Here is a 72,089-nt window from a genome sequence, read left to right on the forward strand (position 1 = left end):
AGCAGATCAGATCCCTGCTAAAGGAGACCCAAAAAAATGCTGAAGAAAATAACACCTTGAAAACCAGCCTAACTCAATTGGCAAAAGAGGTTCAAAAAGCCAATGAGGAGAAGAATGCTTTCAAAAGCAGAATTAGCCAAATGGAAAAGGAGGTCCAAAAGCTCAATGAAGAAAATAGTTCTTTCAAAATTAGAATGGAACAGATGGAGGCTAATGACTTTATGAGAAACCAAGAAATCACAAAACAAAACCAAAAGAATGAAAAAATGGAAGATAATGTGAAATATCTCATTGAAAAAACAACTGACCTGGAAAATAGATCCAGGAGAGACAATTTAAAAATTATGGGACTACCTGAAAGCCATGATCAAAAGAAGAGCCTAGACATCATCTTTCATAAAATTATCAAGGAAAACTTCCCTGAGATTCTAGAACCAGAGGGCAAAATAAGTATTCAAGGAATCCACAGAACACCGCCTGAAAGAGATCCAAAAAGAGAAACTCCTAGGAACATTGTGGCCAAATTCCAGAGTTCCCAGGTCAAGGAGAAAATATTGCAAGCAGCTAGAAAGAAACAATTCAAGTATTGTGGAAATACAATCAGGATAACACAAGATCTAGCAGGTTCTACATTAAGGGATCGAAGGGCATGGAATAGGATATTCCAGAAGTCAAAGGAACTAGGACTAAAACCAAGAATCACCTACCCAGAAAACTTGAGTATAATACTTCAGGGGAAAAATTGGTCTTTCAATGAAATAGAGGACTTTCAAGCATTCTTGATGAAAAGACCAGAGCTGAAAAGAAAATTTGACTTTCAAACACAAGAATGAAGAGAAGCATGAAAAGGTGAACAGCAAAGAGAAGTCATAAGGGATTTACTAAAGTTGAACTGTTTACATTCCTACATGGAAAGACAATATGTGTAACTCTTGAAACTTTTCAGTATCTGAGTATTGGGTGGGATTACACACACACTCATGCACACGCACACACACACACACATAGAGACAGGGTGCACAGAGTGAATTGAAGAGGATGGGATCATATCTTAAAAAAATGAAATCAAGCAGTGAGGGAGAAATATACTGGGAGGAGAAAGGGAGAAATGGAATGGGGCAAATTATCTCTCATAAAAGAGGCAAGCAAAAGACTCATTAGTGGAGGGATAAAGAGGGGACGTGAGAGAAAAACATGAAGTCTACTCTCATCACATTCCACTAAAGGAAAGAATAAAATGCACACTCATTTTGGTATGAAAACCTACCTCACAATACAGGAAAGTAGGGGATAAGGGGATAAGCAGGGTGAAGGGGATGATAGAAGGGAGGGCATGGGGAGGAGAGAGCAATTTGAGGTTGACATTCATGGGGAGGGATAGGATCAAAGAGAATAGAAGTAATGGGGGACAGGGTAGGATGGAGGGAAATATAGTTAGCCTTATACAACACAACTATTATGGAAGTCATTTGCAAAACTACACAGATTTGGCCTATATTGAATTGCTTGCCTTCCAAAGGGAAGGGGTGGGGCGGGAGGGAGGTAAAGAAGTTGGAACTCAAAGTTTTAGGAACAACTGTCGAGTAATGTTCTTGCCACTAGGAAATAAGAAATACAGGTAAAGGGGTATAGAAAGTTATCTGGCCCTACAGGACAAAAGAGAAGTTGGAATGCTTGGTGTGTGTGTGGGGGAGGGGACAAAAGGGGAGGAAATTTGGAACCCAAAATTTTGTTAAAATGAATGTTAAAAGTTAAATAAATAAATTTAATTTTTTAAAAAATAAAAAGAATCAAGAGAAGCTTGGAAAGGTAAACAGGAAAGAGAAATCACAAGGGACTTACTGAAGTTAAACTGTTTACATTCCTACATGGAAAGATAATATTTGTAACTCTTGAAACTTTTCTCAGTATCTAGATAGTTGGAGGGATTATACACACACACACACACAGACACACAGAGAGAGAGTGAGGGGGGGGGGAGAGAGGGAGAGAGAGAGCGAGAGAGCACAGGGAGAGTCGAATAGGAAGGGATCATATATTAAAAAATAAAATTTAAGGGTGAGAGAGGAATATATTGGGAGGAGAAAGGGAGAAATAGGATGGGACAAATTATCTCTCATAGAAGAGGGGGAGATGAGAGGGGAAAAGTGAAACTTACTCTCATCACATTTGGCTCAAAGAAGGCATAACATGCACACTCAATTTGGTATCAAAATCTATCTTACACTACAGGAAATTAGGGAAGAAAGGGATAAGCAGGGGTGGGGGAGATGGTGGAAGGGTGGGCAGATGGGAGGAGGGAGCAATTAGAAGCAACACTCTTGGGGAGGGACAAGGTCAAAAGAGAGAATAGAAGAAATGGGAGCAAAATAGAATGGAGGGAAATATAGTTAGTCTTACACAACATGACTATTATGGAAGTCATTTGCAAAATTACACATATGTAGCCTATATTTAATTACTTGCCTTCTCAGTGGGAATAGGTGGGGAGGGAGGAAGGAAGAGAAGTTGGAACTTAAAGTTTTAGAACAAATGTTGAGAATCGTTTTTGCATACAACTGGGAAATAAGAAATACAGATAATGCCCTACAGGACAAGAGAGAAGATGAGGACAAGGGAAGGGAGGGGTGTTAGAAGGGAGGGTACATTGGTGGAAGGGGCAATCAGAATGCAAGAAGTTTTGGGGTGGGGGAGGGGAGATATGGGGAGAAAATTTGGAACTCAAAATTTTGTGGAAATTAATGTTGAAAACTTAAAATAAATAGATGATAGATAGATAGATAGATAGATAGATAGATAGATAGATAGATAGATAGATAGATAGATAGATAGATAGATAGATGATAGATAGATAGATAGATGATAGATAGATAAAAGAAAACCCTAAAAAAAAGAAATTAACACCTTTAAAAATAGACTATAGCAAATGGCAAAAGAGGCACAAAAAGCCAATGAGGAGAAGAACGCTTTAAAGAGCAGGATTAGCAAATTGGAAAAGAAGGTTCAAAAGCTCAGTGAAGAAAATTGTTCTTTAAAAATTGTAATAGAGCAGATAGAAGCTAATCACTTCATGAGAAACCAGGAAATTACAAAACAAAACTAAAAGAATGAAAAAAATGAAGACAATGTGAAATATCTTATTGGAAAAACAACTCACCTGGAAAATAGAACCAGGAGAGACAATTTTAAAATTATGGGAATACTTGAAAACCATGTTCAGAAAAAGAGCCTAGACATCATCCTTCAGGAAATTATCGGGAAAACTGCCCTCATATTCTGGAATCAGAGGGTAAAATAATATTGAAAGAATTCACCAATCACCTCCTGAAAGAGATTTGAAAAGAAAAACTCCTAGGAATATTCTAGCCAAATTTCAGAGTTCCCAGGTCAAGAAGAAAATATTTCAAGCAACCAGAAAGAAACAATTTGGTATTGTGAAAATACAATCAGGATAACACAGGATCTGGCAGCTTTTACATTAAGGGATCAAAGGTCTTGGAGTATGATATTCCAGAAGTCAAAGGAAATAGGATTAAAACCAAGAATCACCTACCCAGCAAAACTGAGTATAATACTTCAGGGGAAAAAATGGTCATTCAATGAAATAGAGGACTTTCAAGCATTCTTGATGAAAAGACCAGAGCTGAATAGAAAATTTGACTTTCAAACACAAGAATCAAGAGAAGCATGAACAGGTAAACAGGAAACAGAAATCATAAGGGACTTCCTAAAGTTGGACTGTTTATATTTCTACATGAAAAGATAACATTTGTAACTCTTGAGACTTTTCTCACTATTTGGTAGTTGGAGAGATTACACACACACACACACAGGCAGGCAGACAGACAGACAGACAGACAGACAGACAGACAGACAGACAGACAGATAGATAGATAGATAGATAGATAGATAGATAGATAGATAGATAGATAGATAGATAGATAGATAGACAAAGGGCACAGTGTGAGTTGAATAGGAAAGGATGATATCCAAAAAATAAAATTAAGGGATGAGAGGAATATATTGGGAGGAGAAAGAGAGAAATGGAATGGGGCAAATTATCTCTCATAAAAAAAGGCAAGAAAAAGCTTTTTCAATGAAGGGGGAAAGGGGGAGGTGAGAGGGAAAAAGTGAAGCTTACTCCCAATACATTTGGTTTCAGGAGGGAATAACATGCATACTCAATTTGGTATGAAAATCTGTCTTACACTACAGGAAAGTAGGGGGGATGATAGAAGGGAGGGTAAATGAGGGGAAGGGGTAATTAGAAGTAAACACTTTTGTGGAAGAATAATGTCAAGAGAGAGAATAGAATAAATGGGGGCAGGATAGGATGGAGGGAAATATAGTTAGTCTTTCACAACATAACTATTATGAAAGTCATTAGCAAAACTACACATATATAACCTACATTGAATTGTTTGTTTTCTCAGGGGGAATGAGTTGGGAGGGAGGAAGAGAGAGAAGTTGGAACTCAAAGTTTTAGAAACAAATGTTGAGAATTGTTTTTGCATGTGAGTGGGAAATAAGAAATACAGGTAATGGGGTATAGAAATCTATCTTGCCCTACAAGAAAAGAAAGAAGATAGGGATAAGGAAAGGGAAGGGTGTGGTAAAAGGGACAGTAGATTGGGGAAAGGATAATCAGAATGCACGGTGATTTGGGGTGGGAGGAGGGGAGAGATGGGGAGAAAATTTGAAACTCAAGATCTTGTGGAAATGAATATCGAAAACTAAAAATAAATAAATAAATTGGAAAAAAAATTAAGATCTTATTCTTTTTTAACTGCCTTTCTCACTCCCCTCCTCTCTGCCTCTAGACCCTGCTTCTGATAGCTGGCTCCTAACTCCCACCCCCCTCCCTATAATGTTAAAAGAATTTGAAGATTTTCCCTGCCCCTTAATAGTCCATATGACCTGCTTTGAGCTTTGGCCCAGGCCACGGCCTGAGTCACATAAAGCCCATGGTGGGAGGAACTTGCTGAACAGATGGAGCAGGAGGGGTGCAGCAGGAAGAGAGAGCGAGGTGGAGGTGAGAGAGAGGCAGACAAAATATAGCAGAGCAGAGCAGCTACCATGAATGAGAGAGAGAGTGATTTTGCCTAAGGGAGCTTGTTTGTGGAGAGGTCTGACAGAGGGAAGGCTTGGGGTTGGCTGTGCTTCCTGTATTGGTAATGTGCACAAACTTAGTTGTTGCCATGGTGGAATTGGCTTTCTGGTATCTGAATAAATACCTTTTTTTTTCATCTTTGAGGAAGAGATTTTATGTTTTGTGAATTTACCCTGGAAATATGCATCCATAGCCATAGCGACTGCTGTGGATATCCAACTGGCAGCACACTCCCCCATCCGCAATTGTGCACCATGTGTCTCTTCCGGGGGAGCCAAGAAACATTTCCTGTTTATCATATTTACAGTCAGTTCCCTGACCAGTAATACTGTAATCAATCATTCAATCAATTAACAAGCACTTTCTACCTCCCAGGATCTGTATGAAAGGATCCTTGGGCTGCACATTAGCTTAGAAAACCACATATTAACATTATTTTTATTTTATTGCATCTTTGTTTTGTAAAATATTTCCCAATTACATTTTAATGTTGTTCCAGCTATATTTGACAACAAGACTGAATGATTAAGATCTGAGGCTCAGTCCATCCAAAGGAGAAAGAAAAAGTCTAGAATTCCTGCCTTTTTTCATCCTCCTCATTTTTTCCTTTTTCTTTTGGTTACTCTTTATTGAGGTAAAGTATCTTTTCATCACTGCCTGTATTTCCTGGGCCAGGACAATTGTCCAATCAAATCCTGAAAATTAGGAAATGGTGGAAAGTCTTTTAGAAGATCCCTGGGTTTGTGGGGATAATGTACAATGGGACCAAGGGTTTCTAGTTTCCCTCAAAAAAAGGATTAGTTTTCCCTAAAAGGCAACAAAGCTGTCTCTAGGAGTTTACTGACCCTTGTCTCCTGTGAAGTAGCTTCCTGGTGACCTAAGGGCACCTAAAGTCTTATCCACAGGGAGCTGGGATTCCTTCCACATGGTGGTTTATTGATGTCACCATACCCAGTCCCGTTGACCAGACAAGTTTCCACCTGGACATGAGGGGAGCCCTATCCAGAAAAGTGTCACTGTGTCCTTAGTAGACATCCTTGCTGTGTTAAGGTCAAGTCAACCTCCTTTCTTTAATGTTCAATGATTTGGAGGATCTCATTTTATCCCAACGTTGAGCCTGAACTATCAGTCAGCTGTTGTTAAGCATGTCCCTAACAAGAGGAGTGAAACAGATTCTGAATATCTTTGGGAAGAAAAAGGATCTCAGGAGAGTGCAGGGAATCACTGGAAAGGATGAAAAGACCAAAGCCAGGCCTCTTGGCCCGTGTCTTTTCCCCATCGCCTCTTTCTCCTCTCATCTCCTCCCTTTGTCCTCACTCACAGTGGTCCTAGTGACCTGGGCTCCTGACAAGCTGAACAACCCGACACCACCAAAGCTGTGGCCTCCAATCTGGCATAGTCACTGATGCCCAGCCTGTAGCCAACAGGAACCAGTTGTAGCTTTGATTTTTCTGTAGTGTTTATGTGTTTTATGTTGAATTTATGAAATAAAACAAGCATTTCCATAACATAGTAGAATAAAAAGATGATTGCACATGAAACTGCAGATCTATTATGTACAACGTGCTATTCCTAGTAAATATACAATAAAGTTATCATGTAATTCTCCTCCAGCCCTAGAGATGGATACCATTAGACGTGTGTGTGTGTGTTTGTGTGTGTAAAATCATTCTATAGATGCTTCTCTTTATCCATTGTCTCTCTAACTGCATATAGCTTCTTCCTTCATAGTTCCTTAATAGTTCATTTGGGAACCTATAATAGTCAAAATGACTTCACCATTCAAAGTTATTCTTAAAACAGTATTGCTGTTAGTGTATGTATACAATGTTCTCTTGGTTCCACCCATTTCGCTCCTCACTATTTCCTGCAAGTCTTTCCATGTTTTCATCATTTCTTATAGCACAGTAGTATTTTATAATCATCAGGTAACACAACTTCCTAGCCATATTCAAATGGATGGGCACCTCCATGATTTCCAGTTCTTGACCACCACAAAGAGAGCTGCTGTACAGATTTTAGAACATGTAGGTTCTTTTCCTTTTTCCCTAATCATATTTAGAAATAGACCTAGTAGTAGTATTACTGAATCAAAGGGTCTGGGCAGTTTCATAACTCTTATCAATGAATTGACTGAGTCATCGTTATTGTCTGTCATGCATATATATGCATGCATAGGCATAGGGACACGTATATACACACTCATATATACAAAAGGTGCCTAAGGGCACCGTTCTGATTCATGAAAACAAGTCTAGCTCTCAGTATTGTTAGAGTCTAAAAGATTCATACCTCTGCTTGTTAAATGCTCGTGCAGTTTATCTAAAAAGATTTGGCCAATCTGGTGACATTGGCATGGTTAACTTGACCAAAAATTAATACGTCTACATTTGCCTAATGACACATGCCCTGACCACTTCTATTGCTGTCCCATCTATAACCTAGATGAGGACATCTTAACGTTTTTGTGTGCCATCTAGTGAAGTTTTAATAAATGCCTTCCTGGAATGTTGTTATGATTTTTGAAAATTTAATAATCAAAGGGATGATTACATTTCAATTAGAAGTTAGGTGAAATAAAGATGCATTTTTTCCCTCCAAGTTCCCAGACCCCCTGAAAACTCTCATCAAATTCCTTAGGGGTCAGTGTACCTCAGGTGAAAAACCCCTCATGTAGATAAATATAACTTCTACATTGAAGCTGAACCCCCATTCTCATTGGGAAGATTTCTCTTGGTATCCCAGAATAGTTTCTCTGAATGTCCGTGGCTGACCTAACCTGGACTTCATAAGCCTTATCTAAACATAACCTTGCATTGATAACTAATATTCCATGTGCGTACATTTTATTCCCCAGTGACCCAGAGAGCTGATGAAGGACCCTGTATTTCCAGAATCTTCATTCAATAACTTATTATCTATTGTTGTTCTACTGAATAATTAAGTTTTTCATAATTATGAAGCAGATTTTACTTTCACAGAAAAATCCTAGAGATCAGAGGAATGGATTTGGGGATTGGAGCCAGGCAGGCCAACAGCACTGACTGAGTCTCCTATGGACTAGGCGCTGTCCTAAGCAGCTGGACCCGAGGGCCTCGGAGGCCCCTTCAGACTCTAGACTGATGAGCCTGGGCAGTCCCCAAGCTCACCAGGAGGTCTGAAGGCTACAGGTGCTGGTTTGTCAGAGGACGGCACCCCCCCTCGCCTCTTCACACTCCTCATTTCAGAAGGGAGGCTGCTGTCATTCTCAATCCTGTAGTACCACGAATGTCCACTGGGTGGCAGGAGGGTCCCTGTTTAGGAGATAAATGGCTGACCACAGTAGGAGGAATTCTTAGGGTTCTGAAAGTCATCATTTCAATGAGGATCATGATGACTGAATGGCTGGAATGGCCAGAATCGTGGGAATTAGCCCTTGAGAGCAGTAATAACAGCATTGTTTCCATATTTCTATATATATTCCTATATGTAATAAGTACATATTTCTGTAACAAGCTTTGCAAAGCTTTTTGTGAATATGATTTCATGTGACCTTCACATCCACCCTGGGAGGGAGGTGCTGTTACAACCCTCCTCTTACAGATAAGGAAACCTAAGGGGAGACATTAAATGACCTGCTCAGGATCACAAAGGTGTCTAAGATGGGATGTGAACTCAGGTATTTCTCACTCTAAATCTGAGGCTCCCCTGACTGAGCCACCCCACCACTTTGCCATTTAGACCCACTTTCTGCTGCAAATGAGGAACATGAGCCCCAATTTCATCTCACGTGGATGCCTTTGAAAATGAACTCCATCTGCAGGCTTAATATTCCCCTAACTTTGGACAGGGATGGGGGGAGGGGAGGGTTGGTTTCAGACATATCACTGAAGGTCAGGGGCTTCAATCACAGGTGCTGGCAGCACATGGCTGGGACACACAGGGGCATCCCCTCTACCCTCCCATCTTGCTCATGCCTTTGATGGAAGATTCCGGAGATATTTAGATATTTCAGGGGAGATCCCTGCTATAAACAGGGCATTTGGGAGAAGGAGAGCTGCAAAGCGAGGCAGCCATTACAGAAGGAAACTTTCAGAGGCAGACCTCCACAGGTCTATCCTTGGAAGGCTTCACCCAGGGCTGCTGCCAGGATCAGGAGGCCCCATGGTGGAGTGGAAGATCCGAGGTCAAGTTCTGGGTCTGGCTTTCATTGGGTGTGAGGCTCTGGGCACCTCACTGAGCCACTCTGTACCTTAGTTTCTTCACCATGATGAGAATAACATTTGCATTGTCAGTGATATTAAGACTAGTAAGAAGCCAAATCTCTTCCTTTGAATCTATGAGCTACAGGGAGACTGTTAGGAAAGGAAGAAGGCAAAGGCAAGGTCCTTACAGGGCAAGCTAAGGTTTGGGATGAGAACGTCTTGGTTTCATGGACCCTGACCCCAGTACACATAAATGGGTCTCTAGAAGAAAGCTAACCCAAACAACTCTTCCCAGTGACATCCTTCCATGGTCCTATGGGTGTTGAGTGGGTAGTAGCAAAGGTCAGAGAACTCCTTGACATGAACCAACAGTAAGTGTGTGGGAAATCAGCATCACAGAATCTGAGAGTCATTTGAACTCTCAGAGATCAGCTAGTCTAAGCAGTGATGTCAAACTCAAAGAGAAATTTATTATTGTTCATTATTGTTCAGTCATGTTCAGTCATGTCCATCATTCTGTGACCCCAATTGGGGTTTTCTTGCCAAAGATACTGGAGTGATTTTCCATTTCCTTCTCCAGATCATTTTACAGATGAGGCAACTGAGGCAAACAGGGTGAAATGACTTGCCCAGGGTTACACAACTTGTAAGTATCTGGAGCCAAATCTGAACACAGGAAGATGAATTTTCCTGACTCCAGACCTTGCATTCCATCCACTGCACCACCTGGCTGCCAAATAGAAGTGGGAGCCATTAATCTGTGCTTAGGAATCACTGTTGGTCACCTACTGAGTGGAATCCACACTCTAACAAAGCCCATAGGATTTGGTCACTCAGTTCCTCCAAGGCAGGGGCCCCTCTGGAGCAGCCCTTCTTGCTTATGGACAACTGTAATGGTTAAGAGAAGGGATTTGGAAAGCTGGACTCTGGGGATCAAAGAGTTTGGAGAACAGTACAAGAAAAGCAACTCCATGTCTGTGAGAGATGTTTCACATTTCAGTGAATTAATTATTCATCAGAAAGAGAAAAGCAGTATTTTTCTCCTGCTCTTTATAAGCCATTGAGGAGCAGGAAGTCTTGTGAGAAGAGAGAAGACAAGTCCTTCATGCACAACCATCCACAACTAGATGACTAAGGCAAGAGGAAGCTTCTGGGCTCGGAGAGGAAAATGGTTCCAGCCCCTCAAAGTTCTTTCCTTACTTCAACCCCAGGGCTCCTAAATCATGTCTGGCCATGGTATAAGATGGCTTACACCCCAGGAGAGACATACTTATCATCACAAAATCCCTTGTCTTTCCTGGGAGATGACAAGAGGCTTAAAGAGAGGCCTTGAACTTTCTGCGGTAAAAACTATGCCCTAGCAACTCAGTGAACAGCAAATATCCCAGGAATACCCCGGTATCTGACCCGACATATTTGTAGCAAATGTTTTCTCTTAGTTATCAAGTTGGTTGGCTGGTTGGTTGTTGTCCTTCGTTCTTGAGGAGGACCAAAATGACATCATGATAAAGTGAAGTTCCAGTATGTCCTACTGTGGCTGCTCAGACCAATACAAGCTCGGAATGCTCTACCGCAGGTTTGGCAGATAGTCTGTGTGAATGTTTGGGGTGGATACTCCAAATTTGTGCATCCTATGCTTACTTCATGCTGTCTCAATTCTGCTTTGCTCATACAGCACAGCACCCTTTCTGATGTGGGCACACTATGCTGAGTGGTCCTGTGCCAGTGTCTCCCATGTTGCACAGTCAAATCCAAAGTTCTTGAGAGAGACCTTAGAAGTTTCCTTGTATCACTTCTTGTGACCACCATGTGATTGCCTGCCCCATGCAAGTTCCCCATAAAATAGTCTTTTTGGCAAGCGTACATTTTGCATTCAAATAATATGGCCAGCTCATTGGAGTTGCGCTCTCTGAAGCATAGTTTGAGTGCTTGGCAGTTCATCTTGAGCAAGGATTTCAGTGTCTGGTACTTTATCATACCAGGTAATCCTCAGAATCTTCCTAAGACAGTTCAAATGGATGCAATTCAGTTTCTTGGCATGGAACTGGTAGAATGTCCATGCTTCACAAGGATACATAATAATGAGGTCAGCACAGTAGCTCTGTAGACCTTCATTTTGGTGGTGAGTCTAATACCTCTTCTCTCCCAAACTTTTCTTTGGAGCCTCCCAAACACTGAGCTAGCTCTGGCAAGACATGCATCAACATCATTATCAATGTGTACATCCCTGGAAAGTACACTACCAAGGTAAGTGAACTTATCCACAGCATTCAAAACTTCTCCATTTGTTGTAACCAATGGTTCCATGTATGGATGGTATGGTGGTGGCTGGTGGAGCACCTGTGTTTTCTTGGTGTTAACTATTAGCACAGGCAGCAGAGAACTGATCCATACTTTGTTGCATCTCAGTTTCAGAGGCTGCATTGAGTGCACAATCATCTGCAAATAGAAAATCATGCACCAGCACTCCCTCCACTTTGGTCTTGGCTTGTAACCTTTTCAAATTGAAGAACTTACCATCAGTATGATAGCTGACCTTGATGCCATGTTCATCCTCATTGAAAACATTTGACAATATGGCTGAAAATATCATGCTACAAAACATGGGAGCAAACACACAGCCCTGTTTCACTCCATTGGTGACTGGGAAGGCATGAGAACTTTGTCCACTATCCAAAACCCAGACAAACATATCATCATGAAATTGACATACAATACTGATGAACTTCTCCAGACAGCCAAATTTTGTCATAATTTTCCATAAGCCCTCACGACTAGCAGTGTTAATGGCCCTGGTCAGATCTACAAACATTGTGTGCAGACCTCTGTTCTGCTCCTGGCATTTCTCCTAGAGTTATCGGGCAGCAAACACCATATTGACTATTTCTCAGCCCTTTCTGAAGCCACACTGGCTCTCAGGTATATGACCATCTTCCAGGTGAAGAATCAGCCTATTACGGAGGACGCTAGCAAGAATTTTGCCAGCAACGACTAAGAGTGAAACCCCCCTGTGATTGTCACAGGATGATCTATTCCCTTTACCTTTATAGATATGGACAATGGAGTCATCCTTGAACTCCTGGAGGATAACCTCCTCTTGCCATATAACCTAGAAAATTTCAGTCCACTTTTATATGAGCAATGGTCCCCTAACTTGTAAATCTCATCTGGAAAAAGAATTAGCACCAAGTGCTTTGGCACATGAAAGGAACCTAATGAGCCTCAGAACTTCTTTTTCTGTTGGAAGGTCAGCTAAGGAGGGATTGACTTCAATCTGAGGTAAATGGTCAATGGCCTCAGCATTGATTGATGATGGTCTGTTGAGAACACTATGGAAGTGTTCAACCCATTTGTCTAGGATCATGTCCTTATCACTAATCAATGTGGCTCCATCAGCACTGAGTAGTGGTGATGCACCACAGGTTTTTGGTCTATAAATAACTTTCAGGGAATCATAAAAGTGTTTTGGATTGTTACTATCAGCCTAAAACTGAATTTCATCTACCTTCTTGCTGAGCCAGGAATCCTGCATCTCTCTAAGATTTACCTGTATTTTGCTTTTGATGGAATTAAATGCTGTCTTCTTAGAAGTGGATGAACTATCCCACTGGTATATCCTGTGTAGTTCTCGTTTTTTGTTTAGCAGCTTCTGAATTTCCCCATCATTTTCACCAAACCTGTCTTGGTGTTTGTGAGTGTTCTGACTCAGACACATTAAATAAATCTCCCAATGAATGACTAAGAGAACATTGTCTAAGTGAATTTTTTCTCACCCAAACCTGCTCTCCCAAATCTGACCTCAACAGAAAATGGTGCTGAATTCCAGAAGTCCAATTATTAATTGGACTCTGATGACTTGTCCTAGCCACCAGGATAAGAGGTAACTGCCTTTTTCTTTGTTCTTTTCCCCAGGCCTTTCTGCTCCTACTGTCTCCCTGGCTGTGGCCCCTGGAGTGCTGACACTGCCAGTGGCATCTAAAGCTCCTCTGACTTCTGGGTGGTCAGTTAGACTGTTGACCCTCCTATAAGGGAATGCCTTTGTGCTTAGTTGGTCATGTTTTTTTTCTCCCATCTGAGATGCTAAGACAAGGGGCAGTGGCTTCTAGGAGACTGCTAGAATGGAAAATTGGGGTTAGCTGTAGGAGATCTTAAGGAAAGTTCCTAGTATTCCATTGTAACACAGTCTGTTCTCAATATAATCTAGGAAACTAATTTGCAAAGGGGATTTCTAAACAAGACAAGCTTAGTAAGAAATTTGGTCTCCAAAACTTAAAGAAAAGACACCCTGCTCTGCTTGATCAGACTTTTACTTTGTGTTGTTCCTTCCCCTCCCCTGTGGGATGTTGGGGAAGGCAGGTAGGTGGGCCTCTATGCCTGGTTTTCTTTGGGGGACCCTGCTTACTCAAATCACCTTTGGCTTAAGGAGAGAATAACATGCATACTCAATTTGGTATGAAAATCTATCTTACACTACAGGAAAGTATATGAGAAGGGGATAAGTGGGGTGGGGAATATGATAGAAGGGAGGGCAAATGGGAGGAGGGAGTAATTAGAAGTAAACACTTTTGGGGACGACAAGGTCAAAAGAGAGAATAGAATAAATGGGGAGCAGGATAGGATGGAGGGGAATGTAGTTAGTCTTTTACAACATGACTATTATGGAGGTCTTTTGCATAACTACACATATATAGCCTATATTGAATTGGTTGCCTTCTCAGTGGGGATGGGTGAGGAGGAAGAGAGAGAAGTTGGAGCTCAAAGTTTTAGGAACAAATGTTGAGAAAAGAAATGTTTCCTATCTGACTATTTCTGAGTCTGACTATGAGGTGGAATTGATATTTCATGGTTGGAAAACTGTGATGCTTTATCTAATCATGTCCCTTGCTTTTCCTTTTCATGGCAAATTTCTGTAATCAAAGCAAGTGGTCAGTGAAAGATGTGAGTATAATGCAAGTATGTGAAATCTTACTGTTTTCAGTCTGAATGTGTAGTCATCCCATATCCCAAACAATTGAGTAAATTCATACTCCTGCAGTCATGTGAAAAATTAAGCTCCTGGAATAGAATATTCTTTCAGAATGTTATGAAAGTGGTTAAACAAAGGGAAAAAAGTTTGTGAAATAAAGGTACAAACACAATGTTAAATCATTATCCCACAGACCAAATGGGATACATCTGAGCTACTATAATAAAGTGTGTTTAAGACTGAGTTAGTCAGCCTAAAATTATATCCCTTTTTACATCTTAAACAACTTAGTAAATGAGTATTTGGCCAAGTCATCTGCCTGCTGCTAGATATATGTCCATATGGAATAAGATCCTTAAATGTTTCAAAATGAATAATCTTGAATAAGAATAAGTGGGTATTAGTATAACTGATTGAGGGACCTAGCTGATCTTCTATTTATTACTGAAGATAAATCAGAAACATTCTCATTTTGGGGAAAAGAATTTCAGTGCAATCAATTTCCTCAGAGGGAGGTAATATATGGAATATTTTTGCATTAATGAAAAATCAATTTCATTTAAAATTTATTACTATTGTAGACATAATGCCCATTTACACTGTGTGTCCTGTGACACAAACATATTTTATTGCAAACAACTTATGACAATCACTGTTTTGGAATTAACTTTAGGGTTAGGGGTATCCTCCCAAGTCTTTTATGATAACTGGAGTAGAAGTCAACCTTCTATAAGTAAATTCATTTGTGTAACTATTGAACATAAGGGTAGAAAGCTTCTAAATGCAGAAGTGCTGTTACAGATATTGAAATGTAAAGAGTTAGCTCCTCAGTAGCATCTCGTCCTCCTAAAGGAATTGGAATCAGAGTGGAAACTTTTGAGAAGTTAGCAAGATCAGATAATCCTGTATGTCAAAAGCTAATTATAGCACCATGGGACTCTTGGTTTCTTTCTTCGATTTCTTCTTTTCTGACATCACTTTTGATAATGCTTAATATAAAATTTTGGAGTAATCTCTTTTTTCTCTCTGAAGCAAACTCAGAGAATGCCTCTTCCTATGTCAGCAAAAGCCAGCCAAGGCTGACTCTACATTCCTTAAGGAGACCTTTAACCTAGGTCATAATTTCTATTGAACTTTGTTTACCCTTTCCTATGTCAGTTATCTGTTTAGGGCAGGAAGCCTGCCACTTACTAGTGGTGGGATTTCCTTCTTTATCACCGAGACATATGTTTACCCAGCTGGAATCCCAAGGCCTGACCAACATTGCTTTGTTAATTGTCCTGTCTTACTGAATTTATGATTTGCTCAATTAGGAGAGTTCCTTTCTCATGGCAAAATGTATATAAGCCAGAAGATTTCCACACTGGGTAGCCAGAAGATTTCCACACTGGGTAGCCAGAACATTTCTGGCTCCATAATGCATTATGTTACCGTTGTCTTTAATAGGGAATTGATCAATTAATTAATTAAATCATAAAATGTATGCATTTAGCCTGTTGCCTTTCTTTTTAAGTTTTCAGGTCAACAGTTATGGCGCCCAAACGTGGATTGGAACTGTGGAACCGAATGGACATTTCCTCATCTCGCCAACGCCAGGACTCCAGCGCCAATAGGAACCGCTTTTCCTAGAGTCCTGGGCCTTGACTGGGTCGGGGTAAGTCCTTCCATTCTCAGCTTCCAAAGGACTCAAAAATTCCCTTTAAAGATAACCGCAGGACAGAGACCACTCTGTGTGAAAACGCCTCTGTATTAATTAGGTCTCCTCTGAAGATCAATCTAGGGAAATCAGCTAGCTATGGGTCAGTCAAAAACTAGAAGTAGAAATCCGGCTGACAAGACCCCTGCTTCTTGTGTGTCAAGCCGTTACCAACCTGATGATCACAGGTATTACTAGCACTAGTGTTAATCAATTAAAGACAGCCCTAAATTATGTTGGCCACCACAGGGCTCTTTTGGACCGGTCAAAGTTACTTTATCTTACAACCAAATTAAGAAAGGCCAACAAAACAACTAGCCAGCAGCGAGAACGTTTCATCCTGGGCTTGCAGACTTGGCTGAATGAGAACAAAAGACAGGTAGCCTCTTCCCTCTAGGGCTGGGAGCTGCTTCATCACCTAGCCGTGTCCTGGCAAAAATCCTTTCTTCTTCAAGGGCTCCAGTCTGTCCTTCCCTTCACTCCCTCTGTCCTATTCCTCATCCCTTTCCTTCCTCCCCCTCCCCTTGAATCTGATCTGGGGAAACTGACGGCACCTAGATGCGATCTTTCCCCCTCGCCTTCCCCTACCTTAGACCTGAGGAAGGCAGCCTCTGTTCAAGCCTCTGTTGCCTCCCTCCTCCCCATTTCCCCTCCCCGCTTTCCCGTAAGGGCTCTGGTCCTGAAGAGGACAGTTACAATCCATCTAAGAACTAGAGGCCTGAACCTATTCCCATGGGGCCTGTTCCTTTAAGACAGTCAGAAACTTTGGGACACCAAGGCTCCCCACCCCTCCAACGACTGCAGGGGTGTTCTGAGCAAAGGCTGCAGGATTCCCCTTTATTATCAGACCTTGGATTCTTGCAGCATCCTTTCCTCAGAATGATAATAGCCAATTCATGATGGGGATTTCTAGCAAGCTTCTAACTGCCTTCTCTCTCTGGGTTGTTTTTTGTGAGCTACGTTTGTATTTGTCCTGTTGTCAGTTTGTCTGTTGGTGTATGTCCCTGTCTGTATCATGTGTGCTGTGAATGAGTGTGTTATCTTGTAAGATTTAAATGCAAGCAGCCAGACTTCAGCAGCTGCAGCTAGGGAAATAAACAAAACTTTGAGACTTTTCCTTGTCATTCTGGTCTGGCCAACCTGGAATTACAATGGAAAGTTAGATCATCTTAGGTAAAATCATTTTAGCAGATTTGTATGCTGTGAAATTAATCATAAACATTTGAGGAACTGATCATTTGAAAAAAAAACTCCTAAGATTGTGAGTAGCCCACCTTTCTAGGTAAAGCATTCTGCCCACCCTGTCCCAGCAATCGCATGTCGCCTTAGGGGCTCAGTAAATTCTGCCCCTGTGGGGGGTTGGGGGAGATGGATGAATCAGGCCTGTAGCGAGCATTCTCTACACTCTGCCTGCGAAAACCACCGCTGAGACATCAGTTTCTCTGCTCTTGGTAAGCTTCACTTCTTTGTTCTAGTTGCAAAAAAGTATTTTATCTCTGTTTGACCCATTTTCTGATTTGTAAAAACAATTATGCTTGTTTGTTATGGGATCAAAAATGATAAAATGATTGTAAAATGCTTAACGTAATGACTGGTAGATGTTACATACAACATTATTATCTCTCAAATGTAATTGTTACCTTTGAAGTGGTTTTAATTGCTAGAAGTAATAAGATCAATAATTTCTGGAAATGCAAATTATACCATCTGCAGTTATTGTTGTGTTAAAACTATTTCTAGGACTGTATTTTTGAATTTTTCTTAGATTGTGAAAATTGAGTGACCACTGTAATCTAGAAATAGTGCTAGACAAAGCAATTTTTAATTTGAATTTTGTAAAAGATGTTGGGAAAATTGTGTAACACCAGTTATGTTACCTTATCAGTCCTGCTAACCTTGTCTTATAATGTTTTGTAATTGTCATTTAGAAAATCAGGTATTTTCACCTTTATCTGTTGAAAAAAAAAAGTTAAAGCTTAACAATTTGGCTATCTTCTATGAAGTTGAAGGATTGTTAACTAAATTATTTGGGATTACTGTTTTAATACTGAAATCTAAAATTGTTAAGTGATCCTGTGTATGGAAAGGAGGGAATGGAGTGAAAACTTTATTTCAATTCCTTCTGTTCATTCAGAACAGTCCTCTCATTCCTGTGGGTAAGATCATCAGTCCTAGTAAAGGAATTTGGTTGATTAATGCAAATTCTAAACAATGAATATTACTTGTGCAGAAGTTATAATAGAGAGAATTTTTAATAATTGGCTTTTACATCAGGACAAGTTTTAAATCTGAGAAGGAAAGATGATAAATGGAATCCCTTACATGTGTGTGTGTCCTGGTAAATCTTTATTGTTTATTGTAACTCCAAGAGAGTGGAAATAACTGTTATCTGATTCTAAGCTGGGATTAGTGAGATTTGCTGTTTAAGGTAAAAGGCATTTGGGACCATAACTATTTTTTGGTTTTGAGTTTGAATTTGGGTATAGTTGTCTGCATTAAATCAGTATCTGAGACACATGCCACAAGGAATATTTCTCATCTGACTAAACACCGAGGGGACAATTCTAGACTCAATCTAGGATGGGATCGCCCTGGCTCAGTTTCCCTATTCCTGAATCTGGCTGTGAAACAGATACTGCATGATTGGAGAATTTCACTCTTATCTGAAATCAAACAGAGTAAAGGATGTTTTATCCTGTCATATTTTATATGTCACATGTCCCTGCTTTTTCCTTCTATAGAAAATTTCTGTGGTCAATAACACGTGACCAGCAAAATATGTGAGCCTTTTGTATAACCTTACTGGAAAATCTAATATTATTTTTATCTGAAATTAGAACATATGCAGAAATTTATGTAAACTACTTAAGACTCACCTTAAGATGTTCCCATTGTTTAAAAGGATTTTAAAAGCAACAGTGTTTTTCTGTGAGTCAGTCTCTTACATCTAAGAATACTGCAGTAATTAAGAATTCAGTTTGTTATAATACTTTGGAAATTCATATTACTTAAGAACATTTTTGTAACAACTCAGCTTTAATGAATTCCAGTTTTAAAGGTTTATTTTTGCTTAAGAAAAAAAAAAGAGAAAGATATCAAGCACTTTAAAAGTTTCCAACTAGTTTTCTTCATAGGAGTTTAGTGAACATTAGAGTAAATTTTAAACTGTTTTTAAAGAAGGGAAATACTTTTAGAAGAAATGTTTTGAAAAATCATGTGTGGTTCTTAGAAGGCCTACTAAAGCTTCAAAATAATATACTGTTAAATTAAGCTGTTTTGATCTGAATATGTAGTCATTCTATGGCCTAAGTCAGAGTTAAAGTTTGCGTTTGAATTTATTATGTAAAAGATTTAATTCCTGAAGTATCTCATTCTTCCAGAGTGAGTATAATTAGGGAAGAATAACAACTTGAGAAACAAAGACATAATTCCATCAAACTATAAATTTAGTCATTAACCTCTTTGTTTTGTTTAAGCTGGAATCAGTTTTCAGTACAGTTATGCTAGTAAAAAGTAATAACTTATGAGCTATCTTGTCTTATGGTTAAAATGTAAAAGCAAGTGGAAGAATAGGATTGGGAGATTTGGAAAGACAAATTAAGTTCTGATTGAAACTATGAAAGGTAGATAAGATTTGGGAATAAATATGGGTTTTCCAAACCCCTCTTGCTCCTAGATAGTTGTTCTGGATACTTTTGTGTCAGTTTCAGATGGTTTAAAATGTGAGGAAGTATTTTATCTGAGGGATACCAGCCAATATTGATTTGCTATATAAGATTGGGACTGCAATTTACTATTGTTTGAAGCTCTGATTACAGGAATACTTGTCTAAGTTATCACAAAGCCAATTGACATGTGCTGCAGGCTAATGGTGGATGCTTGGAAAGGTTTTGAAGACGACCTTGGACACGGCCTAGGTAGGATCTTCCTAACTTTATTTTCCAAATGTGCTATTTCCTTTCTGAAAAAGGAAATTCCCCACCTGATCGCCTCTAAGCCCTGCTTTCAGCACCTGGTAACCACATGATTACATGTCAGATAATGGCTTATTCCTGGAATCAACCAGAACTAAGGAGATCCTTTCCTCCTGTTAACATTGTCCCTCTTTTCTTTTATAGCAAATCTTTGTAATTAAGCAGTTCTGTAAGTACAATACTAATTCAATAAATGGAAATTGGAACATCTCTGAGTTATTATAATGGGGTGCAGGAATGAATAGCTTACAACTTTAACCTGTATTCCTGGCCAAATAAATAAATATAATACAGAGATAATATCGAGGAAATGATTAGATCAGGTAATAAGACAAAGATGTAATGTGATAGATGTCTAATTAAATAGAGTAGCAAATTTTGAGGAAAAACAACAGGATCAGCCTGATTCCTCTAAGAATCATATGCAAATGGATATGATTGACTTCTAAAATTTGTCATGCTTTTGATAATAAGATCTCAAATTTGGATTTTTGCATAAAATTTGTATAGGATAGTAGTAAAAGTAAATGAAATTATATCTTCTCCATTAAAATATCTGTCCAATAAGTTAAAAGGCAGATGAGTTCATTTTATAGTTGAACTCTCACATTTTAAAAGATTCTTATTCCAGGTACAAGATTTAGGTAAAGATAGAAACAGTAAATAATGTGAACTGAAATTTTATGAAATTTCAAAAATGGAGAACAAATTTTAAGTAACTGTACTAATTTATAATGTCAGAAGTATCTGGGAACTTCTAGATTTGAACTAGAAAGGCAGAATTTTCTTTTTGAACTATTCCAAGAATAAAACCTGTTGTTAAAGAAAGGATATCTAGGTATCAGATAACTACATGAGAAATCTGGGATTCAAAGTTTTGTTTAAATGAAATTAAGAATGGATTACTGGGATACAAGGAACTTAATGTTAATTAACATTGAAATAATAATTGCATTGATTTGTGTGGTTCATGTTTAATTTTCTTGTTTATGTTGGTGACAGGTAAATCTCCCTTTCAAAACTAGTCTATTGTGAGCCATCTAAGTTTTAATCTGTACCTGACAATGTAAAAATGCAATTTGTGAACTGTAAAAAAACTTCATTGTGCTGTTTGAACCTAGCCCTGCATGGCTGGGAAACTGAACTATTGCTGAGTGTCTTTAGCCATGTTAACTATGTTGTATTGTTTCATTTCAATTATCAAATCATGTTTTCTGGGAGACCCTGTCAAGTTTTCCGTATAGACTCTTGGATCCATCTGTCACCTCCATTGTTCCTGCTCCTGAGTGGATCATGCCCTCCAATTTTGAAGAGGCCTGAAGAAGATGCCATCAGACATAGACAACTTTCCCAAGAGCCTGGACCAGACTTGCATGAAGAGTAAACTCTCACACTGCTGGTTATTTAGAGGTTTTTTTCATATCTTTGTTGGTCTACAGGCAAAGCCTTCGGCTTGCCTTTGACCAAAAGGAGGGAATGATAATGTTTAATATAAAATTTTGGAGTAATCTCTTTGTTCTCTCTGAAGCAAACTCAGAGGGTGCCTCTTCCTATGTCAGCAAAAGCCAGCCAAGGCCAACTCTACACTCCTTAGGAGACCTTTAACCTAGGTCATAATTTCTATTGAACTTTGTTTACCCTTTCCTATGTCAATTATCTGTTTAAAGGAGGAAGCCTACCACTTACTAGTGGTGGGGTTTCTTTCCTTATCACCGAGACATATGCTTACCCAGCTGGAATCCCAAGGCCTGACCAACATTACTTTGTTAATTGTCTTGTCTTACTAAATTTATGATTTGTTCAACTAGGAGAGTTCCTTTCTCACGGCAAAATGTATATAAGCCAGAAGATTTCTGCACTGGGTAGCCAGAACATTTCTGGCTCCATAATGCATTATGTTACCGTTGTCTTTAATAGGGAATTGATCAATTAATTAATTAAATCATAAAATGTATGCATTTAGCCTGTTGCCTTTCTTTTTAAGTTTTCAGGTCAACACTTTTAATGCTCCTTCTATTTAGGTCCTGCATATTGAACTAGCTTGTCAGATGTGTGTCTCCTACACTATTGGCTATCCACCTGCAGATGGTCATGCAACAAGGACACCTGTTCCACCCTTTCCTCATCCCCCGGATGTTGTTTCAATCTCATTTTACTCCCCTCTCTATCCTCACTCAAGCAGGGACAGCTCCTTTGTCCCTCTCCCAAAAGCATTTGAGTGAGTGGTAAGACAGACAGGAGGGCTGAGGGAGAAGAAGCACACAGGATGCAGGATGTAGTCTGCCTCGCCTGAGAAGTGATCAAAGAAGATGATGCATTGAAGCCCCTCACCATGGGGACTTGCCTTTCCAGCTGTGTGTGGTTCTGTGTGCTCTCCAGCTGTGCTGTGTTCCGGGTCCCATCTTGAACCACTTCTACAGTTCCTTGCCCACCAATTCCTGATTCCCACCCTGTGCCCAGGAATAGGACTGCTTAACCAGGACTGAGAGTCTAATGCCTTACTTCAAATAGGGAACTCTGTCTGGCAGGGCAGAGTACATGATTACTGGCTGTCACCACCATCCCCAGGATGCAAGCCTAAGCTCCATAGTTCTTCCCTATCCCCCCAAACCCTACATGGAATTTATCCTTTGAACACTTCAAGGATACTACAGGCAACATCTTGGATGCCAGACATCCACTCCAGCCTGATATCTCCCACTACCTCCTCCTGGGTGTGTGGTTCCTCTCCCTTCTTTCCCCCATTCTGACCCTGTTATTAATCATTATATTCGCTCATATTGAGTTGTGTTCATCTTTCGTTTTGGAAGAAGATCATCACATCAGAGAAATGATGACATGACTTGCAGTTGACTTTGATTTGAGTGAGGGAGGCTTTGCAAACTCACCATTCTCACTTTCTCCTCCTGAAGCATCTGGATCCAGTGACCAGATATTCATCAGGATGACTGGAAATGGCCCAGGATGCAATGCGAGACCTTGGCCTTTTTAGGCTAAGGCCTTTACAGGTACATACTTAGAGGAAGGTAACGTCCATTTACATATTGAGTACCTGCTTGTTTAACATCCTGGTTCCCTTTATGTCATCTTACCTACAGAAATTCCACTTTCTGCCCTTAAGGTACCAACTCCTGCCCTTGGTGTCATCCATTGGTTTACCTGTCTCCATCCTGGGACTCACTGGGTCCCACATTCTGCATCCGCATTCTGACCACCCCCTCCTCAACCTACTCTCAGCCCATGGAATGGACTTGTTGAGGTCAGGGAACCATATGCTGAGGTTTGGGGTGCTCTGGACACCCCTGGTCTTGCCTGAATGAATTCAACCTAAGCCTTCTTTTAGCCAAAGAAAATCAAAGTTTATTAAAGATCTGCCATATTGGGTTGACTTTTAAGAAGCCCAACCATTTGTGATGCTTGTGTTAACAAACGGGCCAGATTGAATCTGAGCTAAATTTAATCTGAGTGCCTTCATGGAGACAAGAAGGATCTTATATACAGAAAGACTGTGGGAGGGATCTGGGGGTGATCTAATAGTCTGGGGTGATGGGAGGAGGGGTTTAGTTTAAGGAGGGAGGGGCTTGAGGAGAAGTCTAAGCAGGATCTTAATGGGACTGGGGTGACTAGAGGTCAGAACCAGGAGAGTGGGATTTGATGTGATTAAGGGTGGGAAACAGCTGGAGGGAATTGGGAGGTAACAGACAATGGAGGGCTAGGCTAGGTTAAGGGTATTTTAATAGAATGGAGGATGGGAAGCTGTCAGAAGCAACTGGACAAATCTATAATGAAAGGCTTATTGGCCTCAGGTGAATGCCAGATGAAGTGGGACAATTCCTGAACAGTTCAAGGGGGTTCCCAGAGGCAGGATCCCATCAGACTCTGTGCCCCTGTTCAGCAGGAAGTAGCTACTGAAGACAACGACCTCTGCCCCTTGTCCAGAAAGATTTCTCCTGCCTAATGGTTGAGTGAGGAATTGATGTGGATACAAATGGTGCCCTAAGGGTTAAGCAGAATAAGTAGTTGCTTTTTCCCAGTACTTTGTGAAGCCCTGTAGCTTTTCCTGTAACTTTTGGACTTCCTAAAGTTCTTTTCCCCATGTCTTGAAATACCATAAAAGTTTTCCTTAACCTACACCAAAAGAATTACTTTTGTTTCCCTTTTCCTGTGTTCCAACTACCCTTTAACTTTTAATCTGTGTCCCCCTGCCCTGTCCTTAAACCTTTAAACCACAAAGAATTCCTTTCGTCTCCCTCATCCTATGTCATAAAATCCTTTCTTCTCCTGTCTTTAATCTTTAACCTCCATGAAAACCTCAAAAAGCCACATCATCATTCTGAAATCTCTATGTAAGCATAACTCCCCCAAGTGTTGGAGTCTCAATTAGCTTTCTTGCTTTCTAGCATCATGTAAGAAGGCTCTCAATGAATAGCTATAGATAATGTCTAAGCAAATTCTCTCACACCCAAACTGCTATCCCAAATCTCCCCAATTTTCTTTTCCTTTCTTTCTTTCTCTATTTCTTCTTTCTGTTAGAGACACGCTTGGCACTAATGAGGTATGAAAGAAAATTTATTGCAGCAAAGTTCAGAGGAATTGAACACATTGGTCAAAGTGGGCTCAACACCCCCCTCTTTTAGGAAGGAAGACCATTGAGTACACAAGTGAGATGAGCTATATACAGTTAACTCAAACCAAACCCTCCCATCAGGGATGGATTGGTCTGTTCCCCTTTAGATCACCACCTTCTTTACACACCCATTACATACCTGCTTAATATGTTCCCCCCTTTCTCTAACATATGAAATGTGCCTTCCCTCTCTGGGTGAAGTTAATATGCAAGTAGCTTATTAAGCAAGCATGGAAGAAAAGCTTTCTCCGGTCATATATCTGAACCAGTTCAGGCCAGATCAGCCTTTATCCTGATTCTGCGGTTCTCTCAAGGCCACCGTCGGTCTCCTGATCGCATGAGTTCACCTGGAGTCTCCCAGCACTCATTATCTGACTTATTCTCAATGCCTTCATCAACTAATAATAACTTTTGTGTAAACAACTTTTGGCCATCTCTCACCCTTCCTTCCTTCCTTCCTTCCTTCCTCCCCTCCTTCCTTCCTTCTTTCCTTCCCTCCTTCCTTCCTTCCCTCCTTCCTTCCTTCCCTCCTTCCTTCCCTCCCTCCTTCCCTCCTTCCTTCCTTCATTTCTTTCTTTTTTCTCCTTCCTGCATGGGTTTTTGTTTTGTTAATGTTATACATGGGTAATCTGTTTCAAATTGCTTGCCTTCTTCAGGGACAAGGGGAAGGAAATGAAATCCAGGACATGACAGAGTCGGTGAAAAATTGTGATTACAGGCCAATGGGGAAGAAAAATGAAGTATTATTCACAAAATAAACCAAACTAACTTAAAAATCCTTATTATATTGAATGGGGGGGGTGGATGGAAAAAAAACATAAACACACAAAGAAATGACTCAGTGTCTCAGGAGCTATTTTTCCCTCTTCTCTCTTCCTTTCTCTTTTTCTTTCTTCTCCCCCCCATGGGGTTCTTTTATGTTCCTCTGTTTCTTTTGATCTGCTTTTTCGTCTGTGCTATGTGTCTAAATCCAATGGATTTATGGTCTTCAGGAAAGAGGAGAGGGAGAAGAATGGGAGGTTCCATGGGAGGAAGGAAGAGAATGACTCTGGAACCTCAGAAACGGAATGTTAAAATTATTTCTATCCGTCATTGGAAAATATAGAACATAAAATGAAGACCACAGTTGGCTGAAGAGAAAATAAAATTGGGAGGGGGGAGAAGAAATTTAGGAATTCCACATTCTCTCCTTGTTTGCAGTTCTGCTTCCCTCCTCCCAGAAGGCAAACCATAGGATACCCATTCTCTAGGAGAGGTCACGGAAAATGCATTTCCACCTTGGGCTCTGGGTCTAAAAGAAACTAAAGGAGCAAAGTAAAAGTCGGAGCAAGGGGGACCCACGATGGTTTCTGTTCGTACTCAGTTACATGTCTGTCTCTATGTGACTTGGGGTGTTTGTTAATAAAATATATGCAGGTATTTGGGGTGTTTGTTAATAAAATATATGCAGGTATTTTCAAACTGGGTGACTTCAAAAGACCAGCCTGCAATATTCTCTTTGTGTCTAGCTCTATGTCTCTGCCTCCATCTCTGTGTGACTGGTGTCTGTCTCTGTCTGTCTGTCTTTGCCTCCATCTGGGTCTCCATCTCTGTGTGACTGGTGTCTGTCTCAGTCTCTCTGTCTGTCTCTGTCTCCGTCTGCGTCTCCATCTCTGTCTGTCTGTGTCTCTGTCCCTCTCCCCATCTCTGCATCTCTGTCTCCATCTAACTGCCTGTGTCTCTACTTCTGTCTGTCCGCGTTTCTGTCTCCCTCTCTGTCTCTGCCTCCATCTCTGTGTGACTGGTGTCTGTCTCTGTCTGTCTGTCTCTGTCTATCTCTGTCTCCATCTGTGTATGACCGGTGTCTGTCTCTGTCTGTCTGTCTCTGTCTATCTCTGTCTCCATCTGTGTATGACCGGTGTCTGTCTCTGTCTGTCTGTCTCTGTCTATCTCTGTCTCCATCTGTGTATGACTGGTGTCTGTCTCTGTCTGTCTGTCTCTGTCTATCTCTGTCTCCATCTCTGTGTGACTGGTGTCTGTCTCAGTCTCACTGTCTGCCTGTCTCTGTCTCCTCCTCCCCCCATTTATTTTTTGGGAATCCAGAACCCAGGGATCTGCTGCAGCTGGAACCCAGCCCGGGCCGCTGGAGGAGGGTGGTTGCAGACAGACCCGTGGACTCGGACTCGGCCTCTACCGGGCTCGGGGACCCACGGCGGTGACGTCACGGGAGCGCTCGAGGACGGCTTTGGGAGGATGCCCAGGAGGGGAGCTGAGCAGGACCCGGGGTCACGAGCGAGGCCCATCCCCGGCTCCCGCCCCCTCCCTGTCGCCCTGGGTCCGGGGGCTCAGTTCTGGGTGGGAAAGATGTCTGCGTTAGGCTTCTAGGCCTCAGTCCTGGAAAAAGGAGGGAAAGCAGCCAGAGCGCTCTCAGGAAAATGCGCCTGCGCACAGAGTGGAGGTGGGGCAGGCAGAGGGGCGGGGCGCCAATGCAGGGGCGGGGCAGAGAGGGGCGGGGCAGAGAGGGGGCGGGGCAGAGAGGGGCGGGGCGCGCAGGCGCAGAGGCGGGGGCGGAAGCGGCGTGGGAGCCTGGGGATCCCTCTGCTCGCATCCCCGGGGCGGGGTTTCCCCGTGAGTCCGAGGACGCGGAGCCTGGTAGGTCTCGGGGTCCGGGAGGCGCGAACTCCAGGGAGGGGTCCGGCTGGGTCTGCCCCGCCCCCCCTCCGGGCCCAGTTCCCAAAATGAAGCTCAAGTTTACGGTGAAGTTTGGAATAGAAGCAGAGGGGGAGGGGCGGGGGTGGGGGAGGGGACGAATGGGGGAGGGGGCGCTGCGGTTCGGGCGTGTCCGGCCCAAGTTCCCCGCCCCGCCCCCCTCCAGCTCTCCGTTTCCTGGGTTTGGGGGTGACCGGGATCGGGACTGGAGCCGGGTCCTTCACCTCACACACTCGGGGCCCCTGCCCCCCAGGTCTGCAGAAGGAAGGGTGACCCCGGACCCGGTCCTCCTGCTCCCCCAACTCGGTGTCCCCCGGAGCCTCCCTGCCCTCCCAGGTCCCCACGTCCTCTAGCCCCCCTCCCTCCTAGGAATGTGTGGGGGATGAGGAGAGGGGCCTCCCAGGAGCCACTGAGGCTCTAATGGGGCTCATCCCATCTGGGACCCCATGCCCCTCTGCCCCCCCCCCTGCCCGCCCCCCGGGGGCAGGAGAGAGGGAGGGGAGGAGACGTCCTGTTCTGGCCATTTTCATTTCCCTGCCTCTTCTCTCCCTCTGCAGGCTGCAGTCTCTCCCCTGAGGCCGGGGAGGCCCCATTATGACCCTTGTGGGGCCTCAGCCTGCTGCCCTGGAGGAGAAGAGACCTCTCCCCCCTGGGATCCTTCCTTCTCCCTGCCCAGCTCAGCCTGCAGAGGACCCAGGCCTGGCCCCAGCAGGGAGCCTGGAGCCAGAGGGAATGGCCCCTGGGAGCCGCAGCCACCTTCCCCAGGTGAGTGCAGTCTGTGCCCAGACATCACCTAGGAGGCCATTGCCATGGGCATGGAGGATGGTCTGTGAGGCAGGAAACACCTTCCTTCTGGGCACAAAATTGAATAATTCAGTTCAAAATAATGCTGCCTGCTTCCCTGGGTTCAACTGATTCACTGGCCCTTTGGAATATAGAGCACAAACTACCCCCTCCCCAAATTGCTGCCCTCCCCTGTTTGTTTTGAAGTTCTCTCATTAGAGTAGGTCAGACAACTTTCCCCCATCCCCCTGAATCTCCCATCTCCCATTTCTTGGGTCCCATGGGGAAGCATTGGGTATTGTAGAGTTGTTTTCCAGTCGGGTCGACTCTTCAGGTCTTCCTGATCTCATTTGAGATCCTGGAGTGAGGATTTCCTTCTCCAGCTCATTTTCCAGAGGAGGAAACTGAGGCAAACAGGGTGAAGTGACTTGTCCAGGCTCACACAGCTGGGAGCTCCAGCTGCCCCATCGAGGATTTAGAAAGTAGATGTGAGTGCCAGGCCTGGTTCTAAACTTCTCTGGACACACAGGAAGGAAAAACAAGGCCTGCCCTCAAGGCGCTCACAATCTAATGGTCAGTCATTTTACTCACATGTGACTCTTTGTGACCCCACATCGAGTTTTCTTGGCACGGACTCTGGAGTGGGCTGTCATTTCTTTCTCTAGCTTATTTTACAGAGAAGGAAACAGGAAAAGAGGGTTAAACCTAACAAGATCACACAGCTAGTGTCTGAGGCAAGATGGGAGCTCGAGTCCTGGGGCAGCACTCTCTATCCACAGGGCGACATAGCTGCCCCTGTCCAAAGGAGCTCTGTATAGCATAAAATGTAGTTAACTCTGACAGGGAAGATGAACAGTTTTGGTGACCAAGAAAATAGTTTTTCAGACAGTGAAGTTTTAGCCAAGACTTGAAGGAAGCCCAGAGGCCAAGGTCAACATCAAGAATTTCCAAGTCATGGGAGACAGTCATTGCAAAGGCTCAGTCAGGAGGTCAGGTGTGCTTTGGTCAGAGAGGAGGAGATGGAACAGAGTGAGATGTAGGAAGACTGGAGAAGGGATTGGGGCTGGTTATGTGGACCTACCATGTGCCACCTTATTCAGCTTATACATTTTCTCTCCTTTGATCCTGTTCCAACAATTGTCAGGGTCCTTGGAGTTACAGACTGGATCAGGCAGCGCAGGCTGCAGTCGGGCACGCATTTAGATTACACTACCCCTTTTTGCATCTATTCAGACCGTAGGGGTTTCAGGATGTGTTATGGTCCCAAAGAATTCCAAGTCAGACCATCTCGTCCAAATGTAGGCATTTACTGAGACTGACGCCTCTCCTGAAGTGGGCTAAGTTCCAAGAGAAGGCAAGATGGATCTTTATAGGGTAAAGATGCAGTTCCGTAACTGAAGTTATGAATGTTAAAAAGACTGGAGTGTTTGTTAAGGGATGAGTTAATAGGCGAGGGGTCCCAGCAACAGTGGAACTGTCCATGCAATTACCCATTACCTAACCCTAACCCTAAATGCACAGAAAAACCCATTTGGTGGGTTTCTATGTATGATAATGATATTGTAATAAGTCTCTCTACTTCATAAGTTCACTCTGGGTCACTTCTTTCCTATTACTGCACAGGGTTAGGGTTAGAGTTAGGGTTTCCCTACTTAGCAGTCCACATCATGCTTGGGCATCCTGGTAGTGCTGCTTTCTGATTGACTGAGTATTGTGGTCCTATGTGAGACTAGCTGGATGTGGTTGTGGTTGACTACATGGGCACACCTGTTGTTCTAGTGAGCAGTGAGGCCTATATAAAGAAGGTAGGGTATTGGTGGGGGATGGGGGAGTGGCTTGGTAGGGACAGTGGGGCCTATAAGTGTGTTAGAATATCAGTGATGGAATCCTAATGAAACTGCCCCAGCCCCAATATTCTAGCTTCCTTCAGTAGACATTCATATTCCATCGGTTCATTCTCAGGAGATGGATAACATTTTTCCTCAGAGGTTTCTCCAAATTGTCTCGGATCATCATATTGCTGAGAATCATCACATCATTCCCATTGATCATTATACAGTATTGCTGTTCCTGTGTACAGCATTCTCTTGGTTCTGCTTATCTCGCTTTGCATCAGTTCACATACATCTTCCCAGGTTTCTCTGAGAGCATCACGCTCATCGTTTCCTCCAGCACAGTCATACACATCTTGTTCAGCCTTTCCCCAGTTGATGAGGATCCCTTCAATCTCCACTTGTTGGCCACCACTGAAAGAGTTACACTAAATATTTTTGCACGTGTAGGTCCTTTTCTTTTTTGCTTTTTATCTCTTTGGCATTCAGACCTAGTAGTGTCATTGTTGGGTCAAAGGGTATGCATGGTTTTATAGTTTTTGGGGCATAGTTACAAATTGCTTTATAGAATGGTTAGATCTGTTCACAACTTCACCAGCAATGCATTAGTGTATCAATTTTCCCACATCCTCTCCAACATTTCTCATTATCATTTTCTATCCTGTTAGCCAATCTAATAGGTGTGAGGTAGTACCTCAGAGTTGTTTTAATTTGCATTTCCCTAATCAATAGTAATTTAGAGTGTTTTGTTCCTGTGACTGTAAATAGCTTTGATTACTTCATCTGAAAACTGACTCTTCATATTTTTTGATCATTTATCAATTGAGAAATGGCTCTTATTTTCACATATTTGTTGCAGTACTCTATATATTTGAGGGGTGAGGCCTTTATCAGCCATTTTTGCTTCAGAATTTTTTTTTACAGTTCTGTTTGCTATTTCCCTCCATCCTGTTTCGCTGATTTATTCTCTCTCTCTCTCTCTCTCTCTCTCTCTCTCTCTCTCTCTCTCTCTCTCTCTCTCTCTCTCCTTTCACTCCGTCACTCCTCAAAGCTGTATTGTTTTTGATTACCAGCTCCCCCAATCTGCCCTCCTTTTTGTGAGCATGCCTCATTCTCTTATCCCTTATCCCTCCTTATTCCTACTTCCCTGTAGAGTTAGATAAATCTCTATACCCAAGTGAGTGTGTATGTTATTCACTCTTTAAGCCAGTTCTGATGAGAGCAAGGTTCAGGTCTGCTATCACTTCCCCCATCCACCCCTAGAGGTGCTGTAAAGTCTCTTTTGTATTAGATAATTTACCCTATTTATCTCTCCTTTTCCCTTTCCCCTAGTACATTCCTTTTTCTCTCCCTTTAATTTTGTATTTTTTCATATCTTCCCATCATATTCACCTCACACCTGTACCCCCTGTCTATATACCCCTTCTAACTGCCCTCATACTGAGAATGTTCTTAACACTTACAAGTATCATCTTCCCATGTAGGAGTATAAATAGTTTAACCTTGTTGAATCCCTTATACAATTTCTCTTTACTGTTTACCTTTTTATGCTTGAGTCTTAGATTTGAAAGTCAGATTTTCTATTCAGCTTTGGTCTTTTCATCAGGAATTTTTGAAAGCCCTTTATTTCACTGAACATCTATTTTTTCTCCTGAAGAATCATATTCAGTTTTGCTGATGGTTCATGGTTTTACTTCTAGCTCCTGTACCCTCTAGAAAATCACATTCTAAGCCCTTTGATCCTTTAACATAGAAGCTGCTAAATCTTGTGTTATCCTGGCTGTGGCTCCACACTTACTTGAATTGTTTCTTTCTGGTTGCTTACAATATTTTCTTCTTGACCATGGAATGCCATAATTTGGCTGTAGTATCCCTGGGAGTTTTCATTTTGGGATCTCTTTCAGGACGTGATCAGTGGATTCAGTATCTGTTTTTACCCTCAGCTTCTAAGATATCAGGGCAGTTTTCCTTGATAATTTTTTGAAAGATAATGTCTAGGCCTTTTTTTGATCATAGCTTTTAGGAAGTCCAATAATTTTTAGATTATTTCTCCTGCATTCATTTTCCAAGTCATTTATTTTTCCAAGGAGATAGTTCACATTGTCATTTTTTCTATTTTATTTTGATTGTTTCTTGATGTCTCATAGTGTCATTAGCTTCCACTTGCTCAATTGTAATTTTTCCCCCCGTTTGTTAATTTGTTTTCAGTTTTCAACAATTATTTCCATAAATTCCAAGTTTTCTCCCCCTCCCTCCCCTTGCCCTTCCCATGATAGCATGCACTTTTATAGGGTTCTACACATACATTCCTGTTAAACACATTTTCACATTGGACATGTTGCATGGAAAAATTAAAACGAATGGGAGAAACTATATGAAAACCAAAATGTTATGTAACAAAGGAGAAAACAGTCACTTCATTCTGTGTTCCTACTCCATAGTTCTTTCCCAGGATGTGGATGGCATTTTGCATCATGCATACTTTGGGAATGTTTTAGGTCCCTGCACTGCTGTGAAGGGCTAACTCTATCAGAAACAGTCCTCACGCACTGGTTGTTACTGTGTAAAATTTTCTTCCGGTTCTGCTCACTTCACTCAGCATCAGTTCATATAAGTCTTTCCAGGTATTTCTGAAGTCCTCCTGTTTGTCATTTCTTATAGCAAAATAGTATTCCATTACATTCATGTACCATAATTTATTCAGCCATTCCCCAACTGATAGGCATCCCCTCAATTTCCAGTTCTTGACCACCACAAAAAGAGCTGCTCTAAATATTTTTTGTAAATGTAGGTCCATTTCCCATTTTTATGATTTCTTTGAGATCTAGCCCTAGAAACAGTATTGCTGGGTCATTGGGTATGCACATTTTTATAGCCCTTTGGAAATAGTTCCAAATTGTTCTCCAGAATGATTGGATCAGCTCACAGCTTCACCAACAGTGAATTTCTGTTCCAACTCTCCCACATCTTCAACATTTATCATTTTTGTGTTTTGCCATGTTAACCAATCTGATAGGTGTGATGTGGTACCTCAGAGTTGTTTTGATTTGCATCTCTCTAATCAATAGTGATTTAGAGCATTTTTTAAATGACTATATAGATAACTTTAATTTCTTCCTCTGAAAACTGCCTATTCATATTCACCATTTATCAGTTGGGGAATGTCTTCTATTTTTGTAAATCTGATTCAATTCTCTATATATTTTAGAAATGAGGTCTTTATCACAGCACTAGTTGTCAAAATTCTTTCCCAGTTTTCTGCTTTCCTCCTGATCTTGGTTGCATTGGCTTTGTTTGTGCAAAAACTTTTCAGTTTGATGTAATCAAAGTTATAAATTTTGCATTTCATAATCTTCTCTATCTCTTGTTTGGTCATAAATTCCTCCATTCCCCATAAATCTGACAAATGAACTGTTGCTTCCTCCCCTGTTTGTTTATAGTATCAGTCTTTGTATACCTAGATCATGTACCCATTTGGAATTTATTCTTGCGTACAGTGTCAGGCATTGGTCTATGCCTAGTTTCTGCCATACTGTTATCCAGTTTTCCCAGCGATTTTTGTCAAACAGTGAGTTCTTGTCCCAGAAGCTGGGGTCCTTGGGTTTATCAAACAGTAGATTGCTATACTCACTGACTACTGTGTCTTGGGGACCTAACCTATTCCACTGGTCTACCCTTCTGTTTCTTAGCCAGTATCAAGTGGTTTTGATAATTGCTGCTTTGTAATATAATTTGAGATCTAGTAGAGCTAGGTCACTCTCCCTAAACAGAGCAGGCCAGAAGCAGGTGTGTCAGGAATCAAGTAGTGGTTTAATTACTTTCAGAGTGAAGAAAACACTTGCAGGTGGAAGTCCTCCTGAAGAGGAATGCTCAGTATGTTGGAGTACAGGCAGTGCTCAGATACAGAGTGAACCACAAGTGGGCTGGGTGACATAATCATTCTTAGGTCCTGATTTACTGTTCCCCCCAGGTCCTGTGGGAACAGTTCTAGTCTCAAGTCTTAGGGTTCATAAATACTCTGTGGGGTGCAGGATGAGAGTTCTGTGATGGGAACAGGAGTATAAAGAACAGGGACTGTCAGCCTGTTGGAGATGTAATAAATTTTGGCTCTCAGGTCTCTGGGAAATGGGGGGGATGGTGAATACACTGGTGTGATACACTTTGCCAGACTGTGAGATCATCCAAAGTACAAAGGATTAATGTTATCGCAAGCTCAGGGCACAGCCTGCTTGCTCAGCCTTAGTTCTGGGAAACAGGGCATCTGCAAAATGTTTGGACATTACAAAATGGCATGTGAAAAGACTAACTAGTTGGAGGAAGCAAATGAGGGTGGAGACCTGGTAATGCCAGGGCTGAAAAAGAAATAACATGTACATCTGAAAGGGGGTGGAAGTCTTCTGAACTTGTAGAGAGGTGAGAAAATTGGAGGGCAGGATCAGGAAGGGACTTTTCAGAGGCTTTTGTGGATTTGGATTTAGGAGGATGGGGGGACTTTTGGAGGCTCTGACATGGGGGTTGGGGATGGGAGGACTCTTAGGTAGCTGAATTTGGGGGCATGTGGGGAGGGGGAGAAGATAAGGTAAAAAGGATAAAAAGGTTGAGAAAGAAAATACTGAGAATGAGATGGAGAGAAATTCACAGGTAGTGAATTATAACTGTGAATGTGACTGGGATGTTTAGAGAAACTCCCTTTGTGTTGGCAAAGACGTGGAAATTTCAGGGATCCTCATCATTTGGGGAGAAGCTGAATAGGTCATGGTGTGCTTTTTTGTAATGGTATAGTACTGTGCTATAAGAAAGGATGGACTCAGTGATCTTAGAAAGGCCTGCTAAGACTCACACAAGATGGTGAGAAGTGAAGTGAGCAGATCCAGGTGAACATGGTGTAGAGTGACAGCAGTATTGTGTTAAGAACGACTTTGGGGGGGCGGAGCCAAGATGGCGGAGTAGAAACACACAAATACGCTAGCTCCGAACCCACAGCCCATGAAATATCTGTAGTAAAGAGCTGCCAATAAATTCGGGAACAGGAGAAGCCACATAACAGCAGAGCAGATAAGATTTCTGTTCCAGAGGGACCTGCAAACCTCTCGCAAAAGGTCCGTCACGCTGCGGACGCGGAGCCCAGCCCAGCCCAGCCCTGACCCGGCCCCGGCACCGAGAGGAGAAGATCCGAGCGGACTTCAGGGACAGAATCTCCAGCGGCTGCGCGGGTCCCTCCACCCACAGGTGACGGGGGTCGGTGAGAAGGTCTCTTTGGTGGGTCGAGAGGGGAGTGGAGTGCCCCCATACTCAGGCCCCCTCGGGAGGCAACAGCAGAGGCGGAAGCAGACCAAGGCTCCCCAAGCAGGCAGGAGCCTGGATCCATTGTTGAAGGTCTCTGCATAAACCCCCTGAGGGAACTGAGCCTGAGAGGTGGCCCTGCCACAACCTGAGCACCTGAACTTCATCTCACACTGAATAGCAGCCCTGCCCCCACCCAAAGCCCTGAGGCTGGGAAGCAGCATTTGAGCCTCAGACCCCAAGCGCTGGCTGGGAGGATCCGGAGGCGAGGTGGGTGTGAGGAGAATATTCAGAGCTCAAGTCACTGGCTGGGAAAATGCCCAGAAAAGGGAAAAAAACCAAGACTATACAGGGTTACTTTCTTGGTGAGCAGGTTTCCCCTCCCCTCCCTTCTGATGAGGAAGAGTGGTGCTCACCATCAGGGGAAGACACGGAAGTCAGTGCTTCTACATCCCAGCCCACTCAATGGGATCAGTTCTGGGAAAAGGCCATAAAGAGCTCAAAAAAATTTTCAAAATCATGTTAGAGAGGTGGAGGAAAATCTGGAAGAGCAATAAAAGACTTGCAAGAAAAGTATGAACAACAGATCAGCTCCCTGCTAAAGGAGACCCAAAAAAATGCTGAAGAAAATAACACCCTGAAAAATAGGCTAACTCAATTGGCAAAAGAGGCTCAAAAAGCCAATGAGGAGAAGAATGCTTTAAAAAGCAGAATTAGCCAAATGGAAAAGGAGGTCCAAAAGCTCAATGAAGAAAATAGTTCTTTCAAAATTAGAATGGAACAGATGGAGGCTAATGACTTTATGAGAAACCAAGAAATCACAAAACAAAACCAAAAGAATGAAAAAATGGAAGATAATGTGAAATATCTCATTGGAAAAACAACTGACCTGGAAAATAGATCCAGGAGAGACAATTTAAAAATTATGGGCCTACCTGAAAGCCATGTTCAAAAAAAGAGCCTAGACATCATCTTTCATGAAATTATCAAGGAGAACTGCCCTGATATTCTAGAACCAGAGGGCAAAATAAATATTGAAAGAATCCACCGATCACCACCTGCAAAAGCTCCAAAAAGAGAAACTCCTAGGAATATTGTGGCCAAATTCCAGAATTCCCAGGTCAAGGAGAAAATATTGCAAGCAGCTAGAAAGAAAAAATTCAAGTACTGTGGAAATACAATCAGGATAACACAAGATCTAGCAGCTTCTACATTAAGGGATCGAAGGGCATGGAATAGGATATTCCAGAAGTCAAAGGAACTAGGACTAAAACCAAGAATCACCTACCCAGCAAAACTGAGTATAATACTTCAGGGGAAAAATTGTTCTTTCAATGAAATAGAGGACTTTCAAGCATTCTTGATGAAAAGACCAGAGCTGAAAAGAAAATTTGACTTTCAAACACAAGAATGAAGAGAAGCATGAAAAGGTAAACAGCAAAGAGAAGTCATAAGGGACTTATAAAAGTTGAACTGTTTACATCCCTACATGGAAAGACAATATTAGCAACTCTTGAAACTATTCAGTATCTGGGTACTTGGTGGGATTACACACACATACATGCACACGCACACACTCATAGAGACAGAGTGCACAGAGTGAATTGAATAGGATGGGATCATATCTTAAAAAAAAAATGAAATCAAGCAGTGAGAGAGAAATATATGGGAGGAGAAAGGGAGAAACGGATTGGGGCAAATTATCTCTCATAAAAGAGGCAAGCAAAAGATTTTTTTAGTTTGGGAAAAAAAGAGGGGAGGTGAGAGAAAAACATGAAGCTTACTCTCATCACATTCCACTAAAGGAAGGAATAAAATGCACACTCATTTTGGTATGAAAACCTATCTTACAATACAGGAAGGTGGGGGACAAGGGGATAAACAAGGTGGGGGGACGATGGAAGGGAGGGCATGAGGAGGAGGGTACAATTTGAGGTCGACACTCATAGGGAGGGACAGGATCAAAAGAGAGAATAGAAGTAATTGGAAGCAGGATAGGATGGAGGGAAATATAGTTAGTCTTATACAACACGACTATTATGGAAGTCATTTGCAAAACTACACACATTTGGCCTATATTGAATTGCTTGCCTTCCAAAGGGAGGGGGAGGGGAGGGAGGGAGGAAAAGAAGTTGGAACTCAAAGTTTTAGGAATAACTGTCAAATACTGTTCTTGCCGCTAGGAAATAAGAAATACAGGTAAAGGGGTATAGGATGGAGACAAGGGCAGAGAGGAATGATGGAGGAGAGAACGGAGTGGTGATGGGGGCAATTGGAATGCGCGGTGTTTTGGGGTGGGGGGAGGGGACAAGGGGGGAGAAAATTTGGAGCCCAAAAATTCTGTGAAAATGAATGTTAAAAGTGAAATAAATAAATAAATTTTAAAAAAAAGAACGACTTTGAGCCACTAACTCATTTTCAGTATTATAATAAGCAAATTAAAGATAACAGATATATAAAGGGAGACGTTCTCTGCCTCCCAAGAAAGAACTGATAAATAGATATATGCAATAATTCTACATATTTATGCCTATTTGTGTCTAATGCTAGCCCTTTAGTAGGTCTGGGGTGCAGGGGATTGGGAGAAAAAAAGAGAAAAGAAAAATTTCTTTAATAACTTTGTGGTATAATTGCAGCAAGGTGCACACAGTAGGTGTACAGTTTCCTGTGCAATCATCTTTTTTATTGTATTGTTATGGAAATGTTTGATTTTTTTCCCAGAACTGAGAATAAATAATTTTTTAAAAAATGGTAAAACAGTTCCTAATCCCAAGAAACTCACATTGTAGCGGAGGAGAAAATGCAAATAATTTTGTACACATAAGATGTATTCATTATATACAGTGTTGGCACATACAGATACATATCCACATGTATATGCATATGTCATATAAATTTGGTCTGGGGCTTCACTTTCCTCTGATCCATAATTTCTCTACTTTGGTCTCTGTGTCCTTTGGATTGAAGTAAATCTTCTGTAACTCCATTCAATATGAAAGGAAATAAATTTGCCATGCATATGCACATAAGAAATCATTTTTAAAAGGAAATTAATTTTTTAAAGAAGAACCTATCCCTTGTATCATTGCAGATAAGGAAGATATTTCCCATCACCCTCTCTCGTTCTCCTCCACAGATTTGCCTACGTCACAGATTGATCACAGATACACACACACTTTCAGATGCCACAGGGAGATGCATTTCAGAGTAAATATTGTCCAGTGTGATTCCAGCTGATCATATAAAACGCTTTTCTCCACATTCCATCGGACTCTTAACCACTGTGGTATTAAGAACTGACTCTGACTCACATAAAGGGCATGATCTTCGGGCCATTCCCTTCTCTGTGCTTCAGTTTTGTTCTGTAAATGAATGCGGGTTGGACTGTTTAACTCTGAAGTGTCTTCAGCTCTGTGTCCTCTGATTTTTGGTGATTTAGGAGATGGTGACATTCCAGGACGTGGCTGTGGACTTCACCCAGGAGGAGTGGGGCCTCTTGGACCACCGTCAGAAGGCACTGTACAAGAGGGTCATGCTGGAGAATGCCCAGAACCTGCTCTCCCTGGGTAAGACATTTTCCCTGGTATCTGAGTTTGTAATTACAGGAATATCTTCATCCCCTGGTATGAAAGGTTTGGAACATTTGTCAGTTATTAGAGAGAGAAGAGTGCTGGTCTCCTGTACTGCTGCCTGGTTTTCCTGTACAACATCTCTGCAGTATGTGACAGGAACCTGAGGGTTTCCTTGTTGCCCCTGAAGCTGTCTCTCTTACTGCTCCTAGGCTGCTTCAGATTAGTGTGGAAGAATGTGAGACGTGGAACAGATCTCAGGGTCATTCGATCTGGCCTCAGCATGGACATGAATTGTGTCTGCCAAGTCTCTGAAAGCTGCTTAGGCGCCTTCTCCTTACAAGCCAGTCCTCTCTGGGATGGGTCTAGGATCCAGAATATTTTTTTTAACAAGCATCAATTTGTACTTCATGGCTTCCACTTCTCCCTCGTATAGTGAGTTTGTTCTGAATCTTCCTTTCTATTGCCCTCAAATTCCAGCACTGATGGTTGGAAGGGAAGAAGCATTTGTTTCCACTTCCTATTGGCCAGGGACTGGGCCCAGTGCTTTCTTTGCAATATTATATTACTTCATCCTCACAATAACCTTCCAAGTTACATGATATTATTCTCCCCATTTGACAGTTGAGGAAACTGAGGCAAATGGCAGTCATGTGACTTGTCCTGTAGAACACAGCTAGTGACCATGTGAGGCTGGATTTAGACTTTGGCATGCATCTCTCTAGTTCCAGGTGTCTCTCCACCACACCATCAGCTGCCACTAATTTCTAAATAATGGAAAGTGTGCAATGAGTCCATCTTTCTATGAAGAAGGTTCACCAAGACCAAATTTACTGATTTCAACCTGGTTCCATGATCTTCTCCCCAAAGCTCAGAAAAGAAATGCTGTCAGACTATCCTTTAGGACTCCTGCAAACCACCCAGGGGTCCTTGTTTACATGCCCCTGGCATTGCCAGGAGTGACAGACTGGCCAAGAAATAGAATTTGGACCACCTAGGGTATATTGAGTTTGCCAGCAGGAGACTCTCACCTGAAGAAGCAAAGACTCCCCAAATGAACAGTATGCAAGATTTCTATAGGTTTTAGGGAGTCAGGAACAGGGGGAGGGACAGTGTAAAAGCTGGTTCATCAAGATCCCTGTTTCTGGGGTTTGAAGCTTGTCTTGCACAGTAACCCTTTTTACCCAGTTTTGGGATTAGGAGTCTTTGTTAGAGTAGAACTTGACAGGAGGGGTGGGGGTGGGGAGCACAAGGTTTGACTCTTTCTCAGAACAGGTTGTGCGACACATCCTATTTTGGGTTCCTTGCATTACAAGCACTAATGAATGAGTACAGACTGATGTGTGTTAACATAATGGCGTGATTCTCCAAGGGGAGCAGCTCTGGGTCTGAACTCCTTTCCCTAAAGTGAACTAAATTACATATTTCTGTGCTTGCTCATCTCTGTGATTCCCCATACCCAGGGTTTCCAGTTCTCAGAGAAGATGTGATCTCTTATTTTGAGCAAAGGGAAGCACCATGGATGCTGGACCAAGAGGACCTGAAGAGCTGCTGTGCAGGTGAGTGAGGTGAAAGCAGGTCTTTGAGGGCTGTGATTGCAAGAGGTTTCTAAAGGTTGTGGTGGAGCAAGTGCTACAGTTAGGGCAAGAAGACTTGATCTGGAATTCTTTTTCAGATATTCCTCAGCATTGACTTCCTGGATCAGTCACTGAACCACTGAGCCTATTTTTCCATCTGTAAAACAAAGCACTTGGCCTCCATGACCTTTCAGCTCCCTTCTAGAGATCATTCTGTGATCCTCAAAAAAGTCAATTTGGAATTTGGGGGCATGAAATTCTCCTGAAAGTGCCTATGTGAGCTCTTTCCTAGACTTCCTTCAAGACAACAAACATCAGGTGTCAAGGAAAGAGGCAGACTGACAGTGTGAAAGCCTGCAGAGAAGTCCAGCAGAATTAGTGTTAAGAAATGGCCATTGAAGTTTAGCAATTTTGAAGTTATTGGTCATTTTCAAGACAATGCATTTCAGTAGAACAATGAAATTGGGAGCTAGGTGACAGAGTTTCTTTTTTTCTTTTGACTATTATAAATACCCCAATTAACAGTAAAGTAGAAATGAAGAAAGGTGCTATCTGCATACAGAAAAAGAGCTAAAAAACAGAACTGTGTCAAGAATGATTTTACAAAGATGAACCTGTTTGTGTCTAATGGTGGCCATGTCTTGAATGGCGTGGTGGGGAGGAAAAAAAGAAAAGTTTCAAGGAAAGCAAGGGAGAGGAGTTGGAGACAGCTAATGGAAATGGCCATCTCTAAGAGTGTAGCCATAAGATGGAGGAAAGACATAGAACACCATCTTGTGGGAACGTATGAATCACATGAGATTGTTTTAAGTATTGGAGAGAAATGATTTTATTTGAGGCAATAGAAAAAATCAAATGTGAGACAGTGAAAATTAGAGAAAAAGAGGACATGCTAAAGGAAGAGTTTCTCAAGGTAGATGAGGGGGTAGAGTGAGATTATTTCCATGTTTAAGGGAATTTTCTTTTTTAATTATTAAAATTTTTTATTTAATTAATTCATTTGTTTGCAATTTTCAAGAATCCCTTCCATAAGTTTTAAATTTTCTCCCCCATCCTCCCTGTGATGGCATTCAGGGGATTTTCTTTAGCAAGCAGAAGGATAATCTTTCCATGTGATATGGGGGTCAGAAAGAAGACACCTGATTTGTGTGAGATGAGGAGGATAAGAAAGCCCTTGGTCAATGTCCAGACTGGGGTGGAAGCAGACCATGATGGAGGGTTGGGGATGAATGAAAAGACATGGAAGAACTGTTGTGGTGGGTGGCCCAGGGAGTCAGTTAGGGAGATGGCAAAGGATTGCCTTGCCCCAGTAAGAGCCCAGCTGAGATTATGTAGCCTAAATTGGTAGTGGATCTGGCAGCCTGATTTCATGGTTTTTTCTCTCTCCATTTACCAGTACATGAGGAGAAAAGAAACCTAACTCAGAAGTCTTCCAAGGCTAAATTATGCATAAATCATCAACCCAAGTCCCTTTCCAAATCTCTAAGGCTAATCTCTATCTCATTCTTGGAGAATCATGGGCTAGGTTCCTGTAGGTGACCACTACATGAGTGTAGGGAACTGGGAGATAGAGACCCACAGATGTCCGATAGCATGAGACCCTTCAGGAGCCAGAAACTGACAAAGGTGACTTCTTAGAGGTGATTGACTACAAGAAAGGGACAGAAACAGAACTGAGGCCTAGGAGAGAGACCAGAATGCAGGGAGTGGAGGTAGAGGCTGGGGACTGCTGTCAGCCCTTGCCCAGTCAGGGAATCATTAAGCATTGATTAGGTGCCTTCTTTTTTAGCCACTGTGCTAATCCATGAAGATACAAAGGAAGACAAAATCAAATAAAAGTAATAGCTAGCTTTTATACAACACCTACTGTGTGTCATGTACCATCTAAATATTGTCTCATTTTATCCTCATAAGAACCCTAGGGGTTAGGTGCTATTATTATCCCCATTTTACAGATAAAAAAACTGAGGCAAACAGAGGTCTTGTGACTTGCCTAGGGTCACAGCACTAGCAGTTTTCTGAAATGTGATTGGAACTCAGGTCTTCATGATTCCAGGCCCAGCATTCTATCCACTGTACCACCTTTTCTATTTTGATTTTAAACATAATATGGCGAAAATGCTCATACAAGTATGAGGCAGAAAATGGAAGGAGAATTGGGCAAGCTCCTGCTAGGGGATGGAAATTCATTTTTTTAAACTCTCTAGCCTTTCAGAATGAATTGCTAATTGCTATTAAAAAGATTTATTTTTCTATTGGATCATGACAAGTACTGCATTAAATGACAGTGTACTTGAAGGTCAGTTGCAAATGTTGGGGGTTTTTTTATTGATGTTTACTAAAAACCAGCCTTTGAAAGGAGGGAATTTCTTCAGATGTGATTTTGTTTTTTTTCCTACCGCTGATAAGTTGGCTGCACTTTCACTGAAACTCTACTGAACAACTAATCCATATTGCCAACCAGTTCCTTCAAGAAGCCACCAGATAGAAGAGTTTATATTCTGCCAGTGGAGGGAAGAACATATCAGTATGTGTATGTATAGTGTCTGTACTTGTTTTTTTATTGTTTCTTTTTTCAGAACGAGTGGTCAGACTTAAAATGAAGGAAACTACTGCAGGGCTAAGCCTTTCTGTGCAAGAGACTCATGAGCACAGAGTCATGAGTGATGATCCTGAAATCAGTGGTACACAGAAGAGAATCCACACTGGAGAGAAACCTTATGAATGCAATCAGTGTGGAAAGATATTCAGATGTAAGAAGTATATTCGTGAACATCAGAGAATCCACAGTGGAGAGAAACCTTATGAATGTAATCATTGTGAAAAGACTTTTTCATGGAGGCAGAGTCTTGTTCGACATCAGAGAATTCACACTGGAGAAAAATCTTATGCATGTAATCAGTGTGGAAAGGCATTCAGACATAGAACAACTGTTGATGAACATCAGAGAATTCACACTGGAGAGAAACCTTATGAGTGTAATCAGTGTGGAAAGACATTCAGACTTAGGAAGAGTATTCGTAAACATCAGCAAATCCACACTGGAGAGAAACCTCACAGATGTAGTCAATGTGGAAACACATTCAGACTTAGGACAAGTGTTGATGAACATGAGAGAATCCACACTGGGGAGAAACCATATGAATGTAATCAATGTGGAAAGTCTTATGCATGGAAGGACAATCCAGTTGAACATCAGCAAATCCACCCTGGAGAGAAACATTATGAATGTAATCAATGTGGAAAGATATTCAGCGGTAGGAAGAATATTCGTAAATATCAGAGAATCCACACTAGAGAGAAACCTTTTGAATGTAATCAATGTGGAAAGACTTATGCATGGAAGGACAGTCTGGTTCAACATCAGAGAATCCACAGTGGAGAGAAACCTTATGAATGTAATCAATGTGGAAAGATATTCAGACATAGGAAGAATATTCATGAGCATCAGAGAATCCACACTGGAGAGAAACCTTATGAATGTAATCAGTGTGGAAAGACTTATGCATGGAAGGACAGTCTGGTTCAACATCAGAGAATGCACAGTGGAGAGAAACCTTATGAATGTAATCAGTGTGGAAAGACATTCAGTCATAGGATGAGTATTCGTGCACATCAGAGAATCCACACTGGAGAGAAACCTTATGGATGTAATCAGTGTGCAAAGGCTTATACACGGAAGGATGTTCTGGTTCAACATCAGAGAATCCACACTGGAGAAAAACCTTATGAATGTAATCAATGTAAAAAGACTTTTGCTTGCAAAAATGTTCTTGTTCAACATCAGAGAATCCACACTGGAGAGAAACCTTATGGATGTAATCAATGTGGAAAGACTTATACACGGAAGCAAAGCCTTATTCAGCATCAGAGAACCCACACTGCAGAGAAACCTTATGAATGTAATCATTGTGGAAAGACTTTTACATGCAAGGATTCTCTTGTTCAACATGAGAGAATCCACACTGGAGAGAAACCTTATGAATGTAATCAATGTGGAAAGTCTTATGCATGGAAGGACAGTCTAGTTGAACATCAGAGAATCCACACTGGAGAGAAACCTTATGAATGTAATCAATGTGGAAAGATATTCAGACGTAGGAAGAATATTCGTGAACATCAGAGAATCCACAATGGAGAGAAACCTTATGAATGTAATGAATGTGGAAAGACTTATGCATGGAAGGACAGTCTTGCTCAACATCAGAGAATCCACACTGGAGAAAAATCTTATAAATGTAATCAATGTGAAAAGACTTTTACATGGAGGGACAGTCTTGTTCGACATCAGAGAATCCATAATGGAGAGAAACCTTATGAATGTAATCAATGTGGAGAGGCTTTTAGATGTAACAGAGATCTTACTGCACATAAAAGAGTCCACACTGCAAAAAAACCTTTCGAATCTAATCAATGTGGAAAAATTTATGTATAGAAGGACAATCTTGTTCAACATCAGAGAATCCACACTGAGAAACCTTAAGAATGTAATCAATGTGGTAAAGCCTTCAGACTAAAGTTGATCCTTGTTTTCCATTAGACAATTCATGGAAGATAGAGGAATGTCATAACTAACCTGAATGAGGAAAGATATTGAAATGGAATACAGAGCTTCTAGGAGAAAATTCACTCTGTGTAAAAGCCATCTATGGACTCCTTGTGGGAAGGCTTTCAGCCAGAAATTATCTCTTTTCCTTTTACCAGAGCATTTCTAATGAAAAGAAACCTTATAAACAGGAATAGTGGGGACATGCTTTTCTCTAGAACGTGAAAGTCACTGGTGAAAGTTAACTTTTGTGTCTGACTTTAACAGAAAGGTGAGATAAGAAAAGTAATTCATGTGAATCCTCCAGGTTACAAAACAAAGGAAGACAACAGGCTCATAAAATGCAGAAGTGTGTGAGAGAATACATCTGGATGTTCTCAGGCATAGAATGTCTTTGGTACAAGGAAAAGACCTTGTGTCAATATTATGTCAACTGGGGAACAATCTTTGGCAAAGGGAAGAAATCAGATGTTTTTGATCCAAGCATATAAAAACTCTGATGATTTGGGAGAATTTTGTTCTCCCAGAAGCCACCTCCCTGCAGGTATTCAGCCTACATTGAGGCCACTGCATGTGACAGTCAAGAAACGTCTCATCAACTTAAAATCATTTCTGCCTCCTGATTTTTGTGACACAGCAGTCATGGTGATGAGGAAGGGATTCCCCTCATGAACTTGAGGTTTAGAAAAAGGTAGCCACTTCTAAGCAGATAAGGGGGTTTGCAATTTCTATTTCAAAAGCTTCCCATAGGTGCTCTTGCACTGCCAGCCAGGAAGGAGAATCTAAAAGAACTAAATTCCATATCAAGCATCTTGGCTGCTTATCACAGGTACTCTAAAAATCAGTGAAAGGCGCAGATACTGACAACACCTTCCTCATCAGAGTAATGATTTCTAGTTCAAAGACCAACAGGTTGGCCATACAGGAGCACTTTAAGAGGCATTATGGGAAGTCTATATTCTTTTATCAAGGCAAATCAAGAGTCTTGCTTTCCAAGAAATGGGCAACACAGAGGAAGAAAGCTTTCAAATGAAATTCATCTGGATGCTAATGAGGACCTAAGCCAATTTCATCTTCCCTCGTCACTGCCTTTATCAGAGAATTGAGTTGGAGGGGCCATCGGACATCTAGGCCAAATTCATACCTGCACAGGTACCTCTTTGAAAACATTTGTGCTAGAAGGCAGCCCATTCACCAGGCCAAGCTGAAATCTGCCTCTTGCACCTCACACTCATTGGTCCTGGGTCTTGACTCTGGGGTCAAGCAGGACAAATGTAAATAAGGTTAGAGATTATAACCTTTCTGGTATGTGAAGAGCATTTCAATTTGCCCACCAAGTTCTCTCTTCAGGACAAGCAGCCTGAGTTCTTTTCACTGATTCTCACTTGGCAGTGGTTTCCAATCCATCATAGTCATAGACCTTTTTTGGACATGTTCCAACTTGGCAAAGCATCTTGTTGATTATCTCCAATTTATCAAACAGAACCAGATGTCATGTTTGTCCATATCATTTGCTTGTTATCTCCTCCATTACACTGACTTCCTTCAGAGCAGAGACTGTCTTTTACCATTCTTTGTGTCCCAATGCTTAGCTCAGTGCCTGGAATGGCATAGGTGCTTAATAAATGTTTATTGACAGCAAGGACCACAGCATACACAGGAGGGCCAGCTGTCCAAGTTCTTACATCAGCTTTTCTAAAAGGAAAGCAACTTTTTAGGGGTTAACAATCACTTTAATCAAGCACATATATCATTCACTTAGTTCAGGAGAAAAGGTCAGCACCCTGAACTTCAGAGAAATAATGATCAACAGACAGATCCAAATGCCTGACCGTTACACATATACGTAATTACCAGAGAGAGAAACACCAACATCTGGATTTTCAAAGTCAGGGGGCTCCTTAATGGCTTCCTAGAGTCTCATCTGGCCACATACTTCCAATGAGTAAACCTCAAAACAAAACCTCACCTCAGAGTATGTATTCACATTTCAGAACCAGAGGGCATCACAACCCTTAAGAACCAGTGCCTCATTAGAAATTAACAAAAGATGTGGGCCATCCTACAAAACAAGCAGTAGTTTGCTGCACAGTGCTTATCTTGCTGTGGGGCTGAACTCCAAGGTCCTGGCATGTGGAGACTGCTCTTTGGTAGGGAGTGCCTATAGCAAGTCAGCCTCATGGGGCTGTTCCAGCCCTTTCAGAACATATATTGTAAGACAACTTCAGCAAATTGTAAAATACTGACACAAATTGGGGCTTCACATACCTTGGCTAGCAATGTTGTGTGCCCATGAAATTCTCCTGTGCATGTGAAAGTGGCCAGGAGATGGGGGCAGGCACATGGGTTAGGATGCCCCCATCCCCATTGTACCTGGATAGAGTCTTGAGCTGATTGTTTAAAAGAGGCCAGTTTGAACAGAACAGGCCCAGTGGGTCTCACTGAGTGTCCCCATGTTCCCAAGGTTGAGATGCCTAAAGGAGTGGACACAGCTGTGAGGGCTGTAGCTACCAGTGGTTGGGGTCCTGGAAGGAGCACATCTGTGCCAGCAGCCTTAGGATCTGGTGGATCTTGGGGCCTGACCGAGTTCTAGCTGGTCCCTTGGCCCTTCACCTGGAGGACTGGTTGGGGATTGCCAGGGGGCCCTTTTGCAGAATTTTCCCATTTGGCCCCCCAGCGAGTTTCCTGCTATTGGACCCCCAATTGCTGTACTTCTAGCTGCTACCCCTGCAGCTGCAGTTCCAATTCCTCTTAGGATGCCTGTGCTTCCCACAAATCCCCCAAAGATACTACTAGTAAATGTGATTCCATTTAAGGAGCTTCCACTAGGGGTGCTGGTCATGCTTCTGCATGAGGCATGATGAAGAAGGGATTGGAGGTAGGCACGGGGATGAGGCATGACTCCTGGCTGACTTGCTAGCTGGTGCTAATGGCCAGAAGGCAGTTGAAGATGTGATGGCCATGAACTCTGTGGAGGAGTCCAGTATAGAGGTAGCTAGCTCCAGGATGGTAGAGGAGAGGATGTCGTGTAGGTAGAGTGGGTGTAATATGACCAGTGGTGAGTAGGTTTTGTGTTGCTCTCCATGGTGCCTGCAGCCTTCTCCAGGGTAGGGGCCTTGCTTGGATTTCTTTCTGACAGTCTCCATACCCCTGGTTGGAACTGAGATTGACACCTTGGTGGTATGTAAGGGGCCTGCCCCTTAAGAATGCTGCTCTGAAGTTCACATTTCCAGGGCCAGAGTGCAGTCCATATCTTGAATTCCCTGGTGACTTGGTCAGTGAGTGCTGTGGTGGGTAAAAGATGAATGATGGAGGAAGCCAAGGTTTGAGCTTCCAAGCATACTGAGTTATTAAACAATGGTTGCTGATTGTCCAACAAATCAGGACTAGTAGTCTTCCTCAGCTTTAGCACTGAAGCCAGAATAGAGAGAGGGAGACAGATTTTTATACATTGAAAACAATCAAATAAGACAATTAAAAGGAAATAATTAACCAGGATAAATTAGGTAATCTGATTTCTCATTGGAGGAAAGATTAGGGACTTTCCAAGCAGGGATAGGGAGAGCAAATAGGTACAGTTCCTAGAATCAGACAAAGCAATGTCCCTGTCCCCCATCTCTGTAAGCAAAGGAATGTGCAAGCAGTAATTGATGAGTACTGGGCTATTTTTCTGAGAAGACAGATGGGCTCCTTGAAATGTACAATTGTAAGGAAACTTTTTGCCTCAATCTTTGGATCTGATCAGGTTTCTGGGCAGCATAAACCAGGTACTTAGTTAAGGATCTCTAAGCTGCAGGGAGAGCTGGTTCAGCTTTCCAGCCATGCATATGACATAAAGTTGTGTTACAAGACAGGCATTAGGCTAGACCTATAATTGAATAGAAAGAGAACTGTTCTAGAGGGAGAATCAAGTCACCAGATGTCAGAACCACCAAATGGTTTGCCCAATTCCCACAATTAACCACTTGCTGTCCCAGTCCCCTCCATTCCCTCAGTGCTGTGGAGGCTGTCACACCTTGCTTTCTCAGCCAGTCTATTAGGCCAGCAGTCGCTAAATTCCAAAGCATTCACATGCCCATTTCACAAATCTATTTCCATGTGACCCACATCCTATGCAGTAATGGGGCAGTCTGGCTGCTGGCACTGTGAGGTTGTCAATCACCTGGTTGAGGTCTGCTTCCTCTGTGGCCCTTTCTATGGGGGATGGAAACTCCTAGACTGGGTAGGTTTGTGGGCACCTCCAGTGTCCTTCCCAAGTTCCCTCACTTGGATCTGCCAATCATGATGGACTCATTTGCCAGATGAGACTGCAAGTCCATTGGCATCTGCCCAGGAATTAATATATATCTAGAGGGAGCCCCTTTCTTGCTTCAGTGAGTCCCTCATGGTTATAACCACAGGGCAGCATTCTTCTGCCCTCAGTCTTCAAAGAGGTGGCATTTGCAGGTTTAAAGGCTGCAGTTACCCAGTGGAGATGCTCACTGGAACTGGAGATGATGCAGTTTAAGGGGTTCAGGGACCTCTCAAGGGCTGGAGTACAGGAGATGGTCACCTGGAATGAATTCACAGCCTCAAACATTCTTTAAGTCAAAGTGGCAAATGTTTATTGGAATGCCAATGTGACAGACAGAGTTTCTTAGGGAACTTGCAATTTAACAGGAAGGATGCTAAAGCTTGTACAGGAAAAGTAGTGGATTATCTGGCAGATATGCTAATTAGGTGATAAGTTGTTGTGTTTGTCCTTCATTCTCAAAGAGGACCATGACATCAAGATGATGACATGACTTGTAGTTGACTTTGATTTCAGTGGAGGGCTGTGCAGGGTCACAAAACTCACTTTGTTCTTCTGAGCCATCTGGATCCAGTGGCCTGATATTCATCAGGACGTCTGGAGATGACCCAGCTTGCAGTATCCTCATAGGTGTCGATCACTACTGGAAACCAGGGGAGGAGCTTCTAAGGGGTGTATTTTTGGTCTGTTACAGTTCTAGCTTTGAGAGTTGAAGTCTGATTGTATACGATAACTGGGGGGAGCAATGCATGATAATACTGTGGTTACAAGATAGCCCTATTTTTACAGGGAAAATTCTACAGAGGTCAGCTTCTTCCAATGGGGAAAGAAAGATTGTTTTGCTGGGGCCCATTCAGGAGTAATTGATAGGCATAGTGTCCTTGGACTGGGGAGAAAATTGCCAGGGATAGTGTTTGGAGGTAAGGGAGAAGTGTGATCTTGAAAATGGAGTCCAAGCCCAGGCACATATGCACCCCATCAGTCACCCTTACTCTTATTCATGACTTCCTTTGAGTACTACCTTGACTTCACCTCAGATTAAGGAGCTGGCTTCCTGGAACTAGAGAGGCTTTCTGTAGCAAAAGACTTTCCCACCCACACATCTAGCCCTAGATGCTGTGTCATCTTCAAGCAGCCATTTAATACTTTTCTCTACTTCCTTGCCCAGGTCTGTGGCAGGGCCAGTGAATGGAGGCAAACAGGGTGAAGTGACTTGCCCAGGGTCACACAGATTGTAAGTGTCTGAGGCCGAATTTGAACCCAAGAAGGTGAGTCTTCGTGGCTCTAGGCCCAGGACTCCATTCACTGCACCAGCTGCCCCCAAATAGAAATGGGAGCTACCAATCAATAGTTGAGGATCACTGCAAGTCACATGCTAACTTAGTTTTAAAATGTAATGTTATCTACTGTGTATTTTCATTTCTGTTAAATATCTCCCAACTACTCTTTAACTTGCTTCCAAAACATTCCAGCACATTGTATCCAGGCAGCAGGCTGTGTATTTGACCCCTCTGGTCAAACCTACATCTGCATGGATTCCACACTAGAGCAAAGCCCATAGGATGTGGTCAGTCAGTCCCTCCAAGACTGAACCCCTGGAGCAGCCTCTCCTGCTTATGGCTGCCTGGTTAAGAGGAAGGATTTAGAGAGTTGCACTCTGGAGATCAAAGAGTTTGGAGATCAGGGTCAGAAAAGCAGTTACAATTCTATGAAAGATGTTTCACATTTCCGTGAACTCATTCATCAGAGCCAGAAATGCAGCATTTTTGTCCTGCTCCTTGTAAGCCCCTGGGGAACAGGAAGTCTTGTGAAAAGAGAAGACAAGTTCTCCATGTACACTCCTCCACCACTGGATGAATAACACAAGAGGGCACTTCTGGGCTCAGAGGAAGACAGTGCCAGTCCCTCAAAGCTCCTAACTTACTCCAACCTCAGGGTCCCCAAGTCATATCTGGCCATGGTATAAGATGGCTTACAGCCCAGGAGAGGTCATTCATCTAGTTATTAGCACAAAATCCCTTGTCTTTTCTGGGAGATAAACAGAGGCTCAGAGAGTCCTCAAACCTTCTGTTGTAAAAACTATGTCCCAGTCACTCAGTGTGGTATGAGCAACAAAGGCCTGAGCATAATTGCAGGATCTGACCTGACATATTTGTAGCAAATGTTTTCTCTTAGTCATCACATAGCAGCTAGGAGACAGTAGGGCCTCAGTCTCTGCCTGCTTCTACCACTCTGGCTGCATTCCTTAGATCCATTCAAAATGGTAATGGGAAAATCCCACATGCAGGGATTGTAGAAGAAGTGAGCAAAACTTGGATGGCATCTAGTTAGGAATAAAAATTGTTCAATGCTAAGCAGAGATGGTGATTACAAGAGGGAAGAGAAATAGACATAGTCAAAACATTCCTCTTTTCTGTAAAGAAACAATAGAGCAGAACAAAAAGAGGGAAAGGTAGATGTTCCCAGCAGCATGGATCATTGCAAAGGGGAAAGGACAGTGGTGGAGGAGGGAAGTCACAGGTGGAGAGGGATAAATTGGTTCTAACCATGTACAGGGTCCAGACTCCAGGGAGGCAGAGAAGGGGCAGGTGCTTCTTTCTATTTAAAGGCTAGATATGCCCCCCCCCCCCTTCATTAATTCCCCAGGTATAGGGTTCTCTTTCCTTCTTCAGAGGGGAAGAAAACCCCCACCTTGGGGCAGTCTACAAGGGGGACACAGTGCAGTGGCCATCACCAGCAGAGATGCAGCCCCAGGGCCCTGGTCTGAGCCCTGAGCAGAGGCCATACAAGCTCTTAGGGAGGTTTCTGTAATGAAAGAAAAGCAGGGACACACAAGGGGGGAGGAAAAGAACAAAACAGAGAACTGGAACTCTGAAAGTTGGTGTAGAGGGCCTGCCTGTGGGCTAGCCCCACCAGCAGCCTGTCTGGGCTTGGCTCCAGTCCCAGGAGGAGTTTGCAACCTGGGCTCTGTCTGAAGATCTGGAACCAGTCCCAATAGACCATGTCCACATGCGCCCCCAAGCAGTACAAATCAAAGTCAACCGTGTGCCATCTCACCATGTACGATACACTCCCCCTCCCCCAGCCCCTTCTCCTTTGACCCCAGCCCCCACCTATAGTCACATACTCAGCAGAGCAAATAAAAGAATTCTCAGGCATCTTCAAACTTTGTTTTCCCCTTCACATGGCCAGAATTGATGGGGTGCCTGGGTGCATGTATTTGGACCCCAGTCCTAAAATCCCATTTCTCCCTAACCTCAAAATGCTACCTCAGGCAGTCTCTCCCCAGCCCAAGGACACAGCCTGCCCCAACAACCACCATTATCTCCCTGCTACAGTAGCCAGCTGCACCTATAGGATTTATTAGTTGGAACCAGCTGTGTACTGGGTAATAGCGACATTTACTACTCACTGATCAATCATATGTATCTTAGACTTCGACATATGTGTACCCCAAGAGATTGATCAGAGCAACCTGGTATTCCTGAGTCAGTCCTGAACGTTAGTTGACTTAGTGATGTTTCAGGCCTAAAACCACACCTCCATATAGCCCCACCTTGTGCTATTTCCTGATGAACTCTGGGTAAAATACCTATGCAGTCGATAATAAAAGTGCATGTTCCTTTAAGAACTAAACACTCCCTAATCCCACTCTGAATCACCTGGTTACCATATCTGGCACATGTTTGACTATACCGTATTGTATATAAACTTAACCTGTACCCCTCTAGGATTGCAGGATCCCTAAGAACCCTTGCCCGCTGAAAGCATAATAAATCTTTACCATCTTGACCTCAACAATGCTTGAGTCCAGGAATTCTTTTCCAGTGTTATTCCTGTACCTCTGTCTCTCAAGCCCTCATCAGAACATCTCCACATTGTCATCCTGTGCCCCACAATCTCCCACCCAATTGAAAGCTGTAATGATAATTTAAATGGGAAGATCTTCCCCATTCATTAATAGGCCCATGTGACCTGGGCTTATTATCACAGGGAAAACTAAGTCACATATGGTGGGAGGAGCTTGCTGAATGGGTGGAACAGGAAGGATGGAGCAGATCTGGGAGGAAGTTGGTCAGAACAGAGAAGGATGCAGGTAAGCAGGCTGCTGGCTAGAGTGAATGAAAGAGCTTGTCTGTGATTTTGTTTAAGGAATTCTGCTTGTGATTTGTTTAATGAGTTGGTTTGTGGAAAGCCTGCCAGGGGTAAGGCTTGGGGATGATGTTGCCCTCTGCGTTGTTATTGTGTATAGATTATCACGGATTTGGCTTTCTGGTGTCTGAATAAATGTTTTGGTTATGTCTTCCATGTGGAGAGTTTGTTGTATTTTGAAATTGAGAATTGTGCCTGCATGTTCATGACCTCCATAGGTGCTGTGAATATCACATTGGTGCTACAGAAGCTCAGTTGAGATTATGGGGAAAAGCTGAAGACTCTGGAACAGTCTGTTCTCCAGAACATTCATCAGGCTGTTTTGGTGGTGAGATAGAGACCTCAGAGGTCAGGGCAGCATCATATGTGAAGGAGGCTCGTTCCCAAAGCCCTCTGGAAATTATTGCTAGTTGTCTTCCTGCAGAGTGAGACAGACAGGCAGAAAGAAAGAATGGGGGAGGAAGGCTTTAGAGAACAGGGCTCAGGGCCTGATGAGGCTTCCCTGGACTTGGACCAGTAGAGTCCAGCCAGGATCCCAGGAGCTAGTGTTGGGGAGAGAAGTCAGGGGTCAACAGAACAACCCAGGGACTGCAGCCTGGTTTTCTGTCTCAGCTCCATGCCAGGAAATTCTCTCAAAGTGAAGAAGGAAAGACATTCAGGGGCATCCTCGAAGTGCCCTCTGGCCTCCAACCTCTCATCATTCTGAAGGGCCTGCCTCACCACCCAGCCCATCTCCCACATACCTTCCTCTTTGCTTGGTCCCCTTGACTCCAGCCCACCCTTTTTCCAGGCCCGCAGAGTCTCACCTCTTGCTGTGAGACAGGTAGAGACTGATCCCTGTGCACTATCATTGCCTGGAGACGAAGGAGGGAAACAATCCGATCAAGGACATACATTCCAGAACCAAGTCGGGCAATGAGGAGGAGGTCGGCAGCAATGCCCCCCATAACGTACAAGGCTTTGAGGTGGAAACAGAAAGTGAGAGACACTCAATCCTTCTCTGACCTGAGATTCACTAATCCCTCCCCCAATAAATTCCTCCTCCCTCTTGTCCCTTTTCCCAGCCCCTTCTCACTGTCCTTACCCCCCTGAAGGGTGAGCGGCTCAGACAGCCCCTCCTGCTGAACCCGGCAGGTATATTTCCCTTTCTAGCTTGAGGTCACGTCCACAGCTGCCCACTTCTGGAAGGTCCCTTCTCCTGCAGGCCTGGTCTCAGTGAACTCCGTGTCCTGGGGCTGTGTCTCCCCATCCCTCACCCAAGGCAAGGAGATCTCCTTGGGGTAAAAGTCCTAGGACTGAGACCACAAGGTCACCTCCCCATGGGGGGCAGTGTGGCAGGTCACTGGCAGAAAGTGGGTCTGGAGGCAAAGGTTGGGTAGACAGGTAAAGGTCATTTCCAGGCTCCCCTTCCCCTCTCTGGGGGCACAAGGACAAATGGGGAGAGGGGAACATCCCACAGTATGGACCCTGGGATACAAGGGGTTCCTGGGGGTGAGGAGCCCAGGGTTGAGGCTGCAGGGGAGGTGGAGAAGGGCAGGCCAGGGTCCTTGAGTGCTGTGCATACACGTGTGGGGCCCGCCGGTACCTGCCCCTCTACAGCATCTCTGTCCCCATCCCCAGGTGTTTCTTCACATAGAGCATGCAGGTCTTCTCCAGATAGGTTTTAGCTATCTCCATGATGCTCCTGTCCACCTCCCTGTTAAGCTTGGTGTTCACAGCAGGGGCACCGACTCTGTCCACGTGTAGGTCTCCGTGTCCAAGCTCAGGTGGTCCTGGCCGTCTTAGGCGTGTTGGTCAAACCCACGCTTGAAGATGAGCTCGGGGGACACCTCGCAGCCGGACCTGCGTTGGAGGGTGTGAACCCCTGCCCCCCACCCTAGCCCCAGGTCAGTGAGGTCAGACTCCCCAACCCCTCAGTGATCCCATGACCCATCCCCCCGACCCAGAACCCTCCCCGCCCCCAGTGGTTCCTTCGGCCTCGGGAGTTCCCTCCTACCCCGTGTCCCCAGTGGGAGCCACACGTGACCGTGGGACCCGTCCTCTCCACCGCTTCTGCTCAGGTCCTCGGTCACGCACCGGCGGCGCCCTGGTTGCAGTAGCCCGGCAGGGTTTACAGGCCCCCTTGTCTCCTTATTGCGCAGCATGCTCCGCTCCCAGTAGTCGGGTTCCTCCTGCTCCGTCCAGATTCTTGCTGCTACATCCTCCCACTCGCGCTGTCGCTGTCCAAGCGTGCTAAGTGCTGATTGTCCACGCAGCCCATGGACAGGAACCGCTGCTCCCCGACCTCAGACCGGACACGACCATGTGGATATACCTCATAGAGTGAGTTCTTGAGACTTGGGGACCCTGCCGGGGTCAGGGCAGTGACCCGACCCCCGCGGCCTAGGGTCTGCGGCCAAGCCCGGGGAGTGACCCTCGACACCATCACGCCTGAGGTGTGACCTGGGACTCCTAACCCCTCCTCCCCGAGATGCCGCCTCATCCCCTGTATCCCAGCCTCTGCGTCCCTGACTCAGCTGCCCTGCACTTGTAATTCTCCACTACAGCGCTTCGAGATCAGCAAAATGCCTGCCCTAGTGACCTGAACCTTGTTCCCTTCTCCCCACCCCTACGTCTGGTCCAGTTCCCAGGTCTCTCACACTCCTCACCCCCAGGTCCCCACTTTGTGTCCTCGCCTGACCCCACCTCATCCCACCCTGCCCCCCACGATACTCCGTGAAGCTCTTTAAGGAAGCTGCTTTTGGTTGCGTCCTCGTAGGTGGCTGCTCCCCCCCCCCCCCCCCCGCCCCGGCCAGCTGTGCTCCTTTCTAACGCCCCCAGGGTTGTGGGCCCCATTCTCCGTCCTGGAACCTGTGCCTCAACGCCCCATGTCCTCACATCCACCTACTCCCCACTCACCCCCCACAAACCAAGAGACGGACAACAAGACGCTCCTCCTCCTTCCTGCCAAGTCCAGGTAAGGGACGGCAGGCTACTGATCCCCGAGTCACGCACGCACGCACGCACACTTTAATTATAACACTTTTTTAATGGCAAAGTACTAGAAACTAAAGCAGCGTGCACCCGTTTCAGACTGGCTAAACATATTTTGCTATGAATAATGATGGAGATGGTTTCAGAGAAACCTTCAGGGAATCCTTCTATGAATAGATGCAGAGGAAAATAAGAAGAAATCGAACAATTTGTACAAGAACAACGTTGTACAAATAAACAATTTTGAAAATCTTCCAAATGCTGATAAACACAATGACCAAGCCAGATTCCAGAGGACCAACAGTGGAGACTGCTACCCATGTCAGATGCTGGACTAAATACTCTGAATGAGACACACCTCTCCAATAGGGCAATTTTTTGCTTGACTTTTGTCTATTTACTACAAACGTTTTGGTTTTCTTTTTGTTGGGGGGGGGGGGATGAGTGTGGGGAGGTGGGAGAAAGAGAAAAATTCTTGATAACTGAAACAACTTTTATTTTAAACTCTTAATTAAAAATATAATTGAAATGAAATTGAATTTTAAAAAGAAACGTCTATCACCAGTTAAGAAAGGCATTACAAGATCTGAAGCACCATGGCCTTCTGAGGTACAAGAACCCCAAAATGTAAAGAGAGAGACTCTGGGAGCTTATGTGGCTGATTAGGATATATTGGCAGAGCTTTCTGAGGAAAAGAGACACATAGAGCTCAAGAGCCCTAAAGACCTTTTCCATCTTGAGAGAGAAACCCATGATGTCTTCCTAAGCCCATCAGCCAAGGACAGAAAGAACCAATAAGATAGGAAAGATGGCTGCCTCACTTGGGCACCTTTACCCCTAGCTCAGCATGGCATATCCACATCAGAAAGGGTGCTGTGCTCTTTGAGCAAAGCAGAATTGAAACAGCAAAAAGTAAACGCAGGATGAGGAAATTTGGGATATCCACCCCAAAAGTTCACAGAGACTGTCTGTGTCCAAACTGTGGTAGAGCTTTCCGAGCTCATATTGGTCTGATCAGCCACAGACACTCTGAGATTTCACTTTGTCATGATGATGTCATTTTGGTCCTCTTGGAAGACGAAGGACAGCAACCAACCAACCCCTGGCTCTCTACGCTGAACCACCAGTGAGCATTTCACTCAATCCTCTGAATGTGGGGGCTAAATGCCACCTGGTGGCATTTTGCTTGACCTGGGAAGCTCTCCAGGTTTTCTCAATGGAAAAAACTGGGAGGAAACAGTGCAGACTTGTAAACAATTTATTTTGGTTGCATGGGGGAGAGGCAATTGGGGCTAACTGTTTGACTTGTGTAGGATAGCACAGCTAATAAGTGTCAAGTGTCTCAGGCTGGATTTGAACTTAGATCCTCCTGACTCTGGGACTGGTGCTCTATCCACTGTGCCACCTACCTGCCCCAAACAACTCACTTTTAAGTTTAAAGGACCCACATTAATTCCTGGGTGCTTTACTCCTTGATCTGCCCCCCTAATCTGTCACTTTTCCCTGCTTTGTGTTTCTTTGGATCTTTAGCCATTTCGCCATGATATTGTTCTGCTTTCTTCATTCCTCCTGCCAGGATGCCCCCCAACAAAATCACTCTACTTGGCATCAGTCAGGTGTGTTCATATCTTCAACTCATTTTTCTACCTTAGTTTCTAAAGAACTTAGTTTCCTCATTTCCACAGATTTCTCAGCTGTTCCTAGGACTCATTGAGTACCTCACTCAAAGAATCCATCACAGAATCAAGTTGGGAGTCACCTGAATAGTCACCTAAATTTTGTCCAACCTGACCCCCCCCCCCCCATAGCCCTTTAGTGATTCTCTTCTACTTTTTTTATCTAATTCCATTTCTCTCATAAAATCATTCAGCTATTTTTATTGTCTTGGGAAATATCGAGCTTTTTTGGTTGCTGTCACTGCTTTGCTTTTCTCTTCCTCCTCCTCTTCCTCCTCCTGCCTGAACTCCTGCCAGCTTTGACCTTCCTAGTAGCTGTTGCTCCGGACTCGGGCCAGCAAGCCTTGCATCCCAGTCCCTTTGAATCCAGAATAATAGTTTCCCATTATGACAGAGCTCTTCTTGTGGTTCACATTCTCTCCCTTAGGAGTGGTGACATGGTGCAGAGTATCAGAGGAGAGAAAGGCAGAACGTGGCAGAGATGTTGCAAAGGAAGAATCAATAGACCTTGGGAATAGATTGAATATGGGAAGTGAGAACGAGGAAGAAACCCAGCACTGACATCTAAGTTTGGAGCCAGAGGACAGAGAATGGTAGTCTTGGACAGTAAGAGGGAGGTGGGGATGGGGGATAAAGCTAATGAATTCAGTTTTGGACATGTAGAGTTTCAGGTGTCCACAGGCCATCTGTTTCTAACTGTTCCCCAGGCAACTGGAGATGGGAAACTGTAGGTCAGGAGAGAGGTTAGGGCTGGACAAATAGATTGGAAAATCATCAGCACTGAGATGTGAAGTCAAACCATGGGAGCTGATGATCACCAAGTGAAATGATAAAGAGGGAAAAGAGAAGAAGGCCCAGCATAGACTCCTGGAGGAAACCCGCCATTAGGGGGCCTGATCTGGATGAAAATCTGGCAAAGGAGACAGAGAAGGAGTTGTCAGACAGGTAGGAGGAGAATGAGACGGGGATGTCAGGAAAACTTAAAGAGGTGGGCAGCCTGTTTCTTTATGAGTCCTCTGGAATTCTGGTAGGTCATTGTGTTGATCACTTACTAAGTCCTTCCAAAGTGGATCTCTTTACAAAATTTGTATGGAAATTGTTCTGCTGGTTCCAATCATTTCATGCAACATCAGTTCATACTAGTCCTTTCAGGTGTTTCTGAAACCAACACCTTTGTCATTTCTTATGATACATCAATATCCCAGTGCATTCATATACAATAATTTGTTCAATTATTCTCCACTTGATGGACATGTCCTCAGTTTCTAATACTTTGCCAACACACAAAAAAAAGCTGCTATAAATATTTTTGTACCTATGGATTCTTCCCCTCTTTCTTTGGTCTCTTTGGGGCATAAATGTTACAGCAGTATCTCTGGATCAAAGAACGTTCACAATTTAATAGCTTTTGTGGCATAGATTCAACATGCTTTCCAGAATGGTTGGATCTCTTCACAACTCCACCAATACTACATTAGTGTACCTATCTTCCCATATTCCCCTCCAGCATGTGTCATTTTCCTTTTCTGTAACCTTACCAAGCTGATGGGCATGGGATGTTACATCAGAGTTATTTTCCTTTGCATTTGTCTAATTACTAGTGACTTAGAGATATTTTTATATGGTTATTGATAGCTTTGATGCCTTCCTCTGAAAATTGCCTCTTCACTTCCTTTGACCATTTATTAATTGAGGAATTTCTTCTGTTCTTGTGAATTTGACTCAGTTCCGTATATATTTTAGAAAAGACAAATGTGCTGCAAAAATTCCCCACCCCCATGCCCAGGATTCTGCTTTTCTTCTAATTTTAGCTGCATTGGTTCTGTTTGTGAAAAAAAATTAATACTATGTAATCAAAATTACCGTTTTACCTCCTGTGAACCTGTCTATCTCATTTGGACACAAACTCTTCCCCCATCCATATATTTGACAGATCATTTCTTCCATGCTCCGATAATGTATGATGTCATGCTTTATATCTAAGTCATGTACCTATTTTGAGCTGATCTTGGGATGTGACATGAGATGCCGATCTAAGCCTACTTTTTGCCAGACTGCTTTCACATGTTCCCAAAGGTTTTTCTCAAATAGAGCCCCAGTGCCTGGGATCTTTGGGATACTATGCTCATTCAGTTCTGTATCTGGTATACTACCTAATCTCTTCCACTGGTCAGACTCTCAGTGTCTTACCCAGTACCGTGGCGTTTTGACAATTACCATTTTGTTATACAGTTTGAGATCTCATTTTGCTAGGCATCCTTACTTTCCCCCTTTATGATATCTTGACTTTTCGTTCCTCCGGATGATTATTGTTAGTGTTTTTCCAGGTCTATAAAGTAGTCTTTGATAGTTTCATTGGTTTGACACTGAATAAGTAAATTAATTGAGGTAATATTGTATTTTTTTCTTACTATTAGCTTAGCCTACACATGAGCCTACATGGGAAAAGTGTTTTGTAATTGTGGTCACCTAGGTGCCATTATTATCCCCATTCTACAGTGGAGGAATCTAAAGCAGAAGGTCAATGACTTACCCAGGATCACACAGCTGATGAATGTCTAAGGTCAAATTCTATCTGCTATACCACCCCAACTACCAAGCTGTCCCTAGCCTGACTTCTAGGCCTAAAATCCCCAAACCTTTTGGAATCTGTTACCTCATAAAGCTGACTGCTATTGAGGGAAACCCCTAGGTTTGGCCCCTCCATAGCAATTGGGCTAATTTCTCTATTCCAAAATGACTCCCCCAAGTCCATGCTCATGCACAGTCCTTCCCACCTGGAATGTCTCTCCCACTTTCAGCCCAAGACATTAGCTTCTCAAACAGGCTCCTTTTCTTAAGAGAAATGATGTCCAGGTACTTTTGAAGAGACAGCTCCGGAAGAGGCTGCAAACCAAGGCAGAGTAATCCCTCCACTGTCGTGCCCCTCACCTAGGAGCTCTCCATGACTCCAGGCCATGTCATCCCATGCCATGGCCATTGCTGACAGAGACCACACTCCTTATGACCCAATGTATTTATTTTAACTCCATCTGTTGCTCAAACAGGGCATCTCCGAATTCTGTGTTGGCAGCCCCTGAATCTAAGTCTAGAAACGCCAGCATCCCCAGGGTGAGGGCCACCTTCTGGCCAGGCCCATTTGAATGAAGCAGTTGGGTGCAATTCTGGGGAGTGAACCCTAGAGGGACAGACAAGACTGCTCAGATCCATGACCATAGCTCCCTGAGTACTGGGGAAACTGGGAGGCTGGCTATATGAATCTAAGAGGTACAGGCAGCCAGGAGGAAAGAAGTAGATTCCTGGCTCAGTTTCAATTTTATTAAAGGAGAAAATCAATTGACAGGATATGTTTAAAGTATTGGGATCTAGAAAGAGTGACAGATTCCCAAAATAGTTCTGGGCTACAACACCTGGCTACAGGAGAGGTGGAGAAGGATGAGAAGTGCTAGAGGATAAGATGCCTAGATATCAAAAGAGGTTGAAGGCAAGGGGATGGCCTGCTAGGGACCTGAAAAAACAGGAAATATGGTTTCATGAGGAAGTACAAGGGATAGCCTTCAAGTTGCTGGGGCCCTTTGCCTGACGAGCTGGTGAGCTAAGAGTCACTTTTCTGATACAGGAGATATGGAGCAGAAGTGATATGGTGGCAACAACTGGAGGTACAAGGCTGAGGGGCTATAAAGCAAGGACCCTAACATATACAACCTGCTGTACAGGTTCTTAGATCTGCTTTTCTAAAAGGAAAGCCACTTTTGAGGAGTCAGCAATCACTTTAACCAAGCACATATATCACATTCACTTAGTTCAGGGGAAGACGTCAGCCCCCTGAACTTTAGAGAAAATACAGAGAAATAAATAGAAAAAGGCAGGGCTTTCAGCTGCCTGACCACAAGCAGTACATACATCACAGATCGACAGACAGATAACTGTCTGAACACAGTTACCAGAGAGAGAAGCACCATCTGGGTTTTCTTAGTGCCTTCCCAGAGTCTCATCTGTCACACAAACCTTCTTCCAGAAACTAAGTTCCAAAGTAAAACCTCATCTTAGACTATTTATACGTGTTTTTAGAGGGCATCCCAACCCTTGAGAACTAGTCCTTCATTACCAAAAGGTGTGGACCTTCCTACAAATCTCTCCTAATCAAACTCCCCTTAAAGGGCAGACCCATTAACGGATGGGGAAGATCTTTAATCTCTCTGACTATCATTACAGGGACTTGGAAGGAGAATGTCAGCCCAGGGTTGGGCAGAGCTAAGGGACTGAGGGAGGCCCTGGGAAGCATCCTGGGAAGGATGAAGGGCAAAGCTCCTTCCTCCCAGCTGGCCATGGCAATGAAGGCTTACATTGGGGCCGGCTACCACCATGGTACTAGCCATGGCTCAGGCAAGACTGCTGGAGACTTAAAGGGGGATTGAGGCCCCTCCACCCCTGCCTCTCTGTCCCTTTAACCCTCCAGCTCTGTCTCCCAACCCCAAACTGTTTGACTTGTTCTTCCTCAATATCTTCATGTTCCAATATGGGGTGATAGAAAAAGCCTGACTTGGTCCCAGCTCTGTTCCTGACCTGCTGGGTGACCTCAGACAAATGACTTTCCCTCTCTTGAGGGAAACAATTGTAAAACAGTTGACTTAGCTTGGATCTCTGCACCCTCTTCTAGCTGAAATATCTGGGACTTGATCATTCTGTGTATGTCTCTGCCTTGATCTCTGACTCCTCAATTGTCTTGCTGTTTGTTTGAGCCTCAATTTACCCATTAAGGGGTGACAGAGTTGGGTTCCATCTCTAAGGGCCATTACAGTTGTGTAGTTCTCACATTTTATGTCGTGACAGGAGTCACAGTTGATGTGAAATCCCCTCTTTCCCATAATAGCCCCTGTAGTGTCAATGCTATATTCACAGTGCCCATGGCATATAGCTATCCCAGCACAATTCTGAATCAGGAAATACAACAAACTCTCCACATGGAAGACAGAACCAAAACAATTTATTCAGACACCAGAAAGCTAAATCCATCACAGCAACAAAAATCTATACACAATAACAATGCAGAGAACAACACCATTCCCAAGCCTTCCCCCTGCTCAGCTTCCCACAAACCAACTCCATGAAACAAAGCACAAACAGGCTCCCTTAAATAAAATGCCCTTGTCACATTTACAGTCAGCTGCCTGCTTGCCTGCATCCTTCCTACCTCTGACTGCTCTCCTGACCAAATTTCCTCTCAGTTCTGCTCTCACTCCACCTCTTCCTGCTCCACTCTTCCAGCTCCATCCCTTCAGCAAAGTCCTCCCACCACAGGCTCCATGTGACTCAAAATCATGTGACTTACATTTCCATGTGACTTAAACAAGTCACATGGGCCTCTTAATGAATGGGAAAGATCTTCCCATTTAAATTATCATTGCAGGTCCTTCAAATGCTGGTTCTGTCTTGGCAGACCCCAATGGGATCCTTGAGCTTTGCTCAGACTCCTTCCCTCCAGGGATGCCCAAAACAGGCAAATTCAACTTAAGTCAAGTGTTAGGAAGAGATCTACAGAATAGGCCCATTTGTACTTAACTAAATGGAGAAGGATCTGTATAGCAGTCAGACTTGGGGTGCTCCCCCTGTTGCCCAATTAGCATAACAGAAGTCAGGGAAAATATTATTTGGAGGGTTTGTCATCAGGGAGAAAAGTCATTGGGGCACACAGCTGTGCTAACCTTCAAAAATGTTCTTCTAGCAATTTTTACATGAGTGTCTTCTACAAGCTCCAGCCTCCCTTAAGGAGAGACCTCATAAGGACCTCAAGACCACCAGCCCCAATCTTATAACAATCTCCTGTCTTGTCACCTGTCAGCCACACTTTCATTGATTGAGACTAAGTAAGAGACATGGGTCTGGTAGCAGCATCCATAACTGCCTCCCGATCAGGGGTCAGTCACTTTTTCAAAGAACTCACCTCCAGCCTCTGAGCATTCCTGAATCTCCCACTTTGTACGAAAAGAATCTCATTCCTGGAATTGGCACTCAGCACCCCAAAGTTGTGATCCCCCCTGGGACTAATCCAGGCTCTGGTGTAGCACTGAGGGTGTATTTGGGGTAAGCAAAGAGAAGAATTTGGAGGAATCTTATCAGTGATCCTCATTCCCCTAGGCCTCAGGGAGCCTGAGTTTGGGATGAGATGACCTCTTAGCACCTCAGTTTCTCCATTGATAAAGTGAGTCTGTTGGAATCAATGATCTCTTTGTTTACTTCTCATTCCTAGGAACTTGGAGTGTGGAGGGAAAGAAATAAGGGAAAATGCCAGTGGGGTAAGGGCAAGAAATGGGAATGGGATCTAGGGACAGGCTGAAGTTCCTAGAAGGTATCAGAGACTGAAAGGATCCAAGGAAGAATCAGGGACAGAGGAGGAAGAGGGATGGGGTGAATACAGTTACTCATCAGGGGATGTGCCCCTATTCCTTACAGTGAGCATGAAGGATGCTCACCTCTCAGTCTTCAGTCCTTGGCCCCTCATCAAACCAGGCATCCGGTGCTCATGGTTTCCATCCCCTGAATGACCTACATGTCTTCCTTGCAATCTGAGGCCCTTTATGGATCTTCTTATCTGGCCCCCTGCCTCTGTTCCCCCAGAGACCTAGATGTCTATCCTCCCAACCCTCTTATCAGGGAGCTAGCTATCCTGACCCCTGCTTCCTTCATTCCTTGTGGACTGGAGAGGCAGTAACAATAAGTAGGAGTCTAGATGGACTCACAGAGGCTTCAGAGTGAGAGAGGAGACAAGACCAGGGTCATGGTTGGAGGATGGAAATAGTTGGACAGAGTAGAAAGAAAGGTCCCTTGATGACTACTCCCTGTCCCTCAAGAAATGAGTCATTGGAAGCAGAGCCATAGCCTGGCCTGGCCCAGTATTCCTATGGGCAGAGTTCCTGGGAGCTTAGACATCATCCCGTTATACTTCTTCATTTTTCAAAGGAAGAACCTCAGCCCCAGAGAATGGGACAATTGCTTAAGGCTACATGGAGATCCAGAGATTAGAAGGGGGAGAATCACAAGACGTCAAAGTTAGAAGGGACAACAGTGGCCATTTAGTTTGCTCCAGACCTGGAAAGGCAGCCTGTAGCTCAGTGGATAGTGCACTGGGCCTGAAGTTAGGAAATTGTTGTTGTTGTTCAGTCACATCCAACTCTTTCTGACCCCATTTGGACTTTTCTTGGCAAAGATTTGCCTTTTCCATCTTCAGCCCATTTTACAGATGAGGAAACTGAGGAAAACAGGGTTAAATGATTTGCTGAGTTTCAGTATCTGAAGCAGATTGGAACTCACGAATAGGAGTCTTCCTGACTCCAGGCCAGGTGCTCTATACACTGCACCACCTAGCTGAGTCTCAGGTTCTCCAAATTAAATTGAATGTTTGTATTTAACTTGCTGATGTAGATCTCACGTTGCTCTACTCTGGAAACTCCTGCCTGCCTACCTGCTGCCAGTCAGACCAATGTTCTTATGCCCTGGTCTGAATTCTGTGCAGTGTAACCTCACAAAGAGTTCAGGAGGGAGCCACACCTTTCCCCAGATGTCTCCTTTGCCAAATAACCTAATAAAATGCTTTCTACAATGCACATGCATTCACACATGCACACATATACATGCACACACAGATGCATGCACACACATGCATACACACTGACACAAATACATACATGTACACATATACATGCACGCACACACTCCACCAGCACCATCAGAATGTTCCCCTTTGGGACCCAAGGCCCCCAAATCCTGCACTTTGTGTGACATCCCTCTACAGAGCAGCTTCCCAGATCTCAGGGATCTCCTCCATGTGGAGGGGCTGGGTGATGCCAATGTCACTCACAGGCATCTCCAAATGAACAGCAGTGAGGATGGGCTGGAGGAACATAAGGGCCATGGTGCTGAGAAAAACAAGAGCTTGGCACATGTACGTAGCACACCAAGAAATGCGAATAACTTCATTTTCATGGAAACCTGAGAGGGAAGTGCTCTTATGATCTGCATCATATAGTGAAGGAAACTGAGGCAAAGAAAGAAGAAGAGACTTGCATGACTCAAACAGCTGGTAAGTGCTCAAGGCAGAATTCAAACAGGATTCGAACTCTGAGTCCAGCACTCTGGACCAGGCCTGCACAACATTGAGCCCAAGGCCTGCTGGCTGCCCCCAAAGGATTTCAGACAACCTATGAAAAGTGTAAAGAAAGTAAAGTCAAGTCTGTGCCCCACCGAACCCACCTTCCAGCTGTCACTACTGTTCCCCTCATGTAGCTTGGCAGGTGGGTTGGCACTCCCACTCTCCTGTTTGTCACACGACTCACATCAACCAACCATCATCAGTCTGTCTCTGGTATGAGAGGTACAATTTCATGAGAAATAAAAATCGTAAGCAACAAGTGTAATTAATTGATATTAATTGAAATTTCCCTATTAAAAATACAGAGCACAACTCCGATGGGCTGGCCACATTGTTCAAATGCAAAATGTACGCTTCCCAACAAGACTATTTTATGGAGAACTCACATGGGGCAGGCGATCACATGGTGGCCAGAAGAAGTGATACAAGGATACTCTCCGGGTCTCTCTCAAGAACTTTGGATTTGATTGTGCAACATGGGAGACACTGGCACAGGACCGCTCAGCATGGTGTGCCCACATCAGAAAGGGTGCTGTGCTCTATGAGCAAAACAGAATTGAGACAGTCCAAAGTAAATGTAGAATTCACAAATTTGGAGTAACCACCCCAAATATTCACACAGACTATCTGTGCCCAACCTGTGGTAGGGCATTCTGAGCTTCTGTTGGTCTGATCAGCCACAGATGGACACGCTGAAATGTCACTTTATCATGGTGATGTCATTTTGGTCCTCTTTGAAATTGAAGGACAACCACCAACCCATGTTCTAGTCACTGTAGTAAGCCCTAGTGATGTTGAGCAGCCCTCCATCACTGAAATCCAAGTCAACTGCAAATCATGTCATCATCTCCCTGGTGTCATGGTCATCTTAGAGGAAGGACAAACACAACTAATCCCTGGGGATACAAAGGAAGGCAAGACATGCTTCCTGCTTGCAAGCAGCTCAGAATCTAGTATGCAAAAGTGGGGACAGTTTGAGAAGGAGCAATAGATGATCAACCTCACTTTGAGTGGATCCAGGGTAATGAGAGTGTCTTGGAATAGAAATACATTTAGTTCAACAAGGAAATAATAGAATGCACAGAGAGAGGACAATAATGGTTAAACAAGGAGAAGATGATTAGGGAGGAAACAGTCACAGTCAAAATCATAATGATAAAAATAATAACCTTTACATAGTACCTACTATGTGCCACACACTTTACAAATAGGATCTCATTCAATACCTATAAGAATCCTAGGAATTAGATACTATTATCATGCCTATTTTGCAGGTGAAGAAACTGAAGCAAACAGTTCCTGTTACTTGCCCAGGGTCATAGAAACAGCAAGTTTCTGAGGTGGAATTTAAACTCAGATCTTTTGTGAATTGAGGATCAGTGTTCTATCCACTTGTACCACATCTATATTGTGATTTTTCAATAAAATACCGTGAAAATGTTCACATGTGTATGAGTTTTGAAAACGGGAGGAAAATTAGACAGGTTCTCAGGAAATTCATTTTTTGTTTTTAGTTCCCCAACTAGTGAATAGAATAAACTGTTCATTACTAAATAAGATCAATTCTATCTATTAGCTCATGACAAGTAGTATATTAAATGATAAATGAACTTAAAGGTCAATCGCATATATTTCTTTATTTCTTAAAAGCAAAGTTTATTTATAAAACCACCTTTGTAAGGAAAGAATTTCTTCAGACAACTTTCTTTCTTCTACCACTGGCAAACTGGCTATACTCTCACAGAAACTCTACTGAATGACCAAGCCATATTGCCAACCAATTCCTTTGAAAAACTCCCAAATAAAAGAATAGTAACATAAGTGGAGGCTAGGTTCAAATCAGAAAACAAGTTGAGCACTGCAGTGAGGGATGCTTTTGTAGAAAGGTTGTGGGTTTCATTGACGGTTTCATTGTGGCCTCTACTGTGCATGCAGAGCAATCATGGGGGCAAAATGCCTGTTATCTCTGATGCAAGAATGCAAACCCAAGGAACATTTGGATCTGGAGATTATAGTTTTGATGAGATGTGGCTACAAAGTAACCCAGGAATGAGAAGACTACTCTGGTACAGTGAGAGCCAACCAGTGAGGGTCTGTGCATGCCTGTGACCATTTGCACATGAATGTCCAATCTTCCTGGGAGTTTGGAAACAATTTGATGTCAAGTTGAGAAACTGAAATGTTGTACTTAGAACCAGTCAGAGTTTGATGTAATCACTGTATGATCCCCAAAAGTATTATATGCCTGATCATGATGGCTTGGAGAAGTGGCTTGAAATCCATGATTAGGTGTGTATATAGGCCAGGGAAGTCATGGCCAGACAGGTAGTGAGAAGGAGAAACAACAAATTGGTAGACATTAGCAAGACATTAAGAGAACCAGAGAGGCCTATGGCAGTTAATGAAAGACAGACAAGCATCAAGGAAGAAAATGTCCCTTTTTAGCCAATAACTCACAGTGATTTGTTTTACATGGGCCTTGGGTTCCTCACCTGTAAAAGTAAGAAGGTGGGATTAAATCATGTGTCCCCTTCTCTTCAAGCAATCTCTCTTATCCCTGGAATGTGGGCACTAGTTTAGGAAGTGAGAAATGCCACAATCTGCCTGCTTCTATTCAAATTCAAAAGGCATTTGCCTTTTTGGGGACAACAATGTTTGGTACATGGACATGAAGGCAGATTGTGCCCCCCCACACACAAGTGGTGTGGCCAACAAGGAGGAGGGGTCTCATGGAAAGAGAGCATCAAAGTCCATCATTTTTTACCTTCAAAACAGTTCTGCTACATGTCCCCTTCTCTCTACTCACCCTGGTGTCATCTGGTGGGTCTCCCTGCCTCCAGTCTCTCCTCACTCCAGTTCAGCCTCCACTCAACTGCCAGAGGAATCTTCCTAAAATAAAGGTCTGACTTGATCTCACACCCAGCCCCACAACCCCACCCCCACCCCTGTTCTATAAATTCCAGGGTCTTCTGTCACCTCCAGGATCAAATACAAAATCCTGTTTGGTCCTTAAAGCTCTTCATAACCCAGCTGCTTCCACCCTGGTCAGTTTTCCCACACTTTACTTCTCTCCACTTCCTTTGGGCTGGAGAGGCACTGGTCTCTTGACTCTTCTGCCCACAGGACTCCACCTCTCCCCTTCCTTCTCTCCTCTGCCTTCCCTGCCTTCCTTCCAGAATAGCTCACATTTCATCTTCCGCAGGAGACCTTGCCTGGTCCCCCACTTTGCCCACTGCTTCTGCCTACCTCCCAAGATGACCTCCCATTTGCCCTCTGTATGACTTCTTTGCACGTAGTGGATTCCATGTCATCCCTTCCATTAGACTGGGAGCTCCCTAAGGGCAGAGAGTGTTTTGGCCTTTCTTTGTATCCCTACTCATTAGCACAGGGCCTGGCACATAGTAAGTACTCAATAATTGCTTGTTAACTCACTGGATTTACAATTCAAGGACTTCAATTACAAATCAAGTTCTGACTGGTATTACCTGTGTGACCTCTGGTGAGTCACTGAAAAGTGCTTTAGTTCTTCAACTGTAAAATGAGAGAGTTGGACTGGAGGATCTCTAAGGCCCCTCTCACCTTCTAATCTTATAGCCCTCTAAGCTGTTGTACACACAGAGAGTCAGTGAGTGCTTCAGGTGGCACTTGGCTGGGGGGGAAGGGGGGATGAGGCCCCTGAGAATTCCTCAGACTGCTATGTCTAACATATCCACAAGGTGGCACATGAGGCTGGAGCAAATACGTAACTACAGCTTCTAGACAGCCTGTCAGTTCCAGCACTGAGGGAAATGTCCTTGGTTACCAGTCTCTTGATATCTATTCCTAGTCTGTATAGCTCCCCAGTTGCCTCCAGTGTTAAAATCTATAAACTTTCTTAATACTTTGTCACTTTGTAGCTCATTGCCCTCCTCTCACTTGACCCTCAGATCTCTTTTTCCTCCTTATTGTGACCCCAAAGAATTCCTCAGAAGAGGTTCAATGTACTTTTACTACAATGCAAAGGAGAAGACCACTGGCATCTAATCAGACTTCCAGGTGGACAACAGCCCCTCTGGTTACAGTATGCATGTGTATTATCGGCCCTCTCTTCTGCACCTGGTATGTTACACAGGAAGACTTTGGGGGGAGGGGCAGTCATTTAGCCAAATTCCCCTGGGAAATGAGCAATCATCTTACTGACATCATCTTCTGTTCCCTAACTGACAGTCAATCAACAACTGCCTACTATGTGCCAGGAACTGTCCTAAGCACTGGGCAAATGAAAAATCACCCAAACTGTTCTTGCTCTCAAGGACCTTACAGTTTATTTTTGGATCACTATGTGAACTTCCTGGGCAGTTCCGGGGTGAGTCCTGCCTCACTGTCTCTACATCACATGCTATCCATGGAGAGCCCCTCCAGCCCTACCCCATGGGGTCAGGTGGCTTCTGGGAATCTTCTCCTGGTAGCATCACCTTCCCCTGCCTCCTTCTCCCCTATATGTGAAGAGAATTTGTCATTTTTTTAGGATCCATGGCCATGGCAATCTCTAGATCCCAGGTGTTCAATAGTAACTCCCATAATAGCCCCAAGAATCCTAGATGGTAATCCCAAGGATCATAGTGATAGGGGATCCCACTGAGACTGCACAGTGAGATAAGAGGATGATGGAATGATGATATTGCTAAAGTGAGGCAATTGCTGAACCATTGCCCTCTATAAAGCAGGTAGATATTGGTCAATGAGTGGGGAACCCATAAGGAAATGACAGCCTAATGCTGTGTATGCCTTCATCAGCCCCCATCAGGGCTTTGGGGGGAAACTTGTGTTTGAATAAATTGGCCCCCATTGAGGCTTAGGGGACCTAAGGAGGAGTTGTAGCTCCTACTATGTTCTCACTGACCCCTGAGAGAAAGGTGATTAAGGAAAACTGTTGGAGTTGGTGCTCCCATGGTCAGCAACCCTTTGGAGTAGACTAAATTAGAAGTCAGATTATTAACCCCTCCAATGCTGTCTTCCTATCCTTCCTGCCTGACCAGATCAAGAGAGAACCTGTTAGAGGCTGGAGTCCAAAAACTCCAGTGCCTCCTGTGTGTTATTTGTGAAACACACTACAACCACCAAGAGAGGATGCCTTAAACCCACAGAATGCCTTCTGCCTTTTTAAAAACTGTTCCCAGGTGGAAAAATGGAATCTGTTCGACCTCTGGGAAAGTCATTTCATAGTCCTGAATCTTTTACCTCCAGTTTCTGTCTACCTCACAGGTCTTGTTCCATTTCTGCCACTTTGCTGTGTGACAAGGGAGTCAGGTCATCTCAGGCTTAAGGTTTCTGAACAGTCATAAATGTTTTTGATACATTGCAATTGCACATTGAAACATATTATAATTGATACATTGTAAAAAAAAATAACTTTGATACATTGTAATTCAATTGCTTACATATAGATACATGAAGGCATTGTCATTCTAATGAATCATCTCAAAGTTCCTTGCATCTCTGCTCTGCAGGCCTCATTTCCAAGGGCAGATGCTGACTATTTCCAGAGCCTTCATGGGGCTGGGACACCTCAGGCTTTGCCCAAGGTGGGCACTTGGGGTGAGACATCCTGCTCACCTGATGCCAGCAATCTCCCTGCCGAAGCCTCACCACCCTCCCATCTATTTCCTAGAAGATCAGGGGTTAAAAATGAGTATGTCTGACAGGAGCAAAGGAGATAGAGGCAAAGGCTCAGACGTGGGATCTGGCTGAGCCTGAGAGCCTGGAGGTGGCAAGTGGAGGAATTCCTGTTAGTACCCACCCCACTGAGCTCAGGATGCAGGAGAAGAAGGATGACTGTGGCATGGGCGGGTCCCTCTGGGCAGTAGTTTCTAGGAGAAAAGACTTCCAAGCCATTTCACACCTGCTCTACTTGAGAATGTTGGGACCACTGGGAGAGGAGGTGGGGTAAGAGTGAAGGGAAACTATGTCTGAGGAGGAATCTGACATGGGCAGGGGAAACTGAGTCTGCAAGAATTGTGTCCTGGGGAAGGTA

At 43.4% G+C, this 72,089-nt stretch overlaps 1 protein-coding gene and 1 long non-coding RNA gene across 2 annotated transcripts; both read left to right on the forward strand.

The window, feature by feature from the left end:
• Window positions 1-27,078: 27,078 nt before the first annotated feature.
• On the forward strand, window positions 27,079-46,388 carry LOC140508071 (uncharacterized). The gene is made up of 5 exons (XM_072615803.1): window positions 27,079-27,188; window positions 27,803-28,010; window positions 38,583-38,709; window positions 40,176-40,271; window positions 42,869-46,388. The coding sequence occupies exons 2-5, from the start codon at window positions 27,840-27,842 to the stop codon at window positions 44,722-44,724; spliced, it is 2,250 nt and encodes a 749-aa protein (XP_072471904.1). The 5' UTR covers window positions 27,079-27,188; window positions 27,803-27,839; the 3' UTR covers window positions 44,725-46,388.
• Window positions 46,389-54,264: 7,876 nt separating this feature from the next.
• LOC140508128 (uncharacterized) lies at window positions 54,265-56,678 on the forward strand. The gene is made up of 4 exons (XR_011968311.1): window positions 54,265-54,558; window positions 55,025-55,164; window positions 55,420-55,600; window positions 55,825-56,678. It is a non-coding gene; the product is annotated as an uncharacterized lncRNA (long non-coding RNA).
• The last annotated feature ends 15,411 nt before the right edge of the window (window positions 56,679-72,089 follow it).

The sequence above is a fragment of the Notamacropus eugenii genome, chromosome 5, assembly GCF_028372415.1.
Source record: "Notamacropus eugenii isolate mMacEug1 chromosome 5, mMacEug1.pri_v2, whole genome shotgun sequence".
In the NCBI taxonomy this organism is placed as follows: Eukaryota; Metazoa; Chordata; class Mammalia; order Diprotodontia; family Macropodidae; genus Notamacropus; species Notamacropus eugenii.

What these genes read in the sequence shown, in the direction of transcription:
- LOC140508071 (XM_072615803.1), top strand. Translation starts at nt 27,840, where the DNA reads ATGACCCTTGTGGGGCCTCAGCCTGCTGCCCTGGAGGAGAAGAGACCT. An exon ending in GCCGCAGCCACCTTCCCCAG is followed by an intron (nt 28,011 to 38,582) that starts GTGAGTGCAGTC and finishes TTGGTGATTTAG; the next exon opens with GAGATGGTGACATTCCAGGA. An exon ending in CCAGAACCTGCTCTCCCTGG is followed by an intron (nt 38,710 to 40,175) that starts GTAAGACATTTT and finishes CCCCATACCCAG; the next exon opens with GGTTTCCAGTTCTCAGAGAA.